General features: G+C 29.9%; 4 protein-coding genes across 8 annotated transcripts; 3 read left to right on the top strand and 1 right to left on the bottom strand.

Moving 5' to 3' along the window:
• The first annotated feature begins 15,976 nt into the window (after positions 1 to 15,976).
• LOC111304009 (multiple C2 domain and transmembrane region protein 5) lies at positions 15,977 to 19,603 on the top strand. Its single transcript, XM_089742835.1, has 2 exons — positions 15,977 to 16,169; positions 16,694 to 19,603. Exon 2 carries the CDS (start codon positions 16,983 to 16,985, stop codon positions 19,296 to 19,298), a length of 2,316 nt encoding a protein of 771 aa, XP_089598961.1. The 5' UTR covers positions 15,977 to 16,169; positions 16,694 to 16,982; the 3' UTR covers positions 19,299 to 19,603.
• Positions 19,604 to 39,032: 19,429 nt separating this feature from the next.
• Positions 39,033 to 46,695, top strand: LOC111302760 (uncharacterized). The gene is made up of 7 exons (XM_022898561.2): positions 39,033 to 39,324; positions 39,419 to 39,621; positions 39,699 to 40,154; positions 40,246 to 40,605; positions 40,681 to 40,859; positions 40,946 to 43,918; positions 44,013 to 46,695. Exons 3-7 carry the CDS (start codon positions 39,863 to 39,865, stop codon positions 46,587 to 46,589), a joined length of 6,381 nt encoding a protein of 2,126 aa, XP_022754296.2. The 5' UTR covers positions 39,033 to 39,324; positions 39,419 to 39,621; positions 39,699 to 39,862; the 3' UTR covers positions 46,590 to 46,695.
• A 303-nt stretch (positions 46,696 to 46,998) lies between these two features.
• On the bottom strand, positions 46,999 to 56,171 carry LOC111302761 (uncharacterized). 5 transcript variants are annotated; one of them, XM_022898565.2, is made up of 10 exons: positions 56,030 to 56,171; positions 55,802 to 55,928; positions 54,294 to 54,365; positions 53,108 to 53,197; positions 52,850 to 52,892; positions 51,389 to 51,495; positions 50,424 to 50,519; positions 48,820 to 49,010; positions 48,609 to 48,678; positions 46,999 to 47,465 (listed from the first exon to the last, which is right to left on the bottom strand). In XM_022898565.2, the coding sequence occupies exons 2-10, from the start codon at positions 55,877 to 55,879 to the stop codon at positions 47,355 to 47,357; spliced, it is 858 nt and encodes a 285-aa protein (XP_022754300.1). In that variant the 5' UTR covers positions 55,880 to 55,928; positions 56,030 to 56,171; the 3' UTR covers positions 46,999 to 47,354. The 5 variants fall into 5 exon arrangements, with proteins under 5 accessions (XP_022754300.1, XP_022754297.2, XP_022754298.2 ...); XM_022898562.2 differs by having other exon boundaries at positions 55,802 to 56,135; XM_022898563.2 differs by lacking the exon at positions 54,294 to 54,365 and adding an exon at positions 54,403 to 54,474 and having other exon boundaries at positions 55,802 to 56,092.
• Positions 56,172 to 64,905: 8,734 nt separating this feature from the next.
• LOC111302758 (ETHYLENE INSENSITIVE 3-like 3 protein) lies at positions 64,906 to 67,974 on the top strand. The gene is made up of 2 exons (XM_022898560.2): positions 64,906 to 65,119; positions 65,741 to 67,974. Exons 1-2 carry the CDS (start codon positions 65,085 to 65,087, stop codon positions 67,506 to 67,508), a joined length of 1,803 nt encoding a protein of 600 aa, XP_022754295.2. The 5' UTR covers positions 64,906 to 65,084; the 3' UTR covers positions 67,509 to 67,974.
• Positions 67,975 to 72,089: the final 4,115 nt, after the last annotated feature.

Genomic DNA, 72,089 nt, shown 5'->3' with positions numbered 1-72,089 from the left:
CCAATGAGCCTTAAAATTTTACCAAGTAATTAATTATTGAAAATCATTCTCAATTGACTCTAATACTTTTAGCAAAAAATTAAAAAAATTCCCTCACCTCAAGAGTATGCAAGAAAAACTACTGTTTCACTTGCAGAGGCTCCATCGTCGGATTATTTAAAGAAAAATCAAAATCAAAATAAAAAGGAAGGAAAGAATGATTGTTTTTGTGCAGAAAAATTGATACTTTCAACTTTTCCCAAAAAAAATTCTTTTGAAACTTTAATATCGAGGAAAATTGATACTTTCAACTTTTTCTCAAAATTTTATTTTTTTGAAAATTTATTTTTAAAAAAAATTGATACTTTCAACTTTTTCCCAAAAATATTTTTTTGGAAACTTTTATTTTCGAAGAAAATTGATACTTTCAATTTTTCCTCAAAAATTGATTTTTTTAAAAATTTATTTTTAAAAAAAATTGATACTTTCAACTTTTTCCCAAAAATATTTTTTTGGAAACTTTTATTTTCGAAGAAAATTGATACTTTCAATTTTTCCTCAAAAATTGATTTTTTTAAAAATTTATTTTTAAAAAAAATTGATACTTTCAACTTTTTCTCAAAAATATTTTTTTGAAATTTTATTTTTAAGGAAAATTGATGCTTTCAACTTTTCTCAAAAAATGTTTTTTTGAAACTTTGATTTTCAAGGAAAATTGATACTTTCAACTTTTCCTCAAAAACCCTTTTTTGAAAATTTATTTTTAAGGAAAATTGATACTTTCAACTTTTTCAAAAAAAAATTTTTTTGAAATTTTATTTTTAAGAAAAATTGATACTTTCAACTTTTCCAAAAAATATCTTTTTTGAAATTTTATTTTTAAGAAAAATTGATACTTTCAACTTTTCTCAAAAAATATTTAAAATTGAAACTTTGATTTTCAAGGAAAATTGATACTTTCAACTTTTCCTCAAAAACCTTTTTTTGAAAATTTATTTTTAAGGAAAATTGATACTTTCAACTTTTCTCAAAAAATCTTTTTTTGAAAATTTATTTTTAAAGAAAATTGATACTTTCAACTTTTTCCCAAAAATATTTTTTTTATTTTTATTTAAAGAAAATAGAATAATAAAACAAAAAAAAGTAAAACAAAAATAAAAATAAAATAAAGATAAAAAGAATATTAAATAAACCTAATCTAATAAATAAAATTAATTAATTAATTAAAAAAAAACTTAGAGCGGCTTGGAGTACGGCTCGGCTTAGCTCAAGGAAGAAAAACGGCTTAGAGAAGCGGCTTGGGACCTCGGCTCGGCTCAACTATCGGCTAGGAGGGGAGAAGACACGCGCGAGTCAGAAAGCGGATCGACGTTCGGATCGAGTCGGATCTCGACAAAACGCGTGGATCCTCTAGGTCACTTAAGGCAAAAATGACGTCGTTTTAGGAGGGTATATAAAGCTCTTCCCTCTATTTTTCGACAGAAACCTTTTCTCCTCTCTCTCTCTCTTCTTCTTTTTTCCTCTCGTTTCTCTCTAAACGGTCGAAGAACTTCGGTTGAATGTTCACCACATTCTGAAATTTTTCATCGAAATCTGGGTTTTTTGTCGAAAGTTCGTCAAAAAGTTGGTCGATTTCTGGGATCCTTCATCGAAAACTAGGTAGCTCGCCGAAAACTTTAAAGTTGGCTGGAATCGTCACCAAAAAATTTAACCTTCGTCGAAAAAATCACCGAAATATGAAAATTTTTCAGAAATTTCCAGAAAAATTTTCGCCAAAAATCTCTAAAAAATTATTTCCAATTCCCATAGCTATTCTAACACTTCTCAACCTTCTTTTAGCCTTTAAAAACTCTTTTATATGCCTCTTTTCTCTCAAATCAGTAGCTTTTTGCTCACTATTTTTTTTGTGTCTTTTGCTTCTGTATTGTACCTATTTATAGGGATTGATCAGAAGAGTTTCTGATCAATCCCTACTCTTTTTTTATGGGGATTCAATCTTTGAATCCAATCTAGACTCTAATTGAATTCCCATTCTCGGTAAGATTCTTCAACAGAATTCAATCTCAGCCCCAAAAAAAGGAAAAAAAAGAAATCTGATAAACGAGAAAAAAATCAGATAAACGAAAAAAGAAAAATAATAGATAATTAAAAATAATAATAAGATAAATCAAAAATACTACAAGATAAATAAAAATTATAATAAATAAATTATAATAATAAATATATAACTAGATAAATAAAATACATATATAGATATTAACAGAAAATAAATAAATAAATAAATAAAGATATACATATATTAATACATAGTAATAATAAATAAATAATAAATACATAAAATACAAAATAAAAAAAAATAAAAATAAAAATACACAATAAAAAAAAATAAATTGGGCTTACCCATTTGGACCAGGCCCAATTGATCCGGGCCTGAACCAAATTGGATGTCTATAGTATAACTTGATCACAACAGCATCTGCATCATTTAAAAAAAATTAGAGCTTTTCGCGTCTACACTCAGATCTTCTTTGTCAACTTTTTCTTCACTAGCATTTAAACTAGTGTAAAAGTTTTGACTAATGTATCCATTTACATATAAATGAGAATACATCAAAGAGTGATCTTTGTCCATTCTCTCAACCCTAATTAAATAATTAGAAAGGTCAAAAAAAATATAACTCTTAGTATATTAAATTGAAATATAAGCAATTAAAGTCCTAAAAAGTAATTATTTGTATTTAACACACACATGTATGCACGCACGTATGTTTTGGAGGCATGTACATGAACAAAGGCTCAAAAGTTACATAGTTTGAGTGGATAATTTTTAAATATAGCCATCAAAACCTTATCAATTTGAGATTTTACTCAACAAATTCTCCAACAAAAGTACATAAGTAATAATATTTTGTTTAAAGTTTGAGAATTTGCTTTGAGATTTTACTTTGAGATTATGCTTTTATTGCAATAACAACGAAATGCCTATTTCTAGTTTAAATAAACAAAAAATAATTGCCCATTTTAGTCCAAAAAAAAGTAAGCAACAACATAAAATTTCAACATAAATTCTCCAATACAAGTACGTATATAATAATATTTTATTTAAAGTTAAAGAATATGCTTTGATATTTTAGTTTGTGCTTATACTTTTATTGCAATAATAAAGAAATGCCTATTTCTAGTTCAAATAAATAGAAAAAAAAATTTACCCATTTCAATCCAAAGAAAGTAAGCAACATGAATACAAAATTTCAACACAAATTCACCAACACAAATACATATGCAATAATATAGTGTTTAAAATTTGAGATTGAGATTTTACTTTAAGATTATACTTTTATTGCGATAAAAAAGAAACGCATATTTCTAGTTCAAATAAACAACAAAAAAAAAAAACCATTTCAAGCCAAAAAATGAAATTTCAACACAAATTCAGTCCAAGAACACAAAATTTCATCACATGTTCACATCTCCTAGTTAATACCTATGTAAGGAATGAAGGATGGCAAAAACCACCCAGAGAGAAAGAGGGCAAGGCAAGGCGCATGAGAAAGAGAAAGGAACAACCAACAGAATGATAAGGGAGAAGGAAACAACGAAAAGGGAAAAAAAACTGGTGGCAGAGGGAAAAGGAACTAGCGGTATGACTTCACAACGGAATGGCAACGACGATCGAATAGGCGAGGAGAAAAGAGGAAGAGAGGAGATGGCAGGTGGGGCTTTTAGAAATTTAGGGTCTCTGTCGAAAGAGGAAAAAAAGAATTGAGGATTTTGATTTTAGTTGCTTTCACCGATGGATTACCGACGGAATAATCCAAAATTTTTAATTGCTTTCACTGATGGATTACTGATGAAAATTCCATCGGTAATCTAAAATTTTTAATTAATTCCATTTATTTTATATTGAAAAATTTTTTAGTATTTTTTTAGAAAATTCTTTATCTAAGAAAAAAATCTGCCAATAATCCGTAGGTTTTACCAATGGATTTTTTCCTTCGATAATTTTCGTGCCAATTTCCCAAATTCTTGTGCCATCATCACATACAGAATATCGACAAATTTTTTTTCTGTCAGTAAATTCCATCAATATTCTATTAGAATTTCGTCGGTAATTTCATGATAATTTTATATTTATTATCCATTAGTAAATACTGATGAAAAATTTTCATCGGTAAAAATCCATTAGTGTTGAACAATTTTCTTGTAGTGATATAAAGATAAAGAGATTCAAAGATAGATTAGAATTAAAAAAATGATATATTCTGATTATTTTCTCGAGAAATATATTAGAATCTATTGCTTTCCACATCATTAAAGAAAAAATAACCGGAAAATTCTAGTCAAGTAAAGAAAACCAAGGTGAGAAAAGAGATAAATTAAGGGACATAATGGAACCTTAATACTAATAATCGAATAAATGCTGATTTCTAATTGTCAAAATGAGAAAATAAGAGGAGAGAAGATTTTTGCTGATTGTCCATGCTGATGACCAATTCTATACATCTGCATCACATTTAAAAATCTGTTGAATGGCATCTCAGAGTTGGTAGAATTAAGGAACTGCATCCAAATTTTGAGAGTGTTAAGAAAATTTCCCTTAAACTTTTCTTATTTTTTAATTTTTGAAGCGTTCATAAACGGCCTGCCTAAATGTATGTAGATCCGCCTCTGTATATGATATTTAAAATCTAAAGTTTCACTTGATAATATCTTACCTTAAAGGAAGTTTGTCAAGATTCAAATCTCACAATAAGCATAAATATTTTTTATTTTTTATCAATATAATTATGTGATCTGTTGATGAAGTGTTGGATTTTAATTTTAGTAATCATAATTCAAATTCTGATAATCTTAAACATCAAATATATATATATATATATATATAAATGAGAGATAATTCTCTTTTATACCTTATGGATCTCATTCATTGATCATAAAATGTGAACCCAAGAGTTTTAAGTTGATTGTTACAAAGATGAAAAAGAAAATTGAATTGGCGCCGCAGAAAGGTGTGATTTTGAGATAAAAATTTACCCCACATGGTTAGAAGGGTAGGAGAAAATAAATTGGAGGTCCAACCTCTTCTTTATCAATTTTAAGCCACCAACTTCTTTATGATGATGTTGCCATTAGATTAACATCGGTTTATAATTCAACCTCCTTATGATATCAATTGTTTATTAGGACTTCAATAATATTGCTTTATAGCTCTTAAACTCATCACAAAAAAATTCTCATTGCACATCATAAGTATTCTGTTAAAAAAGTTAATAATGTAAAAAAGTAAATACAATCACATTAAATATAAAAATACATATATAATAGTTTCAAATAACTAACATTAAATATAAAAATAGATAAATACAAATGAATTCATGTACAAGGAAATTGCTTTGTTTTTACATCAAATATTGCTTTGTTTTTACGTAAAGATTTCATGTTTGAAACGTCTTAATTAACCTTCTCCAGCAGAAAGAGAAATGTCCAAGCCTTCTTGCTATCAATCATGTTGGAGGAAGCATTTTTTTCTTTTCAAATATTATATAGTATAATCATAATATAAATCATTTTTATTTCTCTTTTTTATTAAAAGAAAGTGGTGGCCATTTTCATGAAAATTTTGAAGTCCACTCACTAATTTTCTACATCATTTTATTGCCAACACTTAAAAAATAAGCTTTACCAAACTGATAAATGAGTTAATTGCTACTCTCATTAATTTACACATAAAAACAAAAAATCTCCAATTTCCAGTTAGTTTTTCAGGTCAAATCATGTACTTGTGAATTGTGATTCAATTATTAAACCTTTCAACATCATTTTGCATGAATAATATTGTGCATATGCCTGTCTAACTTCGCACGTTGCCACCAACCCACCAACTTCATCATGTAAAGCTTCAATGTGATGGTTGCTGCATAAGGTATGACGCTTTCAAAATCTTTAAATTGTTCACATATTATGGTATTAATGGAATGATAATTGTTCCAAAATTTCTTGTGTCTTGACAACTCATTTTCTTTTGGCTAGTTTTAGTTATAAAAGAGAGTTGTTAGGCATTGGTTAAGATGATAGAAAGAATTATGTAAATAAATAAATAATACATTGTTCATAAATAAATTTGGTAATAGACTTATTTAAAGATTGGGCTATCCACTCAAAGGACTTAAACAAAAATATTAAGCAAGTCATACAAATTTAGGCAAGAAAAATCTGCTTAAAAAACATGTCAAGCCCTGATTTCAACATTAAGACGACAACTACATAATATATAATTATATATAATATTTTTTTTATTTATATTATGTAAAGAGTAAATATGTATAATGTTGTAAGTTTAAACATTGCAAATATGTTGTGTTACCTATGTTTTAAATCTTAATAAAAGAAAACTACAAATTTTAAAAGTTAAATAAACATATCATCTTTTTCTTTTTCTTTTCTTTTAAAAATTATATGAAGAGTCCTCGTCTGACTTTGGCTATACCATTTAATGATTACACAAGTTTGGGTAGAAATAAACTCTTATAATTGGGTTGAATCTAATCTAAACAAACATGTATATTATTAACATTTTATTGATATTCGACCCAAATGATTTAACTCAATTTATGGACAGATTTACTTGTAATAATGTTGAATTAATTTTTTTTTAAATAGCATCTTAATTAATAATGATTATACACATCCTAATTAATAATGACTAAAAGCATCCGTTAGCATGATTAAAAAAAAATTAATCTACTTAATTATAAAAAAAACTTTCAAATTTTTTTATAACATTTTACTAATTAAAAAATTATCTTAGAATCTTAATCTTACATTTCTTTGGTGAAGATTTTTTTTATTTGAAGAATGAGATTGGAATCATGTTCTTTAAAGAGAGAGATACATATATCAATTGCTAAATCATATGCTCAAGCACTATTTGTTGAAGTTATTAACTACTCGAAATTTTAAATAATGCTTAATTTATTTTATATCTTTACATTGGTAAAATAAACTATAACTACGTTTATATTCAAAACTAAATTAGAGTCAAGAGGAAAAAATATTGGTTTAGAGTAGAGAATAAAGAGGAGAAAAGAAGTTCCAAAACCAAGTTCACCTAACTTCAATTCTCTCATTATTTCCTCAGCAGTTTGATGAAAAGGACTGAACAGAAACATCACCTTTTCCAATCAAAATAAAGAAGACCCATTGCAATTCATGCATATATATATATATATATATATATATATATATATATATATATATCTTATATCTTAACAGAGGGAGTTAAAAGTTGTTTTCACATTTCAATTTCTGGCCCCATTAGCATTGCCATGACAAACCCATTCATAGGATTGTGAATTTGTAGTTTTCTTCGGTTTGAAAAAATGAAGATTATTTTTTGTTATTTGAATGAGTTAATAAAAAATATATTTTGTTATTCGGTTATTTTTTAAAAATTTATTTTTTTAAATAATATTGATATGATTATTAAAATATTAAAAATTATTTATTAATTTTCAAACATAATTATAGTTTTAATAATAATACTAAAATATTATATTAATATAAAATACTTAAAATAAAACTATTTATTATTATTAATATCTATTTATATTAACATTTTAAAATATTTAAAATTGTATTATTATTCTTAAAATAATATTATATTAACATTATAATATTTAAAATAGAAATATGTTAAATTAAAATATCGAAAGACTTTTAATATTAATATTTTAATTTTTAATTAAAATTAAATAAAAATATTTTTATTAATATAATAATATTTTAGATCGGATTAAATTAAATTCAACTATAGAATATCATGCCAAAGTTTGCATTGAGAAAAACGATAAAAACATTTAAAATTAAATTATTAGAAGACTTTTAATACTAATATTTAATATTTTTTAAATAAATATAATTTTTTATTAATGTAATAATATTTTGGGTCAAGTTAAATTAAATTTGAGCTTAAAAAATTATGTTCAATGTCAGCTTAAGTAAAATTATGTTCACATTTCAAAAGGAAAAGGTAACTTTTAAAAAAATAGCCATATTTTTTATTGAACAATAAATTATTTTTTATTGATCAGTCAATTTTGTTGCCAAACAAACACAGAATAAAAAAATCATTTTCTATAAGTAATTTTTCACAAAATAAATGAAGGCTTAAAATTTCAACTTTTGTGAATTGGGTCTCTTCTTGTTATCATTAAACTTTAATAGAAAGTCGTTGTAGGTACTTAACATAAATATTTCCGGTTATCAAAATAAGATTGAATGTCACGATAAAAATATAAATAAAAAATATTTTTGAGACATTCAAAAGAAAAAGAAAGAACAAAAAATGAGACAATGAGACTATCACAATTAAAATAAATAACAAAGCATCTTGAACTTGGAGTTTTGCTCAAATGATTCATCCATTTTTTTGGTTTCCAACAAGGTTAGTACTTGATCTCAAACACTTGCAATTTTTTTTTCTCAATTTCTCTTAAATCTTAGCCTTCTTTGTATTAAAAAAAAAATTCTTTGAAAAGATTAAGAAAAATATGCTTCCAAGTTCAAGATTTGAAAAAAAAAAATACACAATTATTACTAAATTGTTTTAATGGTTTTGGAACCATTAGATGATCTTAAAAATAAAAGGAATTGTTACCATTTTTTTTATTATGCATGATTGGTCATCTAAAAAAAATTTTACCTTTTTAATAAAATCCTAAAATGGATTAAGATTATTTATAAAGAAAATTTTTGGGTCTACAAAAAAAAAAAAAATTGGGTTTGACAATACAATTACATGTGAAAAAATATTAGTACTCTCACAACATTCGTTTTTTTTTTAAATTGTACCAATTATTCATATATCATCCTTTTTACATTAATAAATTGATCTTAATTTTGAAATTTAAAATAATATCCTTAATTTTTTATTTTCACAAAATGTTTTCTTTTTATTTTCTCAAAAAAATATTTTATTTAGGAATAAAATAAAATTTTTTACTTTGAAAAAATTTTCTAAATTCCACAACATGTAGATGAAATTTTTAAAAAAAAATTCCTCTACTTGATAATTTTCATAGTAATTCTTCAAATTGAAAGTGAAACATCATCATAAAAATAATTGCCAGAAAACACTGCAACATCTAGATAAAATCTCAAAAATTATTTTCACTTTGTGATATCATCTTATATATATATATATATTTATATATATATATATATGTATGTATGTATTAAAAGAAAATTGCATTTCAAAATTTCTATCTTAAAATTTTTCACTTGCCTTTAATAAATAAAATACATAGGGTATAATACGAAGTAATAAATGAATGATGAAAAAAAAAATGATGCAAGTAATCAATCTTAATTTTGGCCCTTGTTTCACTTTTGGAAGAAATCTCATATTTTAAACCAAAATCTTATTTTGAAATAAATCAGAAATTTTTAGTCTCAAAATTTTTTTAAAATTTCCAATATCTAAATGAAATTTAAAAGAAATATCATTTCATTTGAAAAACTTTTCTAATTGTTTCTCAAAATAAAGATAATATTTCTTAATAAAAAAATAATTATTTAGACCCTCCAACGTCTAGGTAAAATCATCAAAATTATTTTTATCTTGAGACAATATCCTATATTTTCTCTCCGAAAAACCTTTTTATTAAAATTATCATTTTAACATTTCATACCATCAATAAATTAAGGCATATGTTGCAATATAAAATAAATAAACAAGTGATACAAACAAAAATTTAAACTATGCAAATAATTTAATTTAATTTTGCTATTTTATTTAAATCTGTCATTCTTATTATTTAAAAAAAAAAGGTTTTTATTTGGAAAGAAAATGAAAATCTTTGGTGTTAAAATTTTTTTTCTAAATTCCCCAATGTTAAAGTAGAATTTAAAATATTTTTTTTTACTTTAAAAAACTTTTCAAAATCATTTCTCAAAAAAAAAAAGATAATATTTTTTTTTGTAAAAAATAAATTTAAATTTCCTCTAACATTTAGGTAGAGTCTTCAAAAGTATTTTTTAGTTAAAATATCTTCTTATCCTTTGTCTCCAAAAATCTTTTATTTAAATTATTATTTTTAGCATTTCACATCCTTTATCAATAAACAAAATGCACATACTGTAATATGAAGTAATAACCAAATAAATAGATGGTGCAAACAAAAAAATTAGCGAGACAAAAAATTAATTTTATTTTCCTCTTTTTAAAAAAATCATTCATTTTTATTATTTTATTTATATGTATGTATATTTTTAGAATAGATATATATTATTGAATAAAAGGTAAGTTTTTGGGTTGAAAAAAATTTTCTTAACACTCCAACTTCTAAGTAAAATTTAAAAAATTTACTTTTTTACTTTAAAAATTCACATTTTAATTCTTTTAAATGAAGATAATATTCTTTTATAAAAATAATTGTTTGGATTCTTTCCAACATATAGACAAAGCCTCAAAAATTATCTTTATTTAAAAATATTGCCTCTTTTTATTTTAAAACCAATAATTATTCATTTAAAAATTTAACAACAAAAATCATATCTATTTAAAACAATACTTACTTTTTAATAAATAAAATGCAAATAAAATACTAATGGGGCCAAAGCAATCCTTTTTCATCAAGTCAACCCCACTAAGTGTCACATTTGTACTATATTCATTTTGGGCCATTGATCTCTTTATAAGGAGGTGATTACTTAATCATTAGGCTTGAAAAGAAAGGGAGGGATTATGGTAGCCTTTGAATGAACTTTGATAAGAGGGCTAAAAGATCATTGCTTGGCTTTTAAATTCATCATATAGGGTTGGCAATAAATAGGAGGAGGCAAGAAGCAAAAAGTGGCATCAAAGGTAGTATAAAATTAAGAAAAAGAATATATATATATATATATATATATATACACACACAAGATAGCTTGGAAGGTATAATTCTTTCCTCACCTCCATGCATTTTCATGTAAGTTCCATAATCATTCATATAGTTGTCTTTTAAATTTTTTATTTTTCAAGAGGAAATAACTCTTCCCCTAGTTGTTCTCTTCCATATTTCCAACTTTGATTCAATAAATTCAACCAACCAAATCAATGGCATGGTTTGAAGTAAGGTGAATTAAAAATCAACATAAATCCACCATGGAAGTTTCGGCCCATGCTTTTCCATAGCTTGGCTAAACTTTCCTTTGGTTGTTTCTTGTATATTGCTTGCTTGGATTAATGTATTATGTTGTAATTGTGGTTATATTGATGTTTATTTTCATGATAGTCTATTACTTTGATGAGCTATGTTGATTGTTTGGCAAGTATGAATGTTTTTAACATTTTCTTTCTTAGTAGTTTCTTACATGTTTGATAAAATTCCTTTAATAATAAAAGGCCTTTATGAGTTAGTTTTCTAAATGTCATGTCTTAGCTAAAGGAAATACTACTTATGAGACTATCCTTGAATTATTTCTTTTTAATTTTATTTTTTTATGAAAAATAATCTCATTATTTGAAATTATGTTACATGTTTCACAATGAGAATATGAGTTGAGAAATTATTCACTCTTTGAATGTACAATTAGCACACATATTTCTGTTTAGGCCACATAGTATAATATCAATTAATCAGAGCATAATTTTTATTTTATACGAATGGAGAATATTAAATAAATAATCAGTTAAAAAATAAAATATATTAACTGATTAAGTGAAAAATCCATAAAAAAAAAGATTTGCAGACAACACAGGTAAAAATATAAGAAAACATGTGTTTTTATAGTTTTAAAAAAATATATTATAGCTTATTTGAAAAAAAAAATCATATCTTATAGAGTAAATAGTATATTTAGTGAAATAGTACCTATCATAAGAAAAAAAATGTTAATTCTATAGCAATAATTGGCTAATAAAAAAATTAAATTAATAGTATGAAAAAATACATTTAGTTCAGTGGGACATTAAAAAAAATTATATAACTAAAAAATAATTTATATCTACTTAATCAAAATTAAAATTAATTTGAATTCAAATTATTTAAAAATCTAACTCAATAAATTTAAAATTAAACAAGTTTAATTTTAAATTTTAATAATTTATCTTCAAAACCACTTAAATTTAATCATTTAAATTCAAATAATTTGATCATCCAATTTAAAACATCAAATTTAAAATAATTTGAAATCAAAATAATTCACCATTAAAAGATCATGAAACAACTCAAAAATTTTCTTTTTAATTCGTTAGGTGGCCAGTTGTCAACTATACTTGTAAGTAATGATAAATTATTGGATCAGTGTAATTTCAATAAACTCAAATCATTAAGTAATGAGGGAGCTTTTGTTGTACTTTTATCAATCATAGGTTATTGGTTGGTTTATTGACTTTGTTATAATAAATATCCATTCTGAATTTTTGATCTTGACTTTAATGTAATTGTTAAAATATTATTCGTTTTATAAAAATTTGGTAATGTGAAGTAACCATATTCGCCCCAAACATTGTGATTACAAATTATTAGATATGAAAAAGAAATTGTAAATTAGACTTCACAATTTAAAATATAATATAACGATATGATATATATATAATATAAAAATATATATAAAAATAATATGATTTAAAATTTTAATAAAAATTATATATATTTAATTAAAATATATATTTTATAATTTTTATATCGATATAAATTATGACATATAATTTTTATATAAAATATCATAAAATATATAAATTATTAATTTTTACGTAACACGAATAAATAAAATTATTAAACCTATTGCAAATAAATATGTACTTGATTGAGATTAATTGATTCTTGTGGATAAGCTTTCTTTAATTTTGGTTTTACATAAAATTACTCTTGAACTTACTTGATTTTGGAGGTTAAATCCTTCAAGATATTATATATATATATATATATATGTATATATATCAATATGAGTTAAAATTTACCTACCCCTAAGTACAAAAATGAATAAATAATAAAACCTATAAATGAACTTTTCTTTTTTCCTTTGTTGTCATTTAATGAGCTTTAAGGGCTATTTGACTTGATTGAAACTTCAATAAGAAGTGTTATTTGAGTAAATTATTTTTAAAATGTTGTAAGAAGAAAAAAGAAATGAAATGTTAAATTAAGAAAAAAATATTTTGTTAAGGTAATATTTTATACATTAATTTTTATTAAATTTATATTTAATTAATTTACTAATTGGATATTCATAATTTTTATTAAAATTATGAAAATATAAATTTATGATACATTAAAACTTAATAAATATCCTCTAATAAAAAAATCACAAATGTATAAAATTTATACATATAAATTATAAGCATACATGGATGAATAAACAAAAAATTAAATTCATTAAACTCAAACCATAAATTTTAAAATAAAGAAAAAAATGTTAAACTAAATTTTGATTAAAGGGTCAAGTAAAAGTTTTGAAATTTTAAAATCTTAAATTTAAATTTTATTGTGTAAGAATTTTAATGTTTAATTAAATAATTAATTATTTATTTATTTATATAATAATTAATTATTGAATTGATTATATGAAACATAGGAGTTAAAGCTGTTATTGCAAAGTTAATACAAAGAAAAAAAAGTGAAAGAAAAGAAAGTAGAGTTTTAAAATGCTGTCACCGTCAGTTTAAAAGAAAGAAAAAACAAAATCAAGTGAAAGAAGAGAAGAAAGTGGAGTACGGCAGGGCAAGGCTTTACTATGTTTCCAAGCCTTCGGCCTAATAATTAAAGAGTTTTGAAAAAAAAATAAAAAATTTGATTTTAAATTAATTTTTTTATTTATATTAAAATTTTATCCTCTTGATGTAATAAAAATTTTTTAATATTAATAATTTGATAATTATATAGTAAAAATAAATAAATAAATTTATTAAAACTAAAATTTAGCTGCATTAGTTGTTAAAAGTACTTTCACTTGAAATTACAATTTGTAATCTCAGCTTTTGATTGTGTGAAAGCTACTATACGCTTCTCACATAAGTTTTTTAGACATTCCCAAACACTTTGTTTATGGCTTTTAAGTTGAGTAACTCTTAAAAAAATTGGCCAAACAGTCACTTAGAAATTTATCCATTTAAACCAATGAGATTTTCATTTAATGGTAAAGAGAATATCTTAAAATTTTGAGATTTTAAGTTTAAATTTTATTATGTGTAAGTTTGGTTATTCGGTGAACTTAAATTTTATTAATTAATTATTTAATAATTAAATAATTAATTATATGGACATAATACTTGATTACGAGTATAGTTTTTTAAAAAAATTATTTAGTTAAAGCATTCAAATATTTGATTCCAATTAAAAATATGAATGTTAATAGATATGGTATGAGATAAGTAAAATATTCTTCATTTCTATATCTGATTTTTTATATTAAATAATCCTCATACCTATTTCTAATGGCTATGTCAAATATATCATCATCCCCGTTTTACAAGTATTTAATAAGTACGGATAATTTTTATATTTTTAATTTTTTAAAAAAATAAAAAATATTTTTTAGCTTCTTTATTTTATTTTGAAAATTTTATATTTTTGTATAAATAAATATTAATATGTGTTTTAAATAAAAATATATTAATTTTAATTAATTTAAAATAAAATTTTATATTATTAACTAAGAAATTTATTCTGTTTTTAAAACCACTCACATTATCGACTCTAATCTTCAAAATTTAATACTCATCTTTGTTGGATAAAAAATTATATTCCCTATCAAATTTAGATTAGATTAATATCTCTAATTAAAATCTAAACATAATTCAAATATTTAGCTAGATACATGTTAGGAACTTATTTACAATTTGTGAAATTCGTGTTTAACATGGATGAAATAAAAATAACATTATCCAAGTTTTGGGAAAAAAAAACTTTCAAAATATTATTACAAAGATTGAAAAGAAAAAGAATAATTAACCAAAAGTTAGCTCCGTTGATATGATTTATATATTCTAGTGATAAATTTGATTTATGCATTTTAGTAAAAAAAAAAATAATAATAATTTATCTTAAAATAAACAAAATTGATCCAAATTTAAAAATTTTATTTAATATATATGAAACTTGAATGTAGTTAATCTCAATTTGATTATAAAAACTAATAACTCCTAAGATAAGCTTAATTAAATTAAATTTTAAATAATTTAAAAAATTATTTAAAATTATTTAAAATCTAATTGATTTGATGTTAAAATTTAATAATTTAAATTTAAATAAATTTATATTCAAATGACAAATTAAAAGTATTCAAATTTAAAATGACCTCGATTCAAAATAATCCAATCTAAACTTATTTAATTCGTGTAATTATCAAATAAAATTTTATCCTATAATTTTAGGATTGGAGGAACCTACTCCCGAAGTTGTTGATTAAAAAAAGAAGGGTTAGTTGATGAATATTAGTAAAAAAAAAGCCACTGCATTGTAATTCGGTGATGCATCGAGAAAATCAAGAAGGTTAAAAAAAAAGGAGTTTGTCCTTTATCGTCCCCAAGAGAAAACGAAACAGCTAACACCAAGTCAGAGGTCCACCGACATACAAACAAAATAACTCTACCCCCCGCATGTGCCCAAACCAACCACAGGCTTCCCACGTGTGACTTCATTTTTAAAATTTTTAAGTTTTAATCCAAAAAAATTCAAGAGCTACTCAACTAATATATACATTAGATCCCAGAATTATCCTTTTTATGTTATATTTATTTTATATTAAATATATGTAAAATAAAATTTGTTATGTTAAATTATATTTAGAAATTAAATCTAAAATATATTTTTTATTTTTATTAAATTTATATATAATTTTTATTAAAATTTTAAATTGATTTATTTTTATAAAATTTTTATATCTGCTTAAAATTATTATATCTTTCTTACTAACATAAAATAAAAATTAATTAAGAAATGGTGGGTGAAAAAAAAATAAAGAAATGGTGAAAAGACAAAAGTTGGTACTGAGTAGGTCCTTAGTTTTCTTCATAGATAGATTCGGTCTTTTCAACAGATCCTTCAGTCTCGTATTCCTAAGCCTGCTTCACTCTTCACTCTTCACTCCCATATGGTTTCACTTTCTTTTGTTTCAAAACTTTCAAATAAAAATTATATAATATAAAAGATTTTCCATTCTTGCACCTTGAAGAAAGTTGGTTCTTTTCTTACATTCTTACAAAGGTACATCTTTTTTTTTTAATGCAAAAATAAAATCCTTTGGTAAGATTGTTTTTGTGGGGTAGGTTTGAGTGGTTGTTCAAACTTTGAAATTGTGTGTTTTCTTTGTTTACTCTTTTAAGTTATATGTAATAATATCAATAATGCATGATTAAGACATATCTTTTCTCTTTTCTTTTGTTACTTGTTTCTTGTGTTTGGTTTAATGGGTTTTCTTGCTTTAGATCTGTTTCTGTTTTTTCTTGTGCAAAATGCACAATCATTGTCATATTGTACATTCTGATAAATGATTCAGTTTTAATGCTGTTTGGTTGCTGAAAAAAAAAAGTTTTTAAAGAGTCTTCAAGTTTACATCACTTTGGCTTTTAACTGCATTAAATGGTACCCTAATAATGATTATTGACAATAAAAGTGACAGCTCATGGAAACTGTATGAAATATGTTGTTTTCTTCCTTTTGCTCAGCATCCAGATGGAGGTGATGGGTTATAATTCTTGCTCATAGTTTTTGTTCCTTTGATTTTGCAGGTTTTTGTGTTTCAAGTTGAAAGCTTTCCTAGAAGTGCCTAGTGTTAAACTGTTAGTCAAAAAGCTATAATCTTTTTATCCTTTTGTCTTCCTTCACTTATTTTTATTCTTCCTTAGTTAGAGATTTGAACCTTCAGTACTCAAACTGCCCCCTGCTTTTGCCTTTTTGAGCTTTGAACTGTTAATGCTGTAGCAGTTAAGTTTTTGGTGGCCCTGTATCAAAATTCTAATTTTTTCTGATAACCCTTGTTGTCTCTTGCAAAACTGTTGAGTGTTCTTTAGAAGAAAGATGCAGAAGCCTCCACAATCAGTAGACTTTGCCCTGAAGGAAACCTCGCCCAACATTGGGGCAGGAGCTATCACGGGCGATAAGCTTTCGTGTACCTATGATCTCGTTGAGCAAATGCAATACCTCTATGTTCGAGTTGTCAAGGCGAAGGATTTACCTGGAAAAGATGTTACTGGTAGTTGTGATCCCTATGTTGAGGTTAAACTTGGAAACTACAAGGGAACTACCAAACATTTCGAAAAGAAGAGCAATCCTGAATGGAATCAAATATTTGCTTTCTCAAAAGAAAGAATTCAAGCTTCTGTTTTAGAAGTGTTAGTGAAGGACAAGGATGTTGTCATAGATGATTTAATAGGCAGGGTTATGTTTGATCTCAATGAAATTCCAAAAAGGGTTCCTCCAGACAGCCCACTGGCACCACAGTGGTACAGATTGGAAGATCGAAAGGGTGATAAAGCGAAGGGAGAGCTCATGCTGGCTGTTTGGATGGGAACTCAAGCAGATGAGGCATTTCCTGATGCATGGCATTCAGATGCTGCACCGGTTGGCCCTGATGGTGTTGCAAACATCCGATCAAAAGTGTATCTTTCCCCTAAGCTTTGGTATGTGAGGTTGAATGTGATTGAAGCTCAAGACTTGGTACCTAGTGATAAAAGCAGGTTCCCTGAAGTTTTTGTGAAAGCTGTTCTTGGGAATCAGGCTTTCAGAACTAGAATATCTCAAAGTAAGACTATCAATCCAATGTGGAATGAGGACTTAATGTTTGTAGCTGCTGACCCTTTTGAGGAGCCTTTGGTTCTAACTGTGGAAGATAGGGTGGGACCAAACAAGGATGAAACCTTGGGGAAGTGTGCAATTTCTCTGAATGTTGTGCAGAGAAGGTTAGACCATAAACCTGTGAACAGTAGGTGGTACAATCTGGAGAAACATGTGATTGTGGATGGAGAGAAAAAAGAAATAAAATTTGCCAGTAGGATTCACTTAAGGATCTGTTTAGAAGGAGGGTATCATGTTTTGGATGAATCTACACACTACAGTAGTGATCTTAGGCCAACAGCAAAACAATTATGGAAACGCAGCATTGGAATTCTGGAGCTGGGTGTTATAAGTGCTCATGGGCTGATGCCGATGAAAACAAAAGATGGACGAGGAACTACAGACGCTTATTGTGTGGCTAAGTATGGGCAGAAATGGATCCGGACACGGACAATTGTTGACAACTTTATGCCAAAGTGGAATGAGCAATACACTTGGGAGGTTTTTGACCCATGTACTGTCATTACAATAGGGGTTTTCGATAATGGTCATATACATGGGGAAGCTGGAGGGGCAAAGGATGCAAGAATTGGGAAGGTAAGGATTCGGCTTTCTACACTTGAAGCTGATAGGGTCTATACTCACTCGTATCCTCTTCTAGTGCTACATTCTTCAGGGGTTAAGAAGACAGGTGAAGTTCAGTTGGCTGTGAGGTTCACCTGCTTAACTTTGATTAACATGCTGCATATGTATTCACAGCCACTGTTGCCTAAGATGCACTACATCCATCCATTGTCTGTGATTCAGCTTGATAGCTTGAGGCACCAGGCTATGCAGATTGTCTCAATGAGGCTGAGCCGGGCTGAGCCACCATTGAGGAAGGAAGTTGTGGAGTACATGCTCGATGTTGATTCACATATGTGGAGCATGAGGAGAAGCAAAGCAAACTTCTTCAGAATTATGGGAGTTCTAAGTGGGTTGATTGCAGTTGGAAAATGGTTTGATCAAATCTGCAATTGGAGAAACCCTCTTACAACCATTTTGATTCATATCCTTTTCATTATATTGGTTCTTTACCCTGAGCTAATACTTCCCACAGCTTTTCTCTACCTTTTCCTAATTGGAATCTGGAACTACCGATGGAGGCCACGGCACCCTCCTCACATGGACACACGGCTCTCTCATGCTGATGCTGCCCATCCTGACGAATTGGATGAAGAGTTTGATACCTTCCCCACTTCTCGGCCTTCGGATATTGTCAAGATGAGATATGATCGTCTAAGAAGTATAGCAGGGAGAGTTCAGACGGTGATTGGCGATTTGGCAACTCAAGGGGAAAGGTTTCAGTCTCTGCTAAGCTGGAGGGACCCGAGAGCAACCACTCTATATGTGACGTTCTGTTTGATCGCTGCAATTGTTCTTTATGTTACACCGTTCCAAGTTGTGGCCCTCCTCATAGGCCTTTATGTCCTAAGGCATCCCAGGTTCCGCCACAAACTTCCATCTATTCCTCTTAACTTCTTTAGGAGGTTGCCTGCAAGATCGGACAGTATGTTATGAGCACAACCAACCATTATATGTTACGCCTTTTCATTGAATGTCTGGTTATGCAAATATCGAACTAGGGCAAACGAAGCGGTACTTGGAGTTCTTTAGTTGTCGATCAATGCGTGGTTTTGTTATAAATTGTAATGTCTAATTTTCATGCGACTGTAGCCTCGTTTATGTTTTCTATCAATCTGTTGTCCTTATGCTGTCAATTTCTAGATTTCAACTTCACCATAAGATATGGTTTCGATCTCATCCCAAATGATGTAAGCTTATTCTATGTGAATGGTAACCAGATGACTCTCAAACAGGTTTTTTCTTTTTGTTTTTAGATTGTGTGGAGGGATTTGACCCGTCTTTGAGTAAGGGGATCCTGCATTATCGACCGAGTTAAATGTTTAGCAGTTTAGGTGCACCTCTCTGACATGCAGACTTGAGTGGCTTGGCATCAACTAAATTGAGAACTCAAAAGGTTTCCATGAACTCAACCAACCGGTGTTGCTTTTATTGATCTCCATTAAGCTGATGCCTTAATTTATTATAGCGAGACTAATTTGGCTTATGGTATCATGGTCGTGCAGATCTGTTATGCCTCAAACATTACTATTCCACAGGGACTTCGATAATCTAATTATTTATCCCATTTGCTTTTAAAATTCTTCTGCTTTACTAGCAGTTAGTCTGCTTTTCCTTATCTTTTTTTTTCACTCAACAGTAATGAATTGGTAATACATTCAAAGATGCTAAACAAAAACGAAGCTTACGCAGTCAAATGGCAACTCCAAAATGAACTAAAAAAATTGAGCAATATCAATGAAGAAGGGTGTCTTATACAATTGTCTAAATTCTTGTTTAGCATCAGTTCATGGTCCCAAACTATAAAGCTCACAATTAACTTTAGTATTTGAATCCTCCACGGAAAGCATGGAATATGAACTTGATAAAACCCCATTTTATTCATGGTGTCTTGTTCCCAACTTTTTTTTTCCCTTTCCATGTTTTGCTTTTTAAGGATATACATATACATTGAGAATATAAACCCTCAAAAGTGAGGGAGATGAAAGGGATATTCTATCACTTGGGCCCATGAATTAGAGCATGCCTAGTTTGCCATATATTTATTTTTCGATATTATGTTCTAATGAACACGATAAGATAGCTTGTAAATAAATTAAATTTGATTTAAAATTTAATTAAATTAATTTAAATAATTATCTTAAACAAATAACATTTAACGTGTTTTTAATTTAAATTTTAATATTTATAATTTTTTTTCTTTAAGTTCTGATTCAAGATAATTTATTTTTATAGTATCAGACAATTAACTTAAAACAAATTAATATTTTCCTTAAATAATGTTCCCATGTTTTTTTTTTTTCCAATTATTTTCAGGGTCTGAATTTTTGTTTTCTTTTCCAACAAATTCTATTTTACTCACCCAGCTAGACTATTGGTCCTTCAATTGTTATGAGGTTTCCTGAAACGATAATTTATTTGATACAATTAATTACTCAACTTCCCTGTTGAGTAATTAACTAATGAGTATAGTTTTTTTTTTTTTTATCAAGTTACATATTAAAAGTAATATAATTAAATATTTCAATATATATTAAAGATTATAATAAAAAAGAATTGTGAAAAAATCTAGAATAAGTCATAGACTCAGAAGAAACAACAATCAAAAGCAAAGAGCGGTTACACTCTGATGCTCAAATGAACAGAATTTATAAAAGAAGGATTAGAGAGAATAAAAAAATAACAAAATAAATGATTTAGGTTTACCTAGAGAAAGAGGTAAGATAGTCATACATTAGTTGTAGTGGTTAGGCAAGAGCTGTCATAGAATAGGTCTCATGTTGTGTGGTCTTTGTATCGGATTGTCATGTAACCATGGTCAGGTGAAGTGAAAGTAGGATGAATTGATCTTCCAACTCAAACAAGTTAAATGATTAAAATACCCATAAAATCTCGAAATATTTCCTCTTTAACAAAAGATCATTTTACCCCTGAGATCGAGATATGTACATCACAGACCAATCAAACAAACAAATCAATATAAAATTATACTGCATTCTAATCTTGAATTTAGTACTTAAAAAATTTAATGAATATAATTAATAATCCTTTAATATGATATTGAAACTCGATTCCAAATTCTTAGTAAAAGACCTTCACCATCTAAGAATGCAAATTTCAACCGTCTGCTTATTTCAAAATGTTTCTACTGACAATTCGTCAGTTATATGTTAAATTGGATTAAATTTAGTCATCAAATCATGCTTTTGTCATTCCCTAATTATCGAAATAAAACAAATAATGATTAGAATTAGTCTTGATTATAACAAGCATATTCCATGCGTCGAATTATTGACAGTTAGAAATTAACTGAACATTAAAAAAAAGCCAAAAAATTTTCATCCATGACGTTTTCACCATCACCTTTCTTTGATGGTTTGTTTTCACATTAATAAAAGATAAGCGAGTTGAAAATGATACCAAATTTGCAAAATTACCCTTAACCCATCTATGATTTATTTTAGGTCAAATTATGTATTAGATTTCTAGTTAACTGATAAAATTAATCTCTTCAAATTAGAACTTTATATTTTAATAAATCGTTAAATTTAATCAAATTATTAACCGGCTAAATTTTTTTTTGTTAAAATTAATGACGAGATATTTTTGCTTATATGCCGGTGGTTTTGTTAATTATCAAGTTCACATGATCAAAATGATAAAATGACAATTTTTTTGACACGTCAACATTTTCTATATCAATTTTTTTCAAGTTGTACGATTCGCCCCTATACTTTGAATAAATGATAGAATTAATCATTCTATTTTAATGTGTATTTAAATTTGATCTTTATACATTAATTAATTATTAAATTTAAGATTTAACTTAAAATAAGTAAAATAAAACTAAAAAAAAAACATAAAAAAACTTTTCAATGCAAGCAGATCAAGTTGTAACAAAGGTAATGCATGGCTTAACACGCAAGTTGCATCAGATCTATCTTTTAAAATAGTGTCATTTCAATCTGTTATAAAATAAAAAATCATTATTTTAATTTCCTTCTTTTTCTCTCTTTCACATCCTTATTTTCCTCTTACTTCTATCTACAAGTCTCATTTAATAAACCCATATTTTAACGAGATTTCCAAAAATCAATGATAGAAAAATTCAATAATCATAAAAAAATTTTATCCAAAAAATAGTCGATACTCAAAAAATTGACCAATGAGACCACTGTTTTATAATCATCATCCAAAGCAAAACGGGATTTTCAGAAGCTATTGAATTCTCAAAATTTCACTAAATCAATCTTTTTAAAAAAATTCATATTTTCCTTGTTTTATCAATTTCTAATTTTCTTTTTTTTTTTTTTGAATTTGACTTCTTGATTTTTACCAACTAAATAATAAAAATAAATAAAATAAAATAAGAAATAAAACACTTTGGACCTTTAAATTTGCACTTAAAACCAAATTTCACAATTAAAGTCTAATTGATCCAAAAACGATTTTAGAACTCAATGTCGAGATGAAATTCAAAACCCATTTAATATTGACAAAAAATTTTCAAACAAAATAAGATGTCTACAATTGCTTTAATTGTTGATTGTGTATTTGGCTATGTTAATTATGGGTTTCTTGATCTAACTTCTATGTTGTTGTCAATTTTTAAAGTTTTTATATTTTTTATCTATCTTTTATTTTTTTATATTTCAAAATTATTGAAAATAGAAATTAAATAAAATGAAAAATCAAAATAAATAAATAAATAAAAAGAACAATAAAGAAAAGAGATAATTTAGTTTATGTTGAGCTTATAATCTAATTTAAGACTAATATAATTTAAGACTAACCCAATTTGTCAAATTAAGTTCAATTAATAATTCAAATATCCCAAAAAAATCACAATCAAATTAATAATTTATGTTTTTTATGTGGTTTTTAGGTCAAATCTTAAATTCAATAACTAATTAATACATAGGGATCAAATTTGAATACACATTAAGGTAAAAGGATTAATTCAACCATTTAATCAAAGTATAAAGACGAACAATACAATTTGAGAATAGTTAGTGTGAAAAAATGCTAACGTGTCAAAAAATTTTACCATGTCATTATCTTTGACCACATTGACTTAACATGTCAACAAAGTCAGTGGTCATGTAGCCAAAAATGCCATGTTATAAAAGTCAAAATGTCATATCATCAATTTTAATGAAAAATGTTTGAACTATTAACAATTTAACTAAATTGAAGTATAAGAATCTAATTAGAAAACATTAAAATATAGGGATTGATTCAACCATTTAATTAAAATACAAGGATTTGTGTCTGACTTTTATTTTATTATTTTTTTACTTTTTTTTTTTGGGTTTTTTTCCTTAGTCTTCATCAATTCATCATTTTTCTCTTTAAAACCAGACAATGACAAGTTCTTCATCTTTGTTTTCCATCTTTTTTTCATTCTTTCCAACTTCTATAAACGTTTATTACTCTTTTTCCACCTTTAAACTTTTGCAACTTGTTTTCTTTTACAATTTAGGTGAATTCAAAACCAAATCCTATAAGTTTGTCATGAAATTTTACGTTTGTTAGTATATTTCTTTATTTATGACATTTTTTGAATCTTTTCATTTTGCAACATCAAAGTGCATATTAATCATACCTTATTGTCTCAAACTAAAAATAAAAAACTCACATATCAAAAATTTCAAAACACAAAAACTCATTGAAAAATCAAAACAATTTAAAACCCACATAGTAAAAATTTCAAGACCCAATTAAACATTCCATTGAAACCAAAATAATTGAGTTTGGTGAAATAGAGATAGCATTATTGAGCAACTCACTACTGCTATAAAATTGGAATCCATTTCTCTTGATTTGCTTGATGGGTAAAATTAAGAGATGAAGGTAGATAAAGCTTGAGAAAATGGTGATGAATGGTGGCCTAGTGGCATAACTTTAAGAGAAAAAAAGAAAGAAATGTTTATGAGAAATGTTAGATCTAACGACATTAAAGGTAATGCTAATAGAGCAAAACATAAATGGGTTAGGTTTTACCTTTTAAACATTATGGGACAAATTTTTCCACCCTTTTTAGTATTTATATGTAATTTACCCATAATAAAAACCTTTCAAGAAAGCAACAAAGGTTAATGCCACTTTCAATGTTTGAAATATAAAGGCTGACCTTCACTACCCTTATTAAATATGCAGATTTGATATTGTGATGTTAAGGGAAAAAGACTAATAATAATAATAATTTTGCTTTGGAATGCGTCATGCAATAATAATAATAATAATAATAATAATAATAATAATAATAATAATAGTAATAATAGTATTACTATTATTACTATTATTATTATTATTATTATTATTATTATTATTATTATTATTATTGCATGACGCATTCCAAAGCAAAATTATTATTACTATTATTTTCAATGCTTCTGAAACTTAGTCTTTATTATTATTATTATTATTATTATTATACCAATTTGATACAAATTTCACAAAAAAAAAAAATTAAATATGACCATAAGTAAGTGACAATCCTAAAGTTACAGCAAAAAGAAATAGTAATCAAGGTTCATTTATAGTTAGAGAATCTTAAAATGACCATTGAACTTGATGAAAATGACTGACTTTGGTTATCACTGAAAGATATCAATTAATCTTACATACTTTGTGGTGTTTGAATAATACTATTAATAATAATATCATAATTTGAGTTCATAAAAATTAACCATAGAATTTCAATGCGATATTATCATGAATTAAGGTGAGTTGGCTTCTTTTTGTTCATATTTATTTTGATTTTGTCAATACAAATGTTGGTTAATAATTTCACGTAGGTAGATTTGTCCAAGGTTAGACAGCCTACCATGGTCATGGGTTTGGTATGATTAAACAATTTTAAACAAGGATTGTCAAACTTAACATGACTTTTAGAGTTTTTTTTTTTTTTTTTTGGCCAAACTTTGCAAATTTTTTTCATCAATTTTAATGAAAACATCACATACAACACCTTTACTTTTCCATTCCTAGAACATAAAATGAGGGGTTATATGCACACTTCATGCTTTAGGTTCTATTTTTTCTTATAACACATTGGGAGAGGCTAGTAACCATCCTTATCCAGAATGTAAACTAGAAAGATAGGGGTCTCATAACCTAACTACACAAGATGATCTCCCTTCTATACTATTTTACTATCCAGTTTGTAGCTTTATTTGCTTCTTTGGTTACACAACTTATCTTTACTGTTCTATGTTTTTTTATTGCAGTCAAGATATCTTTTACTGGTAGTTTTATTCTTCAATTCTCTTCCCTAACTTTTCCCTCCAATTGCCAAGTGTCGTAACAGTTTTGAGACTGCCAGATGTAAAGGATTTTAAAATTAAAAAAATGAGAGGAGTCACCACCAATCTTTGTTAGGGTGTGATTGACTACCCAAAAGTTTATCTTTTTAATAACACTATAAATGCGAGTTTAAAGTTTATCAAAAAGATAAATTTTGATCTACGAAAATCAGGTTAGGTCTGGAAGTCGGTTACGTGTGAGAAAGGATTAGCACTCCCATAATGCTCATAAATTGGTATCATTTAATTACACGCTATTTTCGGTGTCGGATAAAAATGGTTTCAATATGAAATTTAACACTAATTCCCTTCACTTCTAAAAAAATAAATTTTGATTAAAATTTTTTTTTAAGAATATTAAAGAAATCTTTAAGTTAAAGAATTATCTTAAAATTTTTCAACATCTAGACAGAATTTAAAATAACTCTTTTCGCTTAAGATTAAACAAAATACTCCTTAAAATAAAAATAACAATTTTTGTGAAAGATAATTGTTGGTGACTCTCTAACATCTAGGCAAAGTACAAAGAATTATTTCCTTTATAATGTTATTTTTGTTTTATTTTATAATATCATAATTTTAAAAGTAAGTAAATTAAAAAATATTTTTGTGCGAAAAAGTAAATGATGGTATTATCAGATAGCAAGCAACAATTAAAGAAAAAGAAATGTAAACAAGTGCAAACAATAACAAATAAATGTATGTAAGCCAATAAATGTTGTGTATGATAATGAAGTGCAAAATTGAAATTAGATTCTTAAATATAATGAGACCACCTTGACTCTCCAATATCTAGACAGAGCTTAGGTGCGACTGTTTATATTTAATATCTCAATTTACTATCATTCCTTTTATTAAAGTTTTAATTCCATTATAAAGACAAATTAAGGACATGTATGAAAAACTTAACGAAATAAAGTTTCTTAAACACCCCATCATCTAGGCGGTATTCGAGAACAAATTACTTCAAGTGAAATTTTCACACGTGTCTTTAAGTTTTTTTTTTTTATGGCTTTTAACTTGGGTATGGGTCGAGGTTTTAAAGTTTGAATGATTTTTTGGTAATGATTCGGGAATGCATACCGAATTTGGGGTTTTTAGAATTTAGAATTTTAAGGTTTTGGATTTTAGGATTTGGATTTAAGGGTTTGGGTTTTATGGGGTTTTGGATTTTTAGGGTTTTAAAATTTTGAGTTTAGGTTTCGAAAGTTTTGGGGTTTGGATTTTAGGGTTTTGAATTTTAAAATTTGGATTTTAGGGTTAAGATTTTAAATTTTAGGTTTTGAGGGTTTAAGGTTTAGATTTTTTAATTTCTTTTAAAAAAATACGAATATCTCTAAAAATCATCAACATCTAGGTGAACTTTCGAAGCAAATTCGATTTTTATGATTTTGAAAATTAATTAAAAGTTTTCATATATTTTTTTAATGAAAATTTATTGTTAAAAATATTATTAATTTATTATTTAATATATTTTTATACTTTTTAATTTTAATTAATTTTTATATAATAATTTCTTAACATCTAGACGAAATTATTTTTAGAAATATATTTTTATTCTCTCCAACATCTAGGCATGAAAAATAAAAAATAATTATTTTATTCTTATTATAATTTTTAGTTTATTTTTATTATTATTTTAGCATTTAGATATATATATATATATTAGTTATTATCCTACTTGTTTTCATTTTATTATTATTAAAAACATTCAAATATTTATTCTAACAAATTTAAAAATTTATCATGCATGAATATTAAAAAAATACTCAAAATAACAAAAATAATAATATATAAAAATTCAAAAAAAAAATTTTACCTGAACCTGATCGGTCAACGCTGGTCTGGACCGGTTTGACCGGTTCGACGGTTCAATCAACGGTTTGGGCGATCAAGTGGTTCAGACCGGTTCACTGACGGTTCGTCTGAACCGATTCAAAGCTAGCTAAAGCGGGTCGTGGGTCAGGTTACGCGGATCTCAGGTCGGATTCGAGTTGACGCGTGAATCCCCTTAATCCAAAACGACATCATTTTGGGCTTTATATTTTTTTATATAAGCTTAAAAGATTTTTTTTTTTTTGCTCATTTCACCTGCTTAAAAAAAAACTTTTTTTTTTCTCTCTCAACCAAAAAAAAAAAAAACAAAAAGGCCAACTGGCTACCAGAAGTCGGTCACCAACGGTCACGCCAACCGCCGTTGGTCACCGCCAACCATTGATTATCAGTGTCGAAAAACCTTCAAAAACATTCAAAAGCTTTCTTTTTTCGTCCCTTTTCCAGATCCAATGTCACTTTTACAAGAAACAACCTCGATCGTTGTAGATCGGGGTTTAAAGTTTTGGTTTCATTTTTTTTTTCTAGTTTGGACTAAAATTTATTTGTTTTCTTTGTTTTCGCAGGGAGTTTGGCACTGGGATCTTCCCTACAAGGAGGACTGTTTTTGTAGCTTTTGTGGATTTTTATTTAGTTTTTCTGCTTGGGTTGTCTGTTTAGAAAGGGAATAAGTATCGAGTGAGGTCAGGGGTGTCTGGTGAAGGGTTTCATAGGGGTGTTTCTCGGGTCCGAGTCTATGTCTCAATTGAGGTCTTTAGTGCTGTATATGAAGGTACCATGGTCTTTAGTAATGGCCCAATGGGGTTTATGGGCTTTTGAAAGGGTTGTAAGTACACAGGGTTTAGGCAGGTTGACTAGTGGGAGAGCTTCTAGAGATGTGTCCAAGAGAGAGATTGAAAGGGGAAAAGCTGGGGCTTTAAGTAGATGGAGATCTGGGTGGCTATAGATATGGCTAAGGTAGACTGTATGGTGGTGGTAGGAGGCTGGTCGAGAGGCTACAGGGGGTTGTAGGGTGGTAGTAGAAGGCTATAAGGTAGAAATGGCTAGAGGTGGCTGCAGGGTGGCTGGTGCCAGGCATTAGCCGCCCTGCTTTCAGCCATTTTCTGTTTCTATTTTTTTATGGGTTTTTTTTGTATAATTAATTTTTAGTTTTAATTAAACCAATATTATTATTATTATTAAAAAGTATTATTATTATTACTAAATAAAAAAAATAGACCGGACAAAATCGGTGTCTACACCAAGCTAAGATCACAAAGTCTATCTCCAATATTACCTTAGGATATTTCATTTTCTAGGCTAGCTTTATTCTTTCTCTAGCTATAAGTACCTTTACTTCCATAAGATGCTGCCACCTTTTTCCTCACAGCCTCCAACCATGTTTCCAATTCCATCCTTGACCACCACACCAATTCCAACTAATAGATTTCCTTTTTATATGCCCTATCACAATTTATTTTTATCCATCCAAGCTTTAGGGGTTCCCAATTGCTTCTTCTATCTTTTTTATTCTTAATAAATTTAGTTATTTTCGCATCATATAATATTGTGAGATATTTCATGGCTGTATCTTGAGCTTTTCTAACAATTGCCATTATTTCTGGCAATTTTTCATTCATATTGGCCTCACATCTACTTTTTCGTATTGGCCAGCATATAAAGAATACATAAACTACCAAATATTTTTTTTTATTTCATCCATATTTTTTATTGTCATAACTCTCTTTAACCATTCATCAAAGGTTGTGATCTTTTTCCTATCCACTTATAAACTACACCAACAGCAAACCATACCCTTCACCTAATCACATTGTAGCAAGACATGTTCAATATTTTCTTTGCCATCTTTGCCAAAAACACACATAGGATCCTTATTTATTTTTTTTTCCATAAGTTTTTCCTTGTTGCTGTAGCATCATTACAAGCTCTCCACAAAAAGTTTTTAATCTTATTGGGAACTTTTATACTCTAAATTAGCTTTCAAACTAGCATTCCATTTGGTTTAAGGATGATGCCTTCTATGTACTTGTTTTCCCTTCTTTTTCTTTTAATGTGTGATAGATATTTCTGATTGAGTATTCCTTATTGCTAACTCTTAGCCATACCATTCTATCTTCCTCTCCTTCTTGACAAATGGGAATTGCCTTAATCCTTTCAATGACACCATCTAAAACCATATTTTTTAAGCCATCCAATTTCCAGCAACTTTGTTCATTATTAATTAATTCTGATACACTCTAAAGTAATTTTCCTTGTTCAAAATTTTCGTTTGGGACCAATGTGTCAATTTTTAGAATCCATCTATTCTTCTTTATATTAATATTTTCATCTCTTATCACTTGCCAACATAATTATCACTTTAGAAGGTTTTTTCCCTCTAAAATGCTTGCATATGTTCAAAAGGCCCTAACCCCTTTTTTAGCTTCCAAAAAAGAACACTGAGGGAAATATCTTCCTTTTAGGATTTTTAGCCAATAGGCTTCTGGGTTCTGAATTATTCTCCATGCCTATTTTGCCAACATTGCAATATTAAACAAATTTAAATCTCTAAACCCCATTTCTCCCTTATTCTTATTGTATGTCATCTTTCTTTCATCATGTTTCTGCCTCCATCAAAATCTAGCCATGTCCTAATTCAACTCTTCACATACCTTATTTGGTAGCTTAAAACAATTCATCACATATGTTGGTAAAGTACTAGCCATGACTTTAATTAGGACTTCCCTTCCTTATTGTGATATCAAGCTCATTTTCTATCCTTATAACTTACTGTTTATTTGTTCCCTAATAAAATTTATTGTTTCATACTTTGTTTTCCCTCAATATGATGGGATGCCTAAATATGTCCTTAGATTGCTTGCCACTTGCATTTGTAGACATTTTTCTAATTCATTCCTTATTTCTTCTAGCACATTCCCTGTTGAACACCACACTTGATTTCTACAAGTTTATCACTTGTCCTGATATTTTACAATACTTCTGCAAAACTATAAACATGTTCTTGTAATTTTTTTTAGTAGTAGCAATGAAGAAACATACTCTATAATCTAGCTTATCCATTTATTTTCACAGTCCAACTTTATCAAAATTGCCTAAAAAATTCCATTCCACCCTATCATATGCTATGTTCATGTCTAACTTCAATCTCATATCATGCCTTTTCTTTTTTTTCTTTAGCTTTAAATAATGGAAAGCCTCACTAGCTATCAACATATTATCCTAGATTTGTCTCCCTTTTACAAAAGCTCCTTAGATATGCGATATTAACTTCCCCCTCATTGGTTTTAGCCTATTAACTAATACTTTGGATGTGATCTTATATGCAAAGTTACAAAGGTTAATAGGACGAAATTGAGTTACCATATCAAGTTTTTTTGCCTTTGGTATCAACACCACATTTGTTTTATTTAGCTCTTTTAATATGTGTCCTCTATGAAAAAAACTTTGTACCATATTTACTATTGTTTCCTTTACCACATCATAGTATTTTTGGTAAAAGATCCTATTATAGCCATCTGAACTTGGAGCTTTCATTCCATCTAGTTGAAACATTGTTTACATCACTTCCTTTTTTAAAACTTCATTTATTAAGGTATCAATCATAGTTTCTATCACCACTTTTAGTACATATTGAAAAACCTTCCTATACTCTTTTTGCTCATTTTTCATAAACAACACCTTATAATATTCTACAAACTTTTCAACAATTTTTTTTCATCTTTCAGCCATTCTTCATTTTCAGTTTTGATTACATAAATCTTATTTTGTTGCCTTCTTTAAACTGTTATTTGGTGGAAGAACTTTGTGTTTTGGTTTCCATATTTCAACCATTTCAGTCTAGATCTCTGGTACCAATACTTCTCCTCTTTCCTCCATATTTCTTACACCATCTTAACTATTTCCTTCATTCTTTTACAACTTTTTGTGGTAGCCTTTTTTTCCTAAATTTCTTATATTTGCTTCATCATATTATCAATTAGTTTCATGTTGTTTGCGAGGGCCTTTTTACTCCATTCGAACATTAAGTTTTTACATTTTTTTAATTTTTTGTACTAATTAAAAATCATTTGACCTCTAAAATTATGTTTCCACCCTTTTCTAATGATCTATTTGCATTCTTCCTTTTCAATCTACATTATCTTAAATTTTAACATTCTTGGTGTTTTCTTATCCCACACATTTGTATTTACCATAAAATGAGCATGATTGGAGCCAACCATAGGAAGATTAAAAACATGAGTTCTAGGGAAAGCTTCTATCTATTCCACATTGATTAATGCCTTGTCTAACCTTTCTTTTATGCTGCCATTATCTTGGTGCTTATCCAAGTATATCTTTGTCCTTGAAATCCTAGATCAAATAGTTTACATCCTTTCATAAATTTTCTAAAATAGTGTATCTTCTTTTTTGCCTTCAGCTACCCTATTCCTTTTCATGTACATATAAGATGCCATTAAAATCCCTAATACATATCCATAGATGCTTACTTCTCCTGGTTTTCCTTTGTATGAGTCCCTAAAGCTCTTGTCCTTTTTCAGAATCAACTAGTCTATACACCCAATAAATTCTAAATACAATTCTCACCCCATACACCTCAACATTTGTGTCAATCAGATTTTTGTAACCCCTATTCACATTAACTTTCACTGTGTTGTTCCATTATAAAGCAAGCCCACCACTTAATCCTTTAGCCTCCACATAATAACTATTTTTGAATATCACTTTCTTCTTTAATTTTTTCATTTTTTTCCTTATTCTTTGTTTTCATAAGAAAAAAAAAGATACGAATCATATTTCTTTTTAAGCTAATATAGAGCCTAAACTATCAAAGGTGATATTGCTACTTAACAATTCCAATATATCACTATCATAGCCTTTTTATGACTATTTTAGGATAGTCACCCAAACCTTTAGCTCTTTCCTCATTACTTATATAGCCTCTTTCTCCCATAACTAATACTTCAACCAGGCTTTCTTCATTCAAACCCACTTCATCACTTACCCTCTTTTTACTTTTTTGCCTTTTTTTTGACATATCTATTATTTGGAGCCTCCCCACTCACATTTCGTTCCCCTATTTTTGTTCATTTCTTTCTACAAATACTTTTTTTTATACCCTTGTTTCTTTCTAACCTTCTTCACTTTTTACCTATACCTTCTTATTACTGTAGTTTCTTGTCTCTATATTCTCCATCAACGATCTCTTGATTTTTAGCCTTTGGAACTCTCTTACAAGTCCTACTTCAGTCAAGTGCTCTTTCATTGCTTTTGGCTCTATATTTTTTTTTCCCTCTCTATACCTCCTATTTCATTTAGCAAAAATTTCATAATATATTATAGTTCTACCTCTATTTGCTCTTTTATTGCATATTCCCCAAAGTCTTGAAGGTTTCTAACACCTACACAATTTTTCCTTATAATCTTTACACACATAAGACAATTTTGTATATTGTTACTTTGTTCTATCCCAATTTGATTATGTGATAAGACTCGTCTATTTTGGTTATTTCTTCTTTCATCTGTTCATTCTTCTCTTTTATTCTTATTTTCCACTTTGGTATACTTTAAAAGTATATGTTTTCCTTTTCAATCAGTCCATTAACTTTGCTATATTTGAAATTTCCTTTTTCTCTTCCTATATTTGTGGCATATTCTATATTCATTATTGCCTTTTATTTTTCAACTTTCTTATCTTGTTGTTGCCTTTCCACTAATCCTATTTCCCACTTAAATTCTTCTAACTATTTCTCCCTCATTTCACTCTATCCCCTAATTTTTTCTATTATGTGCACATTTTCTTTCCTACCCATTATAGTAATTGTTTCTTCATGGATCTTTTTACCCCCCTCTACGCATTTTTCATTCAACTTTTTTTCATACACCACTGTATTTTCTATCTCCCTTCCACCCCATCTTACTTTCTCAGCCATTCTATCCTCTTTCTCAGCCATTTTTCTCTCATTTAATTTTACTTTTGTTCTTGTTGGTGCCATCCTTATCCACAGTCCAAACCTCTCATCCTTATTCTTGATTTATCTATTGTTTTTTCCCCACACTTTTTACTCACATGCCCTAATTTACCATAACTAAAGCAAAAGTTTGACAACAATTCATATCTTACTTTAGCCCATGTATGACCTCAATCCTTTCTTAGCACTTAGAATCACAGAATTAAAGGTCTTTTCACCTCTAGAACACCTTTAATTCACAGAAAACTCCTCTCTAACCCAGTCACCTAGCCTAAATCTTTCACCTCAACTATTTTTCCAATTGCTTTCCCAATTTTCATTGTTTTCCCAATTTTCATTGTATTCTTTCTGGTCTGCATTCCCAGGGTAAGTTTGTGTATCTGAATGTAGTATTCTATTTCAGAAAAGCTTAACTCTTATATCGTTTTATCCACTTCCCATTTCTGTAAGTTTAAACAATACCTCATTACTGACCACTGCCTATTCTCCTTTGCCATTTTCATGGCCTTTTTTATTTGAACGAAACTGCATACAAGTTGGTACCTACTTTTTTCACCATGCTTATCTCTTTCTCTGACCACATGCTCTTCAAGACTCTTATTGGTACTTTGTGATTTACCATTTTGTCTGAAATTACCTTCTCCAATAGAGTAAATCTCATTGCACCTCTTATGTCACCCATTTCAAGTTGCAACTTAATCTTTAACACTTGCATCTTCTACTTCCTACTATCATGATAGCTAGACTCAAAATAAGAAATGGACTTTGATTTACAATCTATGGTTCTTCAATCCCAGTGATCATAGCGTCCACTTAATCTTATACTTACCCTAAGAAATTCAAGAAAACAAATCCACCAAAACCTAAGGGGATGTCCTTCTTAAGAGTAAAAACCTTTATTTGTAGAGAAACAAAAACACAAACCAAGACCTAAAAACACACAACAAAACCAAAAACTCACTTATGATTCAATGCTTCCTTATTAAAACTACACAAAATTAGTTAGGAAAATAAAAAAAAAAACAAAAAAGTTAAAAGAAAACAATGCAAGAAAATAGCCAAGAAGCATAAAATGCTATCCTAACAAAAATTGAGAAAATTCAGGAAAGCTCTAAGCTAGAAAGAGATGCTCTCACTTTTAGAAGAGAGAAAGTTTCACCACACTAATAATGACTTTTAGTTGGAATAGCAAAATTGAAAACAATTCTTTTAAATTATGAAATAAAAGTAAGAATATTTAAAACACTCAAAAACATCACATAAGAATAATTTTATTAATTTGACAAAATGTGAACTGATAAATTAAATTAATAAATTGAATAAAAGTTACTGTACAATCACACAATTTTAAGTACCTATTAAATTTCTCAAGTTTTTCCGTTTCGTAGACATAAGGCTTGATTATAAAAGTTGCCATTATGAGAAGTCTATTATCTTTAAATTGTTGTAAGGGTAGCAACAAACTCTATCCTATAACAAAGAAGAAGAAATTTGAGTAAGACAGTTCTAAGAAATTTCTTTAAAATAATAGTTTTCTCATTATAGTTCAAATAGACTCTTGAAAATATTATCTTTAAGATATAATACCCAAATGAAGAAGAATAAAATTGCATTTTAAATTCTTCTTAAACTTACATGAACCAAAAAAAAAAGAGTGATAGAGAGAATGTTTTGGTTTTTGAGTGATTTTGAATGAAAATTTATGTAAAGTTGAGGTATGTAAATGTTTATTGAGTATTTATAAGTCTCAACCAATGTTTGTGTTGGGATAACCACCCACAATGGGTGGGTATAGTCTCACGAAATCAATTGCTTTGGGTAGTTTATTTTTTGGCATGAAATTGCCTTAGGTAATTTACAATAAACATGAAAATGCTGCCCATTTTAAAAGAAGAACATTATTATGGCATTTGGCCGTTAACAAGTGTAGGAAAATTTTTCTTACAAAAAAAAAAAAAAAAAAAGAAAAGAAATTGAGAAAAGGAGAGAGAGATCGGGCAAGCATTATACAATTCTCAAAAAAAATTCTTGCTTTGGTGTATAAAAGAACTTATGCCGTAAAAATAAATAATTTTCATATTGTGATCTTTTTTAATGATTAATAATTTAAGTCAAATTTTCATTTTTATTTTAATTAAACAAATAAATATATATAATTTTATTCGTGAATATATATATATATATATATATATATTGTGCATGAATTTATCTTTTAGTTTGAAATACTCTTCCATGAATGAGTACCTCTTAAATGAAGAATTATCACTTTTAAAATTGACCATTATTATGTTCAACGGATATATATCTTTTTTATTTTGTAAGAAAGACATTCAAATATCCGACTAGTGGCATTCGACTGCTCTGAGCTATTTTCAAATAGAATGAAAAAGTATTGTAGGGTAGTCGACCGTTTAAGGCAAATTTTCAAATAGAAAATAAAATTCTGTCGGGCAATCGACTATCATAATTCGACTTTTCATAACCAAATTTCAAATGTAATGTAATTTGGCCGAGGACAGTCATCTGCTTTTCAAGAGAAATCAACTCCTCTTTCTGGTTTCATTAGAATGCTCATTTTATATTTTCATAACTTTATTTATTCAACCCAAACGCATATTACATAATTTTAAAACAATATTTTCTTTAATAATATAGACGTAAAAAACAGCATGCAAAAGGATCATTGGAAAGAACATCATGTTACAACTTTCTTGACATTTTCGCTAAATAGGATTGAGACTATAATAATAGGCAAATTGTTAAGATATAATTTCTTGTGGCTGATGTTGATTTCCTAATTACTAGTATTAATTTGGCAAATATGGCTATCCGGCTGCCACCGGATAGCATGACAAATCCTCTGAAATTGCCTAAATCTCTGTTTGGGCCAGCGAATTAGGCTGGGTAGGTGCTCCTAGGCTTCCACCATTAAAATTTGTGCAAGAGTCATTTTCATATTGATAAATCAGGATCCAAGATCAAAACCACCTAAATTTATTAGGAAAGGTCTTCAACGCCACGTAGCAAAGAACACTCATTTATACAAATTGCTGGCTCTACAGTCTGCTATTATTTAATAAATTCAAGGATTATTTTACTAAATAATATATATATGATTGTGTGGTTGTATTTATTTCAATTAATTGATACATGTTAGTTCAAGTTATGTTACATCAAAATTACAATTGCAACAAATACCACTCCTTAAATCGATTGGTTGAACATTCGTTGTATAGAAAATTGATTTGACTTCCAATTTGGTTTTTAAAACATTAATTCTACCACTTCAATATAGCGAACTAAATAGTGCTCTTTGTATTTTATTTTATTTTATTTTATTTTATTTTTCCCTTAAAAAATTACTTTAAAATTTTGGAATATAATTATTTATTAATTTATGTTTACATTGATAATTTACTGGTTTGCTGTAAAAGAAAAAGAAAATGGTAGTTTTCTTTTTTATATTTTTATATTAAAATTATCAAAATTTAAATTATAATTATTAAAATTAAAAGTTTAATATTATATCAATAAATCACTTAATTGTTGACAGAAATATAAATAATAATTTTTCATTAAAATATAAAATAAGTTATAAAATTTAAAAAAATTATCAAATATACTGTCATTGTAAGTTTTTAATTTCATAAACGAAATTAATAAGGTGACACATATTTTTAAACTATATTTAAAAAATTAAAAGAAAAAGTTAATTAAAAAAAAGAGATACATGTCACTATATTAATCCTAAAAAACTTTCCTCACAATATATCAAACAATTTCTCTAATATTTAATCCTAGCTAGGCTGCCGTTTAAGGTTCTATTAATGAATGAAAGAAAGAACGATTACAATGGGACATCAACTTGTCCCACAGAATCTACACAAGACATTTAGTTGTTTCCTAGAAATCCAACTCATCGTCTTTCCCAATTCCTTTGATCATACAGAAACACATGCTTACGCGTGCATGAATGAATAAAACATAAATGTAAATCAAGAGACAAATTTTTTGTTTTTTTTTTTATCGTTGTTGATGGTGTTTTGATTAAGCGACGGATTTCCCAAGCTGAATGATGAGCATCTCAGAAACCGAACATGTGAAACAGAAAAAACATGCTCGGAGAAAACAAGGAGAATATTCCATAGTATGAACACTGAGGTTTGTCGTCTTCTTATTGAGACTACAGGAATCTCTCCGTGTTTAAATTCGAGCATGATCTCAGCGGATTTCAAGTGTGAAGATACGGCTTCTTCAGCTTTGATTAGCTTTACCTTTGACGCTTTCTGTATTAGTATTTTATCCTCGTGTTTTCGGCATTTGGCCACTTCAGCTCCAAAGGTTTGATACCTTCTTCTAAACTTGCTACTTCCTTTGTGTTATTTTCAGTTTGGTTTCTAGTTTCTGATTGGAATATATACAATAAAATTAGTAAAAGACCAATGTGTTTGTTTTTGTTGCTGGCGTCCTAAGCTTGGAAATAAAAAAGAAGTGAAGGATTATAAGAAAGAAGAATGTGTGACATGTTTAGTGGTTTTAGGAAATTAAGGAAAAATCTATGACTTTGGGATGTCTACAAGGTTCGGTTTCTTAGCTTGTGGTGGTAATGTCATGGCGTTACAGGGGTGGTTCGGAGTTGTTCATGCCAGTATGGAAACGCATCATGCATACTCTGTATTCTTTTTTTTTTTTTTTTTGTTGGTGTGTGTGTAAGGACTGCTTCCATGGAAGTTTTCAATCACACATGCTTTCCAATCATACAAGATAGTCTCTTATTGTTTTTGTTAAGGCATTTTTGTTTTGAGTCCAACTTTTTGCTCCCATTTGGCTTCGTGTTACATTTGCCAGAGGTGGATCCACTCTTTCAAGCCCAAAGTTTGGAAAATAGGAAATTTTGAATTAAAATTTTGCTCCGACATCCCAAAATTTTCTCAGAGACACTCTTTCTATTGATAAAATTGGTAATTCCATCTGTAGTTTTTTTGTTTATATTATAAGTGAACACTCGAAAAAATCCTAGATCCGCCACCTACATATGCTGTACTAAGAAAATATCTTTCTGCCTAGGCACAAAATTGTGGTTTGAACAACTTCATGAAAACAGATTTTGGTGTTTGATTTGTTTTAAAGCACTGTCCCTTTTCGTTGAGATGCTTTACATAACCAGGCAGCAGTATTTGTTAAAGTAAATTGATTAATGCTCTAAATAGGTGGTAGCAATGAACCTAGTTACCATCAGGTTTTATTGCACATTGTATTTTCTTCGTCATAAATTTCTATTACGCAACTTTTCCCCGTCGCAAATGCTTAAGAGCTACAATTTATTTATTTATTTATTTGGCAAAGAGAGAAGAATTGTCATCTCAACTATGTTTTCAATTTCTGTAGTCCCTCTGAATCCTGTAGTGTGTGGATTTTTGAGGTTATAAAGGCCTCAATTATTTAGCAGAATAGACAAGAAGGTGCATGAAAGCATTCGTTTCCACCCTCAAGTTTCAATTGTTATTCTTCCAAGTTTAGGAATTTATTTGACATATCCTTGCACTGTGGTTCTCTGCAGAAGTTGGAAATTATCAATATATGGAAGCTGTACAAGAATTGTTTCTTGAATTTAACAGTCACTGATCGTAAAAGGTCTGAACTTGTCGAAAATGGACCAAGGAAAATCATTAGAAGATCAATTCGACAAGCTGCATCCATGCCTCCCAGTAAACACAAGTATTGGGATCATAGGAGCTGGTCCTAGTGGCATATCTGCTGCCTATGCTTTAATCAAGCTTGGTTATAATAATGTAACCATATTAGAGAAGTATCATACAGTAGGTGGAATGTGTGAATCGGTTGAACTAGAAGGTACAAAATGGACTAAAATGAGTTTTTTTTTTCTTTTTGTTTTTCAGTTTAAGGCCCTGTATGATATATATTTGTGCCATATGTGAACATGCAGGAAAAGTCTATGATTTAGGTGGCCAAGTTGTCGCAGCAAACAGTGCACCAGTGATATTTCACATGGCAAAAGAGATCGGGTCTGAATTGGAAGAAATGGACTCCCACAAGCTTGCCCTTATTGACAGTTCTACAGAGAAGTATCAGGAGATTAAAGTTGCCGATGATTATGTCTCTATGGTCGCACTGACTTTAGAACTTCAGGTCAGTTGCCGCTATCATTGTTGTATCCAGATTTTTAAGTCAGGAGTCAGTTTAAGAATCCATTTTACTTTTCACAGGACAAAGCGAAGGATTCAAATCGAATTGGTGTACATGCTGTGAGCGACTTAGCTGCAGACTTAACGCCAACTTATCTCGAGGGTCATGGATTTAAATCTGTTCCACAATCTCTAGCTTATGGATACACTGCTTCTAGAGTTCTAGTTATGGATTCGTTCAAGACATGCCTTATGCCTACATTCATGAGTTCACCAGAACTTCAATGGCCGGAAAAATACGACGTTTTAAAGGTGGATACACAAGTTTTTGGGAGAAGATCAGTAAATCTCTTCCAGTTAAAGTCCTTTGTAACAGTGAAGTATTGGCTGTAAGACGTAATGCTCTTGGTGTCAGTATTGAGGTGAAAAGCATTAAAGGGGATTCTGAAGTTATGGAGTTTGATAAGATTATCATGTCAGGTGCCTTTCCTTTCAAGAATGGGAAGACATATAGATCACCAGTTTCAAATCCTACAGGTTTGTCTACTTTTTCTCTCGCACTCTTTTCTCTTCTTTTTCAGCCATTCCCCAAGATGCTCGACCAGGGACTTTTCTTTTTTTGACACAGAAAATGAAACCGAAGTAATGGATTTGAATGATGTTGAAAAGGAGCTGTTCAGTAAAGTAATGACAATTGACTACTACATTACAGTCTTGAAAATAAAAGGAATAGAAGATATGCCTGTTGGTTTTTATTACTTTGGCGAATATATGGACGATCCCGCAACAATTGGATATCCTGTTGCAATGCAGAGATTCTTTGCTGATGCTGACATTTTCTTGTTCTGGTCATATGGCAACTCCCTGGATATTCAAGGAGCAACTGTCTGTGAGCTTGCAATAAAAGCAGTTGAAACCATGGGAGGAGAAGTTGAGCAGGTGGTCTTGCAACGACGATTTAAGTATTTCCCTCATGTTTCTAGTGAAGGTAGTATGCTAAACCAGCTGTTGCTAGATCACTGAAATATGCCAGATGGATGCTGATATTTTAATTTTGCTACAGATATGAAGAATGGTTTCTATGAGCGCTTTGAGTCTGAACTTCAAGGTCAGAGGAATACTTACTATGTTGGTGGGCTTATGGCATTTGAGCTTACAGAGAGGAATTCTTTCTATGCAATGGCCCTAATCTGCAAGCACTTTGCAAATAACAATCCTTCACCAGTATTTCCATATGTTAAGGTAATATACATTGTTATTTGCTTCTAAAATTTTTTCTTAAAATCAATGATCCAAAGAGAACTTCACTTATAATGTATTTTTTGCAGAATTTATTTCCATTGCAATCAGATTGTGGGAATAGGAATCCCAAAGAATTAGGTGAACATTCTGGAGTGGAATTCCCTAATCTGTCTACACTTGATGGCTATTTGAAGCACTGGGGAACTCATGGAATCACTCAAAGCAAAATACTTTATACTTGGATCAATGAAGACGGGGCAGCAGTAGGCCAAAGGACATATGCAGAACTTCATGCTAATGCATCTTTTATAGCTCAAAAGATCTTGACGAGCAGAAAACCGGTCATCAAGCCTGGTGACAGGGTTCTACTAGTCTATGTTCCAGGTCTGGACTTCATTGATGCATTTTTTGGTTGCTTAAGAGCAAAGGTGTTACCAGTTCCAGTTCTTCCTCCAGATCCTCTACAAAGAAGCGGACAAGCACTTTTGAAGATTGAAAATATTGCCAAATCATGTGGAGCAGTGGCAATTTTATCAACTATTGTCTATCACTCTGCAGTTCGGGCTGGTTTGGTGAAGAATCTTATCTCATTGATAAGGAAGATTGACAAATCTTCTACGAAATGGCATAACCTTGATTGGTTGCACACAGATTCATGGATCAAGAACTTCAAGAAAGTACTTCCAAATGACACAGTTGATCAATGCGAACCTCAGCCAAATGATCTATGCTTTCTGCAATTCACATCTGGGTCCACTGGTGATGCTAAAGGGGTTATGATTACTCATGGTGGGCTCGTTCATAATGTGAAGTTGATGCGTCGGAGATACAAGAGCACCTCAAAGACAGTTTTAGTCAGTTGGCTTCCTCAATACCATGACATGGGGCTAATTGGGGGACTCTTTACTACTATGGTTAGTGGTGGATCGGCAATACTCTTTTCCCCAATTACATTCATCAGAAACCCCCTTACGTGGCTTCAGACCATAAGCAAATACCACGCAACTCACAGTGCTGGACCCAATTTTGCTTTTGAGCTAGTGGTTCGAAGACTAGAGTCTGACAAGGATAAGGTTTGGAACTATGACCTTTCTTCCCTTATTTTCCTAATGGTTGCTGCTGAACCAGTAAGGCAGAGAACTCTGAAAAGATTTATTGAGCTCACTCATCCGTTTGGCCTTTCTCAAGAGGTGATGGCACCTGGTTATGGCTTGGCTGAAAATTGTGTCTTTGTCAGTTGTGCAAATGGAGAAGGGAAGCCCATCTTGGTTGATTGGGAGCGAAGAGTTTGTTGTGGTTATGTTGATCCAGACAATCAAGATGTTGACATCCAAATAATTGATCCAGAGACTGGTTTAGAGCTTGAAGAAGCAGGCAAAGAAGGAGAGATATGGATTAGTAGTCCAAGTTCCGGCATTGGGTATTGGGGTAGGGAGGAATATAGCCATCAAACTTTTAGAAATGAGCTTAAAAATCACTCTGGAAGAAAATACACTAGAACTGGAGACTTGGGACGAATAATTGATGGGAAGTTGTTTATCACTGGAAGAATCAAGGATCTAATAATTGTAGCAGCAAGAAATATTTACTCAGCGGATGTAGAAAAGACGGTTGAGAGCTCATCCAAACTTTTACGGCCTGGTTGTTGTGCTGTCATTGGTGTTCCAGAGGAAGTCCTGTCAGAGAAAGGAATTTCAGTTCCAGATGGTTCTGACCATGTTGGCCTTGTTGTAATTGCAGAAGTTAGAGATGGAAAACCTGTCGATAAGGACGTCATTGAACAAATCAAAACACGTGTTACAGAAGAACATGGTGTTAATGTAGCTGCCATAAAACTGATCAAGCCCAAGACTATTTGTAAAACAACATCAGGAAAGATCAAGAGATTTGAATGCTTTAAACAATTTACAGAGGGAACTTTGAACGTAGTCCCAGAACCAGTCTTTTCAAAGAGAGTTTTGGTCCGTTCATTCACTACTGGGACTTGTGCAGAAGGAAGAATACCTCGTCAGCTTCTGAGTTCTCCTTTACCGAGTCCAAGATTGAGAAATAAGGACATCGTAGAATTTCTGAAAGGCCTGGTCTCTGAGCTAACCGGGATCCCCACCAAGAATATTTCTGCCACTGAGAGCCTTGTCTCATATGGAATTGATTCAATTGGAGTTGTTGGAGCAGCTCAAAAACTTTCAGATTTTCTAGGCGTGCCAGTTGGAGCAGTGGATATCTTCACTGCAACCTGCATTGCAGACTTGGCAAACTTCTCAGAGAATCTCGTAGCGAGGTCTAAACCTGAACTTAATACAACTTTATCCCTTCTTCCTGAACCTGATGTCGATTCTGATGAGTTTCTTGTGGAAGTATCCATATATCGCCAAGCAGGCATCTGGTTTTTACAGTTTCTGGCTCTTATTTTTGTGTCTATCATGTTGAGTGTGCCTGCATATTTATCAGTTTCTGCATTCATGACTTTCACCTCACAGAGCTATACAACAATAGATGGAATTCAGTGGCTGGCTTATTTGATATATTTGGCCTTTGCACCACTTTTTTGGGTCCTCTGCATAGCTTTAACTTGCATATGCATTGCTCTCTTTGGAAATCCTTTCTTGAGACCAAACTATGCCCTCATTCATGACATTGCCATTTGGTCAATTGATTTTGTTAAGTGGTGGGCACTTTACAAGGTACAACAAATAGCTTCAAAAGTTCTGGCAGAGCATCTGAGAGGAACAGTGTTTTTAAATTACTGGTTTGAGATGCTTGGAGCAAGAATTGGGTCATCAGTTTTGCTAGATACCGTTGACATTACAGACCCATCTTTAGCTGCAATTGGGGATGGAGCTGTGGTCGCAGAAGGGGCACTAATTCAAAGCCATGAAGTGAAGAATGGAATACTGAGCTTGCAGTCCATTAGAATTGGCCGGAATTCATCAGTTGGACCTTATGCAGTGATCCAAAAGGGAAGTGTATTGGGAGAAGAAGCTGAAGTATTGCCTCTGCAAAAGAGTGAAGGAGGCACACCTGTCATCAGATCGGCCAAGGCTAACAGTGTTCAAAAAGTAAGTACTTTGCACTTTCTAATCTCTGGGTTTATGTTTCTAATAGAAAATAGCATAGCTCATGATCATATATTATGGTCTATCATGGTTTCAGGGTACAGAGCTGTCAAATGCTACGCCAAATAAGACAATGTCCCACTTCATTGGCATCTACCTGGTCGGTTTCCTCGGCAGTTTCTCCGCAGCCATTTTCTACTTTCTATACATTTGGCTCTCTAAAAGTCCCCCTTCTCTTCAACACTTCGCCTTTGTTTGCATATCGGGAGCCTTACATTGGATTCCTTTCACACTTATTGCATATGTTACCATGTTTTCTAGCGTCACTTTGAATCCAGCAAGCCTTGCCATCTCAGTTGCCATAACTTACTTAGCTCATGGCCTAACACTCAGTTTCCTTACATGCACTTTGACCCGTCTTCTTACTGAGAAAGAACAGTCAAAGCCATCTCATATCAAGATATTCCTTAGGCACCGAATTACCATTGCCTGCCACCTTAGATTTGCCAAGCTTCTCTCCGGAACAGAAGCTTTTTGTGTGTACTTACAGCTTCTGGGTGCAAAGGTTGGGCTGCATTGTTCAATCAGAGCTATCAACCCAGTTTCAGAACCGGAGCTGGTCAAAATCGGTGCTGGTGTTCATCTTGGTGACTTTAGCAGAATCATCACTGGATTCTACTCCCGCAGTGGTTTTATTCGCAGGAAAGTTGAGGTGCAAGATAATTCAGTTGTCGGGAGTCAAAGCCTAGTCCTCCCTGGCTCATTAATTGAAAAGAATGTAATTCTTGTTGCACTTTCAGTGGCACCAGAAAACTCAGTCCTACAAAGAGGTGGTGTTTATGTTGGATCTCATACTCCAATCATGTCCAAGAACACCCAGCATGCTTTGGATGACCGAATAGAAGAAATGGACATGAAATATAAGAAAATAGTAGGAAATCTTGCTGCAAGTTTAGCTTCTACTACTTTGAAGGTTAAATCAAGATATTTTCATCGAATTGGTGTAGGAGGGAATGGCATCTTGAAGATATATGACAAGATTGAAGGCTTTCCAAATCACAACATTTTCCATCCTGGAAAGTCCTATCGTGTCGTAGTTAGACATAGCAATAGCTTGAGCGCTGATGATGATGCAAGGATAGATGCTCGAGGTGCTGCAGTGAGAATACTTTCAGATGAGGTTGATAACACCCCACTTCTTGACTTGACACTTAAAACTGGAAAGGCGTTCTACGCACGGACTATAGCCGATTTTGCAACATGGCTTGTGTGTGGACTTGCTGCGAGAGAAGAGCATGTGAAGCGAGTCCCACATGTCCGCGATGCAGTGTGGATGTCCCTTCGCCAAGCTAACTCATATGCAGAGCTGCATTACTACTCAAATTTTGTTAGGCTTCTTCGGTTCTCAGGTGGAGAGGAAAGGTATGTGAAATTCAAGTTGAGACCTTATGATGAGAGTATTAATGAGGATTCTGGTAAGGTGGAACCTACTGGGATTCTCCCACCAGAAACAGGTGCAATTCCAAGGGACGAAGAAGACACCCGGCCCTTACTTTTCCTTGCAGAAGATTTCCAGCGCCGCGTAAAGTCTGGGGGTGTTCGCTACATCTACCAACTACAAATCCGGCCAGTTCCACAGGATGAAGCCACACGTGACACTGCACTTGACTGCACTAAACCATGGGATGAGATTGAGTTCCCATATATCAATGTGGGTGATATTAATATTCAACAAAATCTCACCATGGAAGAAGCAGAAGCGCTAGAGTTTAATCCTTTTGTCAGATGCCATGAGGTAGATGTCATCCGAGCTTCAACATCCTCTCAGAGTGCTTCTATTGATCATGGTCGTTCTCTTATCTATGAGATTTGCCAGCGCTTGCGAAATAAGGAAACGCTTCCTGAGGCCTGGAGAATCTTCCTGGAACAATCTGACGGAAAAGTAAACCTTTCAGGCTGTCCAACGGCGGCGGTATTAGAGAAAAAGGACACAGGGAAAGTGACCGTTGAAAGAAAATGGTATCAAACCTCATGGGCAATTTTTGTTCAACCATTATTACAAACTGTGCTTCCTTATTTCCTTCTGGGATTAGCAGTCTCTGCACCTTTAAGTTGTGTTCTTCACATAAAGGAGTCAAAAATAATCCCACTGCATTGGTTGCTTCCAATGCTTTGGGTTTCTTCAGGACTTGTAGCTGCATCAACTTGTGTTGTGGCCAAATGGGTTCTTGTGGGAAAGAAGAATGAAGGTGAAACCGTACAGATTTGGAGTAAAAGGGTCTTCGCGGACACCATCTGGCAAGCTTTTAGAACACTGGTTGAGGATTATTTCATGGCAATGACTAGTGGGTCTATTTTATATGTGCTATGGATGAAGTTAATGGGCTCAGTTATTGAACTGGACCAAGGGATTTACGTGGATAGCATGGGAGCTTTATTGAATCCTGAAATGGTGGAGATTGACAGAGGAGGATGTGTAGGAAGACAGGTTCTGCTGTTTGGACACATATATGAAGGTGAAAATGGCATAGTTAAGTTTGGGAAAATCAGAATTGGAGAAGGCGGGTTTATAGGAAGCAGAGCAGTGGTTATGCCTGGGGTCAGAGTGGAGAGTGGAGGGAGTCTAAGTGCTGTCTCCCTCGCCATGAAAGAAGAGATTTTTAAGTCAAGATAGGTGGCTAATTGTCACTTTGTTTTATGACACAAGCAATTCACCTTCTCAGCCTATAATGTAATCCAAATTCGCTGGTCTTATCAATAAATCACCAGCTCAATCCAAATTTAGGAAGATAATTCATATATAAAACACTCTCTCTCTTGAGCTCTTCTGAAAAAATCAGAACATAAAACAGTTCTGTCTACTAATTAAATCTTAAAAAGCCTAATACAAATAGTTTACACAGTATATCTGCAGATATAGTAAAATGAATAATAAATCTTTTCATTTCCAGAGACTCATTGCCTTCACTTTTCAACAAAATGAGATTTGTCATCCAAAACTGGCATCAACCAACCATATTTTCTTTACAACTCTTCAAACATACTGAAAAAACAAATCACTAACACATTAGAGGCAAGAGCTATTATCAAGCAAGACCAATGAGCAGCCTGATCATTTTTTATTCTTGATCCACGCAGCCTGATAATTATTTCATTATACATGAAAATTAGTTGAATAAATGTACACAATTCAGATTCAAAATACTCAGAATGATCCGACCAGCATCACTCCTTCACCCTAAACCAAGCTTAAATCTCACACTACCGCATTTCTTTTAAGGACAAATCACTAATTACAACAACTAATTAAATTAACATACACACCAAAAAAAAAAAATCTAATTAGATAAAATCATAAAGGATTACGACTACCTGCCAGCTGCAACCAGCTTTCAATTTGGAAAAGATGGGCAGTGATGTAAAGAAGTTTGTACGATATTCAGTTAACCAGCATGTGATCGAATCCTCCACCAGCCTGAAGAGTTGGCACCCGATTCACCCCAACATTGTGAAGCAACTGCTGCTGCCACCTCCTAGTGGTTTGATCTTCCTAGAAGCATGAACAAAGTGGATGAGACAAAAAAAAGCAGATGCCTCAGAAAAGATAAGCTTTCTATTAAAAATTGAATAAATTTCTCTTCCAGTTCCAGAAAACATGTACAGACATCATTTCTCCAATAATAATAGTTAAAATGGAATGGATTTAAATAACCTAACGAAATAATGGCCAACTACCAATGGTCACCAATAAGCACAACTCATTCAACTTAATCCAGCCTTTATCTAAAACAACCTATGTCAGCAATATGAATTTTTTCTTCATAAAATCCTGAAGCATATCAAACATAACAAAACAAAGACTCCAAACTCTCAGCAAATATGTGAACAAGTAAAGATCAACTTCAACTAGGTCAAGAAAAAGGTATATTTTACTAATAAATATATATTCATAACTCTTCATTTTATAGTAACTGAAATATGTACAAAGAATAGGGATCCGTAACTTCCATATTATTAGTATTTTTCTTTTGAGTACATTATTATTATTAGCATTTAACTAAACCACTAGTTGAACAAAATATTCTATTTTTATCTTTCAATTCAAATGATACAAAATGATTGCTGAAAATGTTTACAGTAAATGCTTTTTGGATTTCAAAGAGATAGCCATAACCATACCAGACCAGTCAAGAAGGAAAGAAGAAGAAGAGCTGGCAAAAACAAAGGGAAAAAAGGAAAAGAACAGAAAAAATTGAATATTTTCCCAAATTAGACAAAAATAATAGGAGCAATATTTAATTTTTCACTTTAACTTTTCTCTATGAAACACCATGTGGCTGCCAGCAAAGCATTACAAATGCCAAATGGCTGCAAAAGAAGCATAACTAGTAGGAATTAGTGTCTAGTTGCTTTAGTGGACTATTACACACATCTCTATTAAAGATTATGCATCTAAATAGAATTATATAGGCTTATTGAATGCAATAAAGATGATGAATTACATTTTTGGCAGAATTTCCAAGGACATTTTTAGGTATTATCCCATGTTGATAAATGAATTCACGTATGGAATTGGCTAACTATAACCCTTCTCAGCAGGACTCTTCAAGATAAAATACAATATGAATAACTGGATTTAATTATAGCCAAAACTAAAAAAAAAAAGAAATATGAATTAAACATCTGTACTTACACGAAGACAAGTACTAAAGGTGGCATCTCGTAACATATCTGGAAGGCAACTTGTTAGCGCATCACAAGCCCTGTATTACGAAGGAAAGCCCAAAAACATGTCAACGTTATGCATAAACCTCAGAAATAAAACTATGGAAAAGCAAAGAAAAGAGGGTGAACTTAGAGCCAAAAATTGACAAGTGACCCCATGATCATCTTCATTAACGAACCTTGGGTTATCAGACAATCGAAGATAACATCGAATAATATGTTTTAATAGTCGTGAAGAGGGTTGCTCAGCAAGTGCTGCAACCATATTTCCTAAAACTCGACCAACTGCAAAAAACCGCTCTGCAGTAGTGCAAATATAGTCCAAGCCAACATCATCTAATAGAATCTTCTGAACTATAAAAGTGGCAACCTGCCATCAAACAATCATTTGTCACAAACCAAGGAAACAAGAACCTTATACATAATGCAATGAATTCGGGACAACCACTTATTAAGTATGACAGAATCAACTCTAATGGTGAGGTACAACAGCTGTCAAGTGCACATCAATTTCAGATTTTTCGTAGTTCACCAAAGTTGGGTGTATGAAGCCCCACACTATAACATACTATAGCTCAAGTGAACATAGAAGCTAATAAAATTTCTACAAAAAGGGGTGGGGATAGGAGTTGGAACTTCTGCAAATTGGATCTCATTACCACATTTATTAGCTGGCATATGACCAAACCCTATGAAAAGTAAACAACAGAATGAGAACATGTCCCTTTTGAACTAGTCATGTTAGACAAGACTCAGCAACCACATAAGAAGCAAAACATCTAAAACCCTTACCATACCAATTTCTTAATGAGAAGAGAGTTGGCAACATTTGTAAAGCAAAGTTGGTGCTCTTGACTAACTTAAAAGACCTCCAGGAGATTGAAAAAAAAAAAAGGGAGGGGCCATCAGCTAGAAATAGCAAAACCCAACCCAACCCAACCCAAATCCCAGAACAACCTAATCTTCAGAACTCAACAGCCTAAACCTAAACCCAAATCCAATACCCACTTATAGTAGATTAACAGTGGCAAGACATGAATCAAACCTGATGCAATACAAACTCCTTCAAATTGAAATGATTCCACCCAAAACCTGACTTAACCCACCCACCGACCACCTCTGGCATCACCTAATGGTGGTTTCACTAACAAAATATGGCACAAGCATAAGCCTCCAAGGCATGCTATCTCAACCCCAAATTGACTTGAAATATAGAGTGAATGACAAGACACGCTTCAAGATGCTAAGGAACAATAAAAATATATATTCTAATTTACTTTACAGTTATATAATGTAAGCAAAGTTGAAACATTGCATGTGCTCACTATCAGGTGTGCACAGGCAGGTCTTTGCCTAGTCCAAGTCCAAGAAAAAATTGGAATAGACGGGACTCGAGTGGAGCTTAGATTTTGATGCACAAGCCCTTCCATAAAGTCCAATTTAGTACAAAGCTTACATTAAAAACATATACACTGTTATAAAAAATCTAATAAATCAATATATAAATACATAAAATATACATTAAGTGATAATATTCTTGGCATTGTTATGAAAGTATGTATTCAAGTCTGCCAAAAAATTTAAAATGTGATGTATTTCCAGGCCTGAGCAGGCTGCCAGACATGGGAACCCCCAGGCATGCATGTCGGTTAACACACAATTCCACCCAAATTTCGCTATTTGAATGATAAACATATTTTCAGATGGAATACACAGGAAAACAGAAAAAGTAGATAATTTAGAACAATTGGAAAAGTGAAGTTACAAAATCAACAAACTCAACTGTTTTCGACAGTTCACTGCCCATCTCCATTGTGCGCAGGCATAGTGGGATTATCTCAGTCGAAAGAAGGAAGCTAATAACTTCAGTATCATCAACCTGCAAAAGAAAGAAAGTAAGCTCATTTTATTATTATCTTTAGAATCATTATGCAGACATCTATGAATATTAACAAAGAGATCATTGCTAGTTTGGCTCAAATTTGACTGCTAAAATCTCACTTTCCCACACATTAATTGTTGCAAGCAGCAGATATTACTAAAGAAAACCCAACATACAGAGCATCTATTGTGTGCTCTCAAATTTAAGGGACTGAAATAGAGAAAGAATAGCAAAAGCAATATATGTAATTTACTTTTTTTTATAAATCAATTTACATTTTACAAGTGGAAAGACATTACTAACTACCTAGGAAATAAACGGGACACATCCCTCGGCGATAAAGAGATGTACAACAGCACAAAATATGGGGGGAACTTCCTAGTTCATGTAGTTCACTGAATTAGCTCCTAATAAACATGCAATGGAAAATTCTTACAGGCTAGCTGATTACAGAGTTCAAGTGACATATGAGAAAACCAAATTGAAGATAGGTCTCTAGGATAGATATGGAAGCTTTTTCTTTACACAAATTAGTGCAAGTCTCATTGACCATTAATTTCCAGAGGCTGATATCAAAGTTTATAATCATCTGTTGCGGATCATGGAAAGTCCTTCATCCTATTTACGGCAGTAAGTGAACCACATCTTTGTTTTTCTCTACGTTTCTATCATAGATTTTACACAAGGCCACTTCAATTCTCCCGATGATCATAGACTACTGCTTTGCCTTTAGAATTCTTTCAGACTCTTCTTGGATTACGCATTTCCTTCTAGCATGTTCTAGTTAAATGTATAATGGCATTACAATCCATGAAGATCACATTGCTGGTAACTCGACAACTTAAATCAAAGCAAGAACAAATTACCTTCACCAAGGCACCAATGACACCTAAGCTAGTAAGCCTCAAGTACTCAAAAGGCCTTGATTTACTTGTAGTATTAAGGAAAGGATACAGATACAAGGGTATGTGAGCTGCAAATGGAAAATAATTAGTGAGAGGCGTCAATTAGAACACTTACAACTTTATGTAGGTGATGAAAAGATTATCTGTCATTTATTAATTAAATAGAGGAAGCAAGAAAGTAACATCACTAGTGCATAAGCCCAAAGATATTACTTTGAGAGGAGAGAGAGGGGGTGAAAAGAACACACTAAACACGCAGCAAATGGACTAAGCAACCAAGTAATAATGTGGAAACACCAACACAATGCAACCCTCTACGAACGAGCTATGCACACAGCCCAAAGTCATAGGGGTGCAGTGGAAAGGACTTTTAGTTCAAAGCTACCTAGAAAAGACAATGGCACGAAAGTCCAACATTAATTCAAGCTTTCTGCAATTACAACCTCAAAACAAAGAACAATTAAGAAACCAATTTACTCCCACTGTCAATATTCTTCTCTTTGGAAAAGCTCAAAGACTAAGAAAATGCATTAAATTATAGCTGGCGATTTTTACCCCTACATAAACTGAGTGCGTATAACTCCCTTTTGTATCATAGTTGTAAAATTTATTAAAAGATGTTGGAATTTTTGCAATAATTACCCTTTGACTTTTGATTGTATACAATTTTTAAGGGGCATCCAAAAATAGAAAATCAGGACAGTTGTTAAAATATTAAGTATATATCAATCCATTTCATTTACTAATCAGCTACTAAATAAATTTTCCAGTAGTCTTTTCACTGGACTTACAGTTGAAATAAAATTTTAATAATTAAGAACCGTAGGGGTCTTTTGCTTTAACACAAAACCATTTTAACAAATAACTACATTAAAAGAAGGATTATTAGATATAAATTATCGGTAGAGTTTTAAACTCCAGAACCAGGGTTAAAGGTTTTCCATATGTCCATTTAAAGTTAAATGATTTATTAATTTTCAAAAATATGTCCATTTAAACTTACTTGTGGAATTTAAAAACTCCATTGCCAGCGTATAGGAGAATTTTTCCAAAGAAAAGAAATGTTATTGTGAAAAAAATACTTCAAGTATCACTTATAATGTTTATTTCACGATCTCAAACTGCTATTCTCCCTACCCAAAGGATATTCAACTTTTATGATTAGCAACAAGAAATCTCAATAGAATGCCTTGTACTCAGGTACTTAGAAGCAATTACAATATGACAACATGGCAATCCTATTTCAGAGGATAATCCATAATTGATCACAAAATGTTCTGATATTCAATGCAACTTCAACAATCAATTAAAAAAAAAAATAAAAAGCAATGCACAGTGAAACCAGTAAATATCCATGTCGTGTTAAGCAACAAGGTACATATCTCAAAACCAAACAAGTATTCTCATCAAATAATGACATACCATTTAGGAATAACATCCTTGTGTCTGGATGAGAAGCTACACACTGTAAGATGAAAAATTTATGACGCATTAACAGCGCCTTTGAATTGACCAATAATAAACAAAAATAGTGCAAAACTTTATTTTTTTTCCTCTTCAATGACAATATGAGAAAAAATGTAAAAGAAACTGAAAGGCAACATTAGAGTAATGAGTTACTATTAGTGAAGTAAAAATTCAACATAACAGAAGCACTAGAAAAGGCCAAAAAGATATCACCTGCAGTAGAGCAAGGGCATTACAAACTCGATTTGATTGAGCTGGAGTTAGATTTGGTGGTGAGAGAACAGGATAAATTGAAACTATCTCCTGCAAGTAAAAATGGTTTAGCAATAATGAATTGAGACAGAATAAGCCCCTAACCATGATAATTTTTCAATTTCCAATTGGTAACTCAATTGATAAAAGAATATATAAGAGAACATCTAGCATGTATAAAGTGGTCATTAGACTCAAAACGACAAGAATCCACTTGTTTGAAAAAAATTAATGATTTAAAATGTTTCCATATGTATGATAAAAGTGTAAAATAAACTAAAAATTCAATTTACATCAGATATACCCTTATTTTGAAGTAAAATTTGACTTACGGTTTTTTTCCCAATAAGTCATCTCTCACTAGCCCAAAAGTAATAAAACTTTCTAATAAAACTACTTCTTCTACCGTTTCCTATCCCCTTTCTTATCGTGTAGGTCATAAAAGGAGGGAATATTTTGCAAATTGAGTTAAAATGAATTTATATGGAATAATGCACACATCATAATGAAGTTGCAAAAGATAAAAATTTCACATACCACAAACAACTAAAAAAAGAAGAAAGGAACTCGTGGTTTTATGTTTACAAAGAAAATGTTGAACATTGTAAAATCTCTAAGAACAAACAAAACCCAAGTCAAATACGGAAACACTCAAAGAGTACACTAGCACATCTGCACTCATCATACAGATGTACAATCTCCATGGATCTGGTAAAACAAAGTGCATGTTAATCAAGATGAATAGGAATGTTACCTAACTAACAACATATACATACCATCTTTTTCATATTCTAGTTTTGAAGAGATAATACCATTATATTTCACTTTAACTTCAAATAATATTTAGCTGCCTATCCTCATTTTGATTGATGTTCATGCCCAAGCTTACAGTGCTAGCTTACACCAGCAAAAACATGAAAGATAACATCTTGCTAAAAGATATGCACCATAAGTAAAGCATAGAAAACAACAGAAGTAGCATCCATGACTCAATTGAAGAAAGATGATCAAATGAACTTACCAAGTTCTCTACCAAGCCTATATGCATTAGACAGTGAATAAGAAATTTAAAAAATCACAGAGAAAGGGAATGGGAAAGGGATGAAAGAGGGGAGTAATTTTGAACTACCAACTATAAATAGCATACCTGTAAAAGTGCAGCAATAGTACCAAAAGAATTCCACAACAATGGAGCCAAATCTTGAAACAATTCTCTCTTCTAAAAATAAAAACAAAAACAAGTTTATTAGGCATACCTGTATGAGTGCAGCTATAGTACCAAAACAATTCCACACGAAAGGAGCCAAATCTTGAAATAATTCCTTGTTCTAAAAAATATACCATAGGTAGACACTAGTTTATAGTAGTAACAGAAAAATGCTGAACGGCTAAATTGCATAAACACATACAGAGAAAGAAAAATGAGAGGAGATTAAGTTGCAGAGATTAACCTAATAAGGTCTGTGAACAAGAAAAACAACTATTCTGGGTTATTTATCTCACTTTTAGATCTTTACAAATAACACTGAACCTAAATATTTTATTTTTAAAAATGATGAATTCACTTCAATCAACCACCCATATGCCCATATCACTAACTATAGTGAGTGGTTGACTAATTTGCTCCTCTCAAGGTAGGACAAGTATTTCAACCTGAAGATAAAGCAAGCAAATGCGGCTAAATGCAATGCTAAATGCTTTACAATGAAACCAAAACCATTGCATGAGACAATTAACAAGCATAACATGTAAAGGAGAAAAAAGAAAGAGCCAAAGCAATTTTCAGTTGCCAACCCCATTTTATCCTTAGGGAATAAATATGAGAGCGTTACTCTAAGAAAGAACCAAATGCAAAATACATATGATCTCCTTCAAGGCCATTGTTCATTCAAGGAGCTAAACGTAAGAAATGGCGTGCAATGCAACCATAAAAAGGACACTAGTAAACAAGACCGAAAGGCTTAATACAAATAAATAACCCATATAAGTAAAAATTCAAAGATTACTTTTAAAAACAAGAGGACTCGTAAAACTTGATACCATACAAGATAAAGAGTAGATTAGTGAGAAGATTCTAAAATTTTCAAGGCTCTAGATGGACCATTAACACATTCTTAATTCTACCCTCTTCTAGTTCAATCCAAACTTCTAATAATAACCATTCTCGGGAATCTCTTTTTCCCAAATTTAACAATATCATAATTTAATAGTCCTTATCCTCTAGAGCCTGAAAGACACTCTAATTTTCACATCGGTATTCATTTATCAATGACTACTTTGCCAAAACCATGGTAACCACCATTAATATGTATGCCATACCCATTTTCATGAATTTCATTTTCTTTCAGGAAAATAACCCAAAATTTAACAAAAAAACATAACATGTTTACAGGAATTAGTTTCTTCCTATCCACATTTCCATATCTTTTTAATATCTTTTAGAAGTAACACAAATATAAAAAATGGCACCTTTGCATATGGTTTCTATGGGTTTCCTCATCACCTAAAAACAGAAAAAATCAAATCAAATATCCCTCGAATTCCCTATTTAATTTAAACCAAAACCCTACATTATCAAACACATAAAAGAGAAGAAAAAGAACCATCATTTACTCAAATACTATAAAAAGTTAAAAACTTTGTTGATTATTTTACCTTAGATAGTTCGAGAAGAGCGTTTTCTCGGAGATCAGGGTTGCTCAGATCGAGAACCAAATGCTCCGCCGATGCCATTTTCCGATCCTTATTCGCCGGAGCTCCGGCGACAATTGGATTCGACGCGCTGGGCCCCCCAAAAGGCGCGTTCATTGGTAAAGATTGAGGCAGATTTACCGTTTGCATATGTTACAGAAAAGGAAAAAAATAAAAAGCAAAAACGAATACCTTTCTTGTTGCAGTTTTCTTTTCTTTCAAAATTCTTGCTTCAAATGAGATAATTTTCTTTTTTTTTTGTTTCTATTGAGTTCAGAAAGTAAAAAGAGTTGAAGCCACGTGCATTAGATGCGCGTGAGCGCCTTTGGTGGTCATCCTCGAGGAGTAACAGTTTTTTTTTTTTTCCTAATTTTATGTGTTTTTTATTGGAATTTAAAACTGAAAAGGTATTCAACTTTGGCCCTGCAATTGACATGAAATGTGTAATTGAATCCTTGTCCTTTTGTTTCGTTTGGGAGGATTTTTTTCATCAATTTTTTTTATTATTTTTATATAATTATAATTATTTTAATATAAAATAATAAAAATAATTTTAATTCACAGACAACATAGTATGAAAATATTAAAATTAAAAAATATTTATGTCTAATATTTCATATATTGGGACTAAATTTTCATTATTGATTATTTATATTACGTTATGAGCATTGAATTTTTATCAATTATTTGATTAAATATATGGTTTTTAATTTATTGTAAATTATAAAATTTTTATAAAAATATTTAAATTGAAAGAAAAAATATAAAATATAATTATAAATTTTGATGAAAAAGTTTTAATTTAGATTTTATTTTTTCTTTCCTGTCTTTTTGTATATTATTATTATTATTATTATATTTTTAGATTTTATTTTTTATATTATAATAAAAAAATGAAAAATTTATTTTGTTTTTTATAAAAATTCAAAACTATAATTTAATATGATTTTTTTTTTAATTTTCATACAATCAAACCCTAAATTATGAGATCTAAAACGTAATTTTTTGTTGTTGTTGTATATTATAATAAATATTAACAAATAAAAAATTTTTATGTTTTAATAATTTCATTCCTTTCCTTTTCCTTCTCTTTCTCTTTAACTTTCTTTTCTTTCTTTTTGTTCTCTACACAAAGCAAGAAAAAGTTATATGGTAATCAATTGGACAATTCAAATCTAAAATTAAAACTTCCTTCTCCGTATATATAATCATTATATTTTACATTATAAACTTTTAAGGGTATTTAAATTTATTTAAATGAATGAAATGACAATAATATCACTTTGAATATATAAGATAATGATAAAAATCAATTTAATTTGACCAACTCAATATATATTTTTTTTAAATGATAAGGATTTTCAATTCTCACAAGAATGAGAATGGAAAGACAATTTCTCATTAAGGTTAGGATGAAAATGAAAAGGGTAAAAAAAAGCCAAGGTCTGTTACGAAAATGCCCTCCTCATTCCAATCCTGTCATATTAACATCCCTAATTCCATTGAAAAATATCATTTGTTATTTTAATAAGCTCCTTACCATTATATGTTAAAAAATAAAATTTTCCTTGCCAGTATAAGTGGGTTTGCCACACAAATTGACAAATTATGGACTATATTGGCTTGATTGAAGTTTGCAATTACTATACTATATTGGTCAAATTATGTCAAATATTTCTATATTTTGTGAAATTTTGAAATTTGATTTTTATATTATAATTCATATAAATTTGGTTTTTATATTATTTTGATTTAATAATCTTAGTTCAATTATTAATTTTATAATTTTTTTTACCATTAAAAATGCTAACGTTGTCATTGACTTAAAGGCGTTAATATTGACTTTGCTGATGTGGCGTTGACATGCTAACTTTACAAGTAGAATGGATGAAATTAGTTATTAATTTATGCAAATGGTCTTTGTACTCATAAATTTAAAAATTTAGCCCTTGCACTTGCACGAAATTTTAAATTTAATCCCTCTAATACAAAAAATATTTTGAATTTTTTAGAAATTTTTTAGTTTTTTAAAATATTATGTTAGCCTTAAATTAGTCTTTATTTTGAAATAATAAAATATTAAGTTAAATAAGCTTGATTAAGATTTTGAAAAAGATTTATTTGGTACAGGTTCTTAAGTTTTATTATTTTTTGTACTAAACAAATAATATGATTTTTAAAATTTAAACAAACATTTATTTATGTTTTCTTATTTCTCAAATCAAAATTATTTTTAACCATTATTTATTTGAACTTAAATAAAAGTCCAATTGTTATTTTTAAAATGAACTTATTCATTTTGGACTCAATACAATTTTAATAATATTGATTTTGAGAAATAGATTAACTTAATAAAGTTATTTTATAAAAACAAAGTTTTTCAATATTAAATTTGTTTAATTTTTTTGTATTAATTCAAAAGGTTTTAATATTTGAATTTTATATGGTTAAAAAGCTTTTTGAGTCTACTTTTTAATGGATTAAACAAAATCTAAATCTAAATTTTTTAAGAAAAGATTTTAAATTTTTACTAAATACTTTATAGTTGTCTAAAAACTACACAATTGGTAGTTTTGAAAATTCATTATAATTCGTATACAATGAATTAGGTGATAAATTTTAAATGGATAGAAAGCTTTTAAATCTATTTCTAAATCTTCAAACGGTTTTTGATTTGGAATTGCATAACTCAAAATATGATAAAATTAGTGAAGAGAGTGCAAAATAAGATTCAACTGCCTGGCTTGACTGGATTGATCCCCTGGGTTATAGGATTAATCCTCTGACCAAAACCTATCGATTCTTTCAGTTGTAATGGTCAAAAATGAAATGAAATACATGAACCAATCTATCCCTTCCAAGAAGGAATCAATTTCCTATGCTTAGAAACATTCCAACGACTAGTTTATCAAGCTTTAACAGCTATTTTCAACTTCAAACCATCCCTAAACTACTAGTTCCTCATTTCCTCTATAAATTGGGCATCCCAACACACGAAGAAGGATGATGAATCAAGAAAGCAAGAACCAACAAGCTATATTTTTATTTTCTTAAAGAATTAAGAGTTGTCAAAGCTTAAAAATTCATATCTTTTGTATTTATTGTATCTAAATCATATTTATTATTCATTCATAATTTCCTTCTACTTAAACTTGACAAACACTTAGCTTTTGAGAGGTGTTTTAAGTTTGTATTTTTATTAAATAATTTTGTAATCAAGAGGTGAGGTATCATTTTAAATTTGTGAGATTAAGAGGTTGCTACTTAGCCTATAAAGTAGAGAGTGTTATGTTGCTATCTAAGCCTTAAAAAAAGATAGAGTTATAATTTCAATTAAAGAATAGTGGATTGAAGCCTTTGTGTGAACAACCAAGAAGAGAAAACGTAAATGCCCTGTGAATAAGGACCAACATTTATAAATCTTTGTATTTGATTTCTCTATTCCTATCTCTTTACTTTGCATTTGTTTTAAGATTATCAATTTATTGTTATTTGCACCATATTTTGATATTGATCTTAATTTTCAATTCAATTATATTTTGAAATCATTGTTTGGGAAGAACTTAGAAAAATCTAATTCATTATTCTCTTGGATTACCATCTCACCTAAATAGCTAATATATTAAATTTTAAAAATTATCAAATATTTTATCATAATAATCTATCACAATATTGAAAAATCTATCACAATATTCCATTATAATTTTCATTTACTGGCACTAATTCTATCATAAGGGGAAAAAATCTTATACAAATCTATTAAAAATCTATTACAATTTTTTAAATATAATACATATCTGTCACTATCTAATTTTAATCAAACTATTATTTTTATTAATTTATTAAATGAATTAAAATTATAATTTTATCCCATAAGACTAAAATTATTCGTTAAAGGGATAATATCCCATTTGACCCTTGAACTATTACATTTTTCTAATATGGTACCTAAATAAAAAAAAATTATAATCTGGTACTTAAACTACATTTTTATGTATTAAACTACCCTAACTATCAACACCGTTAACCCTAAATGCTTATTTGACATGAACATCCAATAAGATGCTAACATATATTAAAAAATCTAATTAGTGTTACATCTTCAATGTCACGTCAATATTCAAAGAAATATTTTAAAAAATTTTAAAAAATTCTAAATTTTTTTTAAAATGTTTAAAAAATTCAATATAAAAGCTAAACTTTTTATTTAATTTTATTTTTTCCTTCCACTCCACAAAAAAAAAAATTCTATCTCAAATAGTAAACAATCAACCCTTCTTTAATCTCGTTTTCGGCATCAACCACCACTACCTTTGTCGCTCACCACCAGCTTTTAATGTTCATTGGCACCGATTCGTCTTCAAATTTCACTAAAAAGCTTATTTCTTCCTTTTCGTTCTTGCTTTCAAGTTGGTTTTCGCAAAAACATCATAGATTTTCCTAAATCTAAGCCAAAATCCATAACTATCAATGCCCAAAAGCCCAACCACCGCTCCAAATGACATTTCTTTGAAGTATGTCCTTTACCTAGCCCTAACCTCTATCCTCACAAAAAAAAAAAAAAAACCAAGTTGAAACCCTTAGAAAAGTCTCAAACTGAGACTCATGGCACTCTGTTTTACTATTATGTTTTTTCTTTTCTTGTGTTTTACTTCTGTAATTTTTTTAAGCTGCTTCTCCCTTTTTTAAAAGACATGTTTGACTTTTTTTTATGTTTTTTTGTGTGCCAAGATGGGGTTGTGTTTTGTTGTGGTGGTAAGGGTGAATAGATGGGGCTTTGGGTTTAGTTGGTAGGTGTTGGTGGGTAAAATGGTGGTGGCTTAAGTATAGAAGGTAGTGGACTGGATTTAAGGGTGGTGGGTGAATTGTCAAACAGTGGTATCTTATAGTGATGTTGATCAAGTGAGGTTGGTGACAAAAGGGGTTTTGGTCGTTGGTGTTGATAGTGGTTAAGGGATTTCGATCATGATGTTGGCAAAGGCTATGGGATTTTTGAATGTTGAGAGCTTTTTAATTTTTTGTGTCTTCCTCTTTAGCCAACCCCCTCTATGGTTTTTCCCAATTAACAATCCAAGTAGTTCAATATATGGATTACCTTCTTTTAAAATTCAGCTTGGGAGAAATGAAAATAAGAAAAAGTCAACCTTTAAAAGGTACCAAGATTTTCAGAGGTGGATGTGGAAAGAATGTTATAATTCCTCTACTTTGTGTGTCATAAAATATGGAAAGAAAAGATGTGTGCAGTTGTTGGTTGTTTGTGATACGTGCTTTGGCTCTCGTACCCTAGAGGAAATGCATTCTGGTTACTACCACCTAACATTTAGCTCCATTAACAATAGTTTTAAATTCGCATTTAAATTATTTTTAAATCTTCATTTTTTTAATTTTTCAATTTTTTTTCAATTTTTTAGATTTTTTAAAATTTTGATTTTTTTGAATATTTTTAATCTTATTTAAAATTTTAAAATTTTTTAATGTTTTAAAAACTTTTTAAAAGATTTAGAATTTAATTTTTTTAATTTAAAAAAATGAATATTTAAAAATTTTTTAGAATTTTTTAGAATTTTTCTTTAAATGATAACATAATATTAATGATATGACACTAACTGAATTTTTTGACACGTGTCAATATCTTATCGGATGTTCATGTCATATTAGTGTTTAGAGTTATCGATGTTAACAATTGGAGCAGTTTAATATACAAAAATATAGTTTAAGTATTAGATTAAGTTTTTTTTATTTAGGTACTACATTAGAAAAAATACAATAGTTTAAGGGTCAAATGGGATATTATCCTATCTTCAATAAGTGTTTCTATTCCTTTAAATTAAATCATATTTAAATGATTTTTTGTAATGAAATATAAGTTCAAGATTCTAAATACATTAAAATAATTTATTAAACTTTATGTGTATTAGTTTTAAAATTAATTTTATTATTTAATTTAACATAACTATATAAATTCCTTTTGCAAAAAATAAAAAAATTTAAAAATTCTTATTATGATATATGATATTGATACTTCGGTTATCAAAAAAATATTACCTTGTTTCGTTTTATTATGATTCAAACTTTGTACTTCAAATAAATATGAATTCATCTCACATAAGAATTTAGATTTGAATCTCTTATTTTGTTTGATTAGATAGAACAGTCATTTTATTTATAATCTATTTCGAATTCATAACAAATGTAACTTTATTCAATAATTTGGTTAGTTATAAATTTTGTTATATGATATATTTGAACTAATTAAACTAATACTAATTTTGATATTTTAATTTAAATCGTTAATATTATAATTTATTAATATAATGACAATAACAATATTGTTAATATGATATGATATCATTAATAATTAATTATATATAATAAAAAATAATATATTTCTAATTTTTTTATATTAGAGAAACTAAAATATGTTTAAATTTTAATATTTTTAAAAAACTATATTTAAAATATTTTTTATATTAGAGAGACTAAATTTCAAATTTCGTTGAGTATAAAAACCATCTACATAATTTAACAATTAATTTCATTCATCCAAGTTACCACCACTACAAGTTAACACCACATTAGCAAAATCAATATTTTTAACGGCAAAAAAATAATGAAGTTAGTGATTAGACTAAGATTTATTAAATCAAAATTGTATAAGGATTAAATTTATATGAATTACAGTATTTGGTCTAAATTCTAAATTTTCGTAAAGTATAAGGACCTTTAGCTAGACTTGTTCAAAGACCAAGTTATTCGCCCAAGCCCAAAGATCCACTCAAGTTTTGAGAAGGTTTAGATAAAAAATAAAACCCGTTAAATGGGTTCGGACCTAATTTTTAGGTGTGTTTAAAATTTAGACTGAAACTTGAATAAAATATTTAAAACCCAAACTCGGCCTGGTTCGATCCGAATTCACACATGTATATAAGTTTTTTATTTTTATATATACGTGAATTATATATAAATAAATTTACATATATATAAAAATTAAAAATAAAAATTATATATATTTTATCAAACTTAATTTTTACTTTTATATAATTTTTATTTTTAAATTTTTTATATATATTATTTTTATTTTTATTTTATATATATGTAAAATAAATATAATCTCATTAAACTTAATTTAATCACATAATTTTTTAATTTTTTATTATATAAATTAAATTTAATGAGTGGGCTTGAAATTTATTTTTTTAATTTGGGTTAAGTTTGATGCTCGAAATTTCAAGACGAGCTAAATTTAAATAAGTACATAAATTATTAATATCAAATATGAACTCAATCCAAATCTAGCCCAACCTAACCTATGAACACCTCAATCTCTAGCATAATTTGACTTATTATATTATATAAGTTGATCTTTCTAAATTTGATATAAAAATACTATTTATCTTTATATTTTTTATGCACTTATTTTCTTACATGAAGTGAAAAAATTTATAAATTTTTATTGCATCGAATGGTATAAAAAGTGTTAGACAAGTAACATGACACATTTAATGTAGAACAAAAAGATTTTGATAACTTCACATCCCTCTCCACTAATATTAAAGATTTAAATTTATTCAATAATAAATATACCATAAATTTGAACTTTTTTTTTCAAAATAAAAAAAAAGATAAATTTATCTTTTGATTTTTTTATTATTAATTTAACTTTAAATCCTTATTCATATATTTATCATACTGAAAAAAAATTACATATAAATTCTTTCAAATATATAATCTTCAAATATCATATTTAATATCAAGTTAATTAATCCAAATGTCAATTGACATGTTGTTTTAATAATAAATCTGGTTTTCAATTGGTAAATAGATTAGAAAACTTAAAGGAAAGAGAACTTATTATTATTATTTTTTTAAGTTTCTAAATTACTTATTAGTGTTAAGTTGTTCAACGAGGACATTAATTTGAAATCACAAGTTTGAAGGTTGGTTAAAAACGAAGGTTGGTTAAAAACAATGATCAGAGGTTTCTTCAATGTTTGTATTTAATACTCAAGTCAACAATTAGAGAGAGAAAAAAAAATCTTAAAAAAAAAGATGTAAATTGAATGAATCTGCCTTGTCTGAAAGGGACTATTTATACCTATAGGATGAAAATATCGAGTTTAGGTGACCTGAATTTTGATTAGCGAGTTTAAGACTAATGTTGTTGACCTAACTTGATCTGATAGATAAAATCTAATTATGGGGGTGACAAGTCATCATTTTCTTATGCCTTCAGGTGAGAAGTTAAGGAGCCTTAGTTAACATGAGTCCCAAGACTTCAGGTTAACTCGACACATTAGCTTAGATCAAAATGAAGAAATTGCCCCTAATACTTTCTGGAGGAAAAAATTTATAATACTTTTAGGTCATATTTAATACATAAAATTATGATAGTATATGATAAAATGATATTATGAATAAGATTAAATTAAATAATATATTCTATCTTATATTTGATGTGTATAAAGATTAAAATAAAATAATTTATTTATTGATCAAAATTATTCTTTCTCAAAATTTATATAACTTAAATTATTGATATAATTTTTAAAAGTATAATAAGACATACAAGTTTAATCTTGTAGATTAAAAGTAATTATCTTTACTTTAAGATGATTAAATTATCTTATGCCAAAAGGATAATAATCTTTTTTATAATCATATTTTTTTTAATTAGATACAAATTAAATATAATATAAAATAATTATTATATTATCTTATATATTATTGTATGTACCAAACATGATTTTATGACATAAAATACCTTTAATATTATCTTTATATCTTTTATCCTATTATTTATTGGATTGAATAAAATATTATGTATCTAAAATTTTTTAAATTCGCAATATTCAAATGTCAATTATATTATCTGATACAAAGATCAAGACGATGAAAAAATAATTCATTAGTAAATAACAAATTAACATTTCCCAAATCTTAATAGTAAAAAAAAAAAAAAGTGAAAAAAAGGCAAGGAAGCAAAATCAATGTATGTGGACGCAGAGCAGGAGATCTGTCCTCCTTAAATGGGTTTCCCTTAGTTGCTCCCGTCCGTTTGGACTCTTTCTGCCTTTGGCCGCCTCTCATCTCTCGCCTTTTCTCTCACTTTTCTGCATTGAAATTCACAATCTTTTCTCAAAGCAGCCAAAACCCAATTTGTCCTTTGTTTTCCGTTTTGCCTTTCTCTTTTTTTCTTCTGTTTTGCAACTCAAAGTTAAAAAGATTTTGATTTTTGACCCGTTTTTGCATGGCTGAATTTGAAGATATTGGAGCTGATATTAGGTAAAGCTTTATATTTTTTTACCCTTCTTCTTCAATAAAAATTAAACCCATGGTTTTATTTTATTCTTTTTTATCAATTATCTATTGAATATTGGACGATTTATGGAGTATTCAATTGGGGTTTTGTTTGATTTTATTATGCTTGTAAGAATTAGGGAAATATTATGGGAGTGCATTTGTTTTAAATATAATTTTGTTCATTTGTTATTATTTTATTTGATTTGGTATAACCCTTATGTTGTTAGAATTAGCAAGTAATTGAGATCAAGATGTATTTTGATTGGATAAATGGATTTTTTGGCAGCTTATATAACATATTGAAATGTTCTCAAATTTTATTGTTTGGTTTGTTAACTTTAAAAAGATAGGAGAGGAAAGGAAATTAAATTAAATTAAAATTGGAAATATTATAGTTCTCTTTTCTTTGGCCAAGTAAACAAAAAATTCAAGTTTTATGCCTAATACAACTGTTTGGACCAGTTTAGGTGAGGGTTTGGTTTATTATAGAAAAAAAAAAAAAGGCAATAATTAAGGTTCAAAATTTGATTTTGTCTTCCATTGTTGGATGTTATGATGATTATGGAGCATGTTATGATGGTTGCTGATTTGTTGGATTGACAGCTCGGACATTGAAGTTGATGACTTAAGGTGTGACAATATAGCGGAGAAAGATGTCAGTGATGAAGAGATTGAAGCTGATGAATTGGAGAGACGAATGTGGAAAGATCGTATCAAACTCAAAAGGATTAAGGAAAGACAGAAGATTGCAGCCCAACAGGCTGCAGAAAAGCAAAAGCCCAAGCAGGCCATTGATCAGGCACGGAGGAAGAAAATGTCCAGAGCTCAAGATGGGATTCTTAAGTATATGTTGAAGCTAATGGAAGTCTGCAAAGCACGTGGATTTGTCTATGGCATCATTCCAGAGAAGGGTAAGCCTGTAAGTGGTGCATCAGATAATATAAGAGCTTGGTGGAAAGAAAAGGTGAAGTTTGATAAGAATGGGCCAGCAGCCATAGCCAAGTATGAGGCAGAGTGTTTAGCTATGAGTGAGTCAGATAGCAATAGAAATGGAAACCCAAAAAGCAGTCTCCAAGACCTGCAAGATGCTACTCTTGGATCCCTCTTGTCTTCTTTGATGCAGCACTGTGATCCCCCTCAGAGAAAGTATCCATTTGAAAAGAGAATTCCTCCACCTTGGTGGCCAACTGGGAATGAAGAGTGGTGGGTAAAACTAGGGTTACAACAGGGTCAAAGTCCTCCTTATAAGAAGCCACATGATCTGAAAAAGATATGGAAAGTTGGAGTGTTAAGAGCTGTGATAAAGCACATGTCACCTGATATTGCAAAGATTCGGAGGCATGTACGCCAGTCAAAATGTTTACAAGATAAGATGACAGCAAAGGAGAGTGCAATTTGGTTGGCAGTTTTGGGCCGAGAGGAAGCTCTGATTCAGCAGCCTAGCAGTGATAATGGAACATCCAGCATAACTGAAATACCCCGACGTGGTCGTGGTGATAAAAAGAAACCTTTTGCCGGTAGTGACAGTGATTATGATGTTGATGGTGTTGATGATGGAGCAGGTTCAGTTTCTTCCAAAGATGACAGGAGTAATCACCCAACAGATGTGGAGCCTGTGGTTTATATCAGCAATGATGATTCCCATCCAGTGCAAGAGAATCTGCCAGTGGAAAAACAACCTAGGCTGAAAAGACCTCGTTTAATACCAAGCCATGGTGATCAACAACCTGGACCATCTCATGATGAACATGTGAATGACAAGTCAAGAAGCACCCTGCTTGACATCAACCAAACTGATGTATCATTTCTGGAACATCAGATGCCTAGCACTCGGCAGGAAAATGATGCAAGCAAAGTGTTGAGGAATGTGGAGAACGGTTTAGATGTTCAATCACATCCACCTGCAACTGAATACTGCCATTATCCTGCCATTCCTTGTGCTAGTGAAATTTCCACTCAGAGCATGTATGTAGATGGACGGCCAATGCTCTATCCGATAGTGCAACATGCTGAGCTGCACCATGGTGCTGCATATGAATTTTACAATCTATCGGTTGAATTTGGGCCTGGTCGTGATGGCCAGCAAACTCAGATGGAGATGAATGTACCGCAGTTGAGGCCAGAAAATGGGGTTGATGTATCAGCTCCAGGTAGGAGTGAACATGAAATTGCTGGGGGAGTATTGCACCATTATGTGAAAGACCTATTCCATAATGAGCAAGATAGAGCTGTTCATAATCCCTTTGGTTCTCCGACAAGTGATCCGTCATTTTATGGTGGATGTCACGGCCCCTTTGAGCTTCCATTTGATGGTACAAGTGCACTAGAGGAACTACTTGATGATGACTTGATAGAGTACTTTGGAGCTTAGCTTGGAAAATTTGAGATGTCAGAGAATAGATTTGTAAGTAAACTTTTTCTCTTCAACCCCCTGTTTCATCTATGAATGATTCATAATTTGGTCTCGGGCAATTTATTTGATGTTGATTTTGCAATAACTGTGAAATTATGCATCATTACTTACCTGGATGGAGGAATTTCTGTTATCCGTTGTCTTAGTCTTTCTAGTACAGGTGTTATCATTTGAACATGCAAAGACTGTAAGTCAAGTCAAATTTTCTAATTTAGTTTTGTTCATCTTGTTTCAAAGAAGACAAACAAAAACATGATTTTTTGTGTCATATTCCCGGGGATCCCTGAATGGTAATTGCCATGAAGGGCTTCATGTAACTGTTTCAATTTTAGAAACCATTCACGTGACAAACTTGTGACATTTTCCTTGCTTCCTTTGGACAAAATAACTCATTAGTTAATATATTTCTTTCCTTGTAAATGAATTTCCATCTGTATATATTTATTATTACACAACCTATGATTTCTCATCACCTCCAACACTACTCCCCTTACTAATGACATCAGCTGCAGCTTTTGATTATTTGTGTTATCTTCAATGTTTTTGCATTTGTGTAGGGCTAGTTTATTGCAGAATAGATGCTTTTTGAGCTTTGGATTATTGTGTAGGACATAGCTAAATTAGATTAGAGCCTTTTCTTAGGGTTACTTCTTAAAGAATCCAATTTTTGCTTGTAAATATGGATTACTTTATTCAAGTTCTTATACAATATTTTGCTTCCCTGGGTTGCTTAAGGCCTCGAAACCATAATTCCTTCCTAAATGCTTCCTGATCAGTGCACCCAAAGTAAACCACACCCATGTAAAAGGTAGGGAAAAAAAACGATCAGGTGAGGGTGGGGTGGGGAAAGAGGGAGCAAGGAAGGAAAACAAAATTTTGGACTTTGGTGATATTTTACAATTTTTGAATGATCTTTAAAATTAGAATCTTTAAGCAAGGCTATACGAAGAGGGAGGAAAGGAAAAATAAGAATCTGAACCTTTATGATATTCTACAATTTCTCAATGTGCTTCAAAAAGCAAGGCCATCTGAGCTCCAAATGGAGATTTTAATCAATCCCCATTCCATAGATTTGTCATTTGTTTGACACTCGTGAGTGGGTTCCCTTATTGGCAATAAAACTTTTGTCTGCTTATGTAATCTCAAATTTAGGATGGGATACAGTCTGATTAAATATTAGTCCTTTCTTTATATTTATCATAGTGAAAAGAAGTGATGAATTGGGTGTGTTAATGGGATGACAAAGCCATTTATCAATAAATGTTTGTTAAGTTGGGCTATGGGGAGAGATACACAAAGACTGAGTGACAGAATAATTGGAGGCTTGGGGCTCAGGCAGTTGATGTCTGAAAGAGAGGGCTTAAGGTTTCTTTGTGTAACTAGTTGTAAATGTTCCATAAAATAGCATATTACATCTAATGATCTGATAACATTTTTTAACTCAAAACTATGGTTTGCCACTTGAACTGGAGAGCAAATAGATTAAGTGTGAATATTGAGGGAATCAAAGCTTGAGTTCTCTTAAGAGATTTTGGCTGTTTGCACTGCACTGCTATTGCTTCGAGTATTAATCCCCACAGAGAAAGAAAATTGTGCTGTTTGTTGTAATCATATAGGAATAAAAAGTTCCATGGTCAGTCTGCATAGTTAGGGAAATCTCAGATGAGGCAAGGACCTGCGAATGGTAGTTAAATTATTAGTAACTTGAGAACGAATTCATACATAATAAGATTTGTGAAGCATGGTGCTCCGAGTTTTGGTTATCTTTGTGTTGCTCATATCAAAACACTAATATTGACAATGCGGTTTCGTCTAGTGAGATTGCCTTGTTGCGAATGATTCAGGTTCGCCAAACTAAGGTTCTTTTACCCTTTTTTTTTTTTTTTTTTTTGTACATATGATCTTGGGTTATCTGCATTTAGCCACTATCTTTTGGAATGAAAAAAAGTTCTTCATGGAAGGAATCAAGTTGGCTTAGCCTTTTGCGAAATGTTTGTCATCTACATCTTCGTGGTTTTGTTTTAGGATGGTTTCAAAATCTTTCATATGGTTTTAACATTTATCCCCTGAAATGTATCCAAACTTAACTTGCAAGCTTTGTAACATCTTTCCAACTTAGAGTAAGGTTTTATTTAGACTCGATAAATACAATTAGGTAACATTATATAAAAATAATAATAAAAAAAATATAAAACTTGTGTAGTGACATTATATAAAAATAATAATAAAAAAACACGAAATTTATACGGTTTAAAATTAAAAAAAAAGACAATATGAGTTTGGTAAAAATAAAAAAAAATTGTATTTGGTATATTCATATGAATTGTGGTATAATAAATTTTGTAATTTACATGTATTAAATATGAAATAAATAAATATAAATACAATTTAGTTTTATTGCTATTCTCCTACTTATTTATATGATCTCAAAAATTTTTTGTTAGATGTTTAAAAAAAAAAAAAGATTAACATGCAAAATGCCGTTTGAATTATACATATTTTTATCTAAAAAAATAAAATTTTTACTTTGAAACTTATTTCACTGAACACTTCGATATTTCATACTGTCATGGACAGTTGGTATGGGAGCCAGAGGGCCCTTCGCCCCCTCCGAAAATTTTTGAAACACTCTTCAGCATGTACATAAATTTATATTAAACCAATTTAAATTGATCATCTAAATTACAAATGTTAATTTTATTATTTTTTGTGTTTTACAACTTAATTTTATGTATTGCATTTTAATAAATATTCAAATTTCATTGATATTTGTTAATTTAATTTATCTAGCAGTTATTATTTATAAATTTTTAAAGTTAAGCGATTTGTCATATGTTTTAAATCACAATCAAATAAATTTAACATAGTCAAATTAACTTTTCAATTTTTTCAATAAAATTCATGTTTTCAATCAGCACCAAATCCAAATGTGTATATATATATATATATATATATATATATATATATATATATATATATATTTATTTATTTATTTGATATAAGAGAAGTCAAAGTTTAAGAAATTTTAGGAAAATGGAGATTTGGCTTATTATAATTCTTCTCCGTATCATTTTCTACTTTTTTTTTTTTTTAATTTTTATCGCATGCCGCAATTTCTTTTTCAAAAAAGGAAAAAATATTGGAACTAGTTTACAAAAAGATAAAAAAACATTACAACATTTAGTCTCAAAATTCATCTTCATTCTTTTAAAAATATATTTAATTTTCTTATTTTGATAAAATATTTAATGATTGATTTATTCATATTTTTTTATTTTAATTTTAAATTACCAAAAAAAATTTATAATTTATTGACAGATCATGTAATTCATAATTTTATGGATAGTTGTAAATATTAAAAGAATAATGTTGTTATAATAATATTTTTTTTATATAATTTTATAAATTTATCGTATTTTTATTAATATATTGTTTATATATATATAGATATATATTAAAAATATGATAAAATATACCTGAAGGAAAAATAAGATAAACTATATACTATATTATGAGTTGGCCTTCTCAAATTATATATAAAAATCTATCACTATATACTGTTAAATAGTTGACATAATAATCTTGGTATCTAATAAATTCATATAAGTTATCATAAATAACTAATCATTATTACGTAAAAAAATTATTTTTCTCTCTTCCTTTTTTTTCTTATTTAATCCCAAAAAGATGACCCCTAAGCTTCTTTGTCATAGCCTCCAAACAACATGACATGGAATGTCCAATTTACCCCTGATAGAAGGCCGAGGTAGCCGCCAATTCTTACGGGCATCAACGTAATTGCGTGATTTGGCAGGACAGGAACCAATTGAATAATGCAGGGCAAATAGTAGTGTAACGCCGCCATCCACCATGCGAGGATGTCTGCCCCGACACGTGCCATCCTGAAGAGGGCTTTTCTTACCTAGGAACAAATAAGTTGCCGCCCTTCATGGATTTCTCTTGTCATTCTTACCCTTCGTCGTTTCAAGACATAATTGTAGGATAAAAGTGTCTTTTCAAACATTAGACATTTCTACACCATGCCTATAAATAATAATAATAATGAAAATGAATGCTATCGTATTTTATTTATCAAGAACTAGAAATTTATCCGTTGGTCTTGGTCATTAAGATTGGAATTTCAAATTATCTGTGATGACAACTTTCCTTGAAATTTTCTTTTCAAATAAAAAAAAATCCCTATGTTCAAAATTTTTATTTATAGGGAAGAGTATTTGGTGAGGGTCACATTTGAATTTTGACTCTCATTAAAAGCATGAATCATGAATATATAATTTTTTTTTTTATATATTTGGTAAGGGTTATTGTTGAGTTTCTGTAGTCATTAGGTTCAATATTTTTTATACTAACACTTCTAATATTTTTTTTAAAACAATACTTTTCTAAATTTTAATTATTCATTATTGGCAAAAATATAGATTCTTGAATACTGACTTTTACTAATTTCACACTTAATTATAATTTTTCTCTCTTCTATTTTTCTTGTGCTTTTATAAATTTTATCCGCAATTAACCATT

This window comes from Durio zibethinus, chromosome 13, assembly GCF_047325235.1.
Source record: "Durio zibethinus cultivar Kanyao isolate XHJ-2024 chromosome 13, ASM4732523v1, whole genome shotgun sequence".
Taxonomy (NCBI): Eukaryota; Viridiplantae; Streptophyta; class Magnoliopsida; order Malvales; family Malvaceae; genus Durio; species Durio zibethinus.
Note: the sequence above shows the minus strand (reverse complement) of the source record. Positions and strands in the feature narration are given on the sequence as shown.

What these genes read in the sequence shown, in the direction of transcription:
- LOC111302761 (XM_022898562.2), bottom strand. Translation starts at nt 55,987, where the DNA reads ATGCAAACGGTAAATCTGCCTCAATCTTTACCAATGAACGCGCCTTTT. An exon ending in CTCTTCTCGAACTATCTAAG is followed by an intron (nt 54,366 to 55,801) that starts GTAAAATAATCA and finishes TTTTATTTTTAG; the next exon opens with AAGAGAGAATTGTTTCAAGA. An exon ending in AAGGATGTTATTCCTAAATG is followed by an intron (nt 51,496 to 52,849) that starts GTATGTCATTAT and finishes TTCCATTTGCAG; the next exon opens with CTCACATACCCTTGTATCTG.
- LOC111302758 (XM_022898560.2), top strand. Translation starts at nt 65,085, where the DNA reads ATGGCTGAATTTGAAGATATTGGAGCTGATATTAG. An exon ending in GATATTGGAGCTGATATTAG is followed by an intron (nt 65,120 to 65,740) that starts GTAAAGCTTTAT and finishes TTGGATTGACAG; the next exon opens with CTCGGACATTGAAGTTGATG.
- LOC111304009 (XM_089742835.1), top strand. Translation starts at nt 16,983, where the DNA reads ATGCAGAAGCCTCCACAATCAGTAGACTTTGCCCTGAAGGAAACCTCG.
- LOC111302760 (XM_022898561.2), top strand. Translation starts at nt 39,863, where the DNA reads ATGCCTTATGCCTACATTCATGAGTTCACCAGAACTTCAATGGCCGGA. An exon ending in CCCTCATGTTTCTAGTGAAG is followed by an intron (nt 40,606 to 40,680) that starts GTAGTATGCTAA and finishes ATTTTGCTACAG; the next exon opens with ATATGAAGAATGGTTTCTAT. An exon ending in AGGCTAACAGTGTTCAAAAA is followed by an intron (nt 43,919 to 44,012) that starts GTAAGTACTTTG and finishes TCATGGTTTCAG; the next exon opens with GGTACAGAGCTGTCAAATGC.